The sequence below is a fragment of the Strongylocentrotus purpuratus genome, unplaced genomic scaffold (assembly GCF_000002235.5).
Source record: "Strongylocentrotus purpuratus isolate Spur 01 unplaced genomic scaffold, Spur_5.0 spur5_scaffold_16, whole genome shotgun sequence".
Lineage (NCBI taxonomy): Eukaryota > Metazoa > Echinodermata > Echinoidea > Camarodonta > Strongylocentrotidae > Strongylocentrotus > Strongylocentrotus purpuratus.
In genome coordinates, this window is record NW_022145601.1 from 27,895,898 (window position 1) to 27,967,986 (window position 72,089).

The window sequence follows — 72,089 nt, forward strand, 5'->3', positions numbered from 1 at the left end:
TGTCAAGAACTGATAGAGAAGCTCAAGCGCAACATAATGATACCTCTTAGAAGTCCATGGAGTTCTTTTTAAGAAAGATATTTGCAAATGTAAAAACATGCTTCAAATGGCTCTTTGATAGCGCAAAATGACAGTATATACGCGATTTAATCGTTTTCTTTTGATTGCGCAAGAAATAAAGATGAGAGAGATAAACCGATGTCAAGAACTGATAGAGAAGCTCAAGCGCAACATAATGATACCTCTTAGAAGTCCATGGAGTTCTTTTTAAGAAAGATATTTGCAAATGTAAAACATGCTTCAAATGGCTCTTTTATAGCGCAAAATGACAGTATATACGCGATTTAATCGTTTTCTTTGGATTGCGCAAGAAATAAAGATGAGAGAGATAAACCGATGTCAAGAACTGATAGAGAAGCTCAAGCGCAACATAATGATACCTCTTAGAAGTCCATGGAGTTCTTTTTAAGAAAGATATTTGCAAATGTAAAACATGCTTCAAATGGCTCTTTTATAGCGCAAAATGACAGTATATACGCGATTTAATCGTTTTCTTTGGATTGCGCAAGAAATAAAGATGAGAGAGATAAACCGATGTCAAGAACTGATAGAGAAGCTCAAGCGCAACATAATGATACCTCTTAGAAGTCCATGGAGTTCTTTTTAAGAAAGATATTTGCAAATGTAAAAACATGCTTCAATGGCTCTTTGATAGCGCAAAATGACAGTATATACGCGATTTAATCGTTTTCTTTTGATTGCGCAAGAAATAAAGATGAGAGAGATAAACCGATGTCAAGAAGAGATAGAGAAGCTCAAGCGCAACATAATGATACCTCTTAGAAGTCCTTGAAGTTCTTTTTAAGAAAGATATTTGCAAATGTAAAACATGCTTCAAATGGCTCTTTTATAGCGCAAAATGACAGTATATACGCGATTTAATCGTTTTCTTTTGATTGCGCAAGAAATAGAGATGAGAGAGATAAACCGATGTCAAGAACTGATAGAGAAGCTCAAGCGCAACATAATGATACCTCTTAGAAGTCCATGGAGTTCTTTTTAAGAAAGATATTTGCAAATGTAAAACATGCTTCAAATGGCTCTTTTATAGCGCAAAATGACAGTATATACGCGATTTAATCGTTTTCTTTGGATTGCGCAAGAAATAGAGATGAGAGAGATAAACCGATGTCAAGAACTGATAGAGAAGCTCAAGCGCAACATAATGATACCTCTTAGAAGTCCTTGAAGTTCTTTTTAAGAAAGATATTTGCAAATGTAAAAACATGCTTCAAATGGCTCTTTTATAGCGCAAAATGACAGTATATACGCGATTTAATCGTTTTCTTTTGATTGCGCAAGAAATAGAGATGAGAGAGATAAACCGATGTCAAGAACTGATAGAGAAGGTCAAGCGCAACATAATGATACCTCTTAGAAGTCCTTGAAGTTCTTTTTAAGAAAGATATTTGCAAATGTAAAACATGCTTCAAATGGCTCTTTTATAGCGCAAAATGACAGTATATACGCGATTTAATCGTTTTCTTTGGATTGCGCAAGAAATAGAGATGAGAGAGATAAACCGATGTCAAGAACTGATAGAGAAGCTCAAGCGCAACATAATGATACCTCTTAGAAGTCCATGGAGTTCTTTTTAAGAAAGATATTTGCAAATGTAAAAACATGCTTCAAATGGCTCTTTTATAGCGCAAAATGACAGTATATACGCGATTTAATCGTTTTCTTTTGATTGCGCAAGAAATAAAGATGAGAGAGATAAACCGATGTCAAGAAGATAGAGAAGGTCAAGCGCAACATAATGATACCTCTTAGAAGTCCTTGAAGTTCTTTTTAAGAAAGATATTTGCAAATGTAAAACATGCTTCAAATGGCTCTTTTATAGCGCAAAATGACAGTATATACGCGATTTAATCGTTTTCTTTTGATTGCGCAAGAAATAGAGATGAGAGAGATAAACCGATGTCAAGAACTGATAGAGAAGCTCAAGCGCAACATAATGATACCTCTTAGAAGTCCATGGAGTTCTTTTTAAGAAAGATATTTGCAAATGTAAAAACATGCTTCAATGGCTCTTTTATAGCGCAAAATGACAGTATATACGCGATTTAATCGTTTTCTTTTGATTGCGCAAGAAATAGAGATGAGAGAGATAAACCGATGTCAAGAACTGATAGAGAAGCTCAAGCGCAACATAATGATACCTCTTAGAAGTCCATGGAGTTCTTTTTAAGAAAGATATTTGCAAATGTAAAACATGCTTCAAATGGCTCTTTTATAGCGCAAAATGACAGTATATACGCGATTTAATCGTTTTCTTTGGATTGCGCAAGAAATAAAGATGAGAGAGATAAACCGATGTCAAGAACTGATAGAGAAGCTCAAGCGCAACATAATGATACCTCTTAGAAGTCCATGGAGTTCTTTTTAAGAAAGATATTTGCAAATGTAAAACATGCTTCAAATGGCTCTTTGATAGCGCAAAATGACAGTATATACGCGATTTAATCGTTTTCTTTTGATTGCGCAAGAAATAGAGATGAGAGAGATAAACCGATGTCAAGAACTGATAGAGAAGCTCAAGCGCAACATAATGATACCTCTTAGAAGTCCTTGAAGTTCTTTTTAAGAAAGATATTTGCAAATGTAAAACATGCTTCAAATGGCTCTTTTATAGCGCAAAATGACAGTATATACGCGATTTAATCGTTTTCTTTTGATTGCGCAAGAAATAGAGATGAGAGAGATAAACCGATGTCAAGAACTGATAGAGAAGCTCAAGCGCAACATAATGATACCTCTTAGAAGTCCATGGAGTTCTTTTTAAGAAAGATATTTGCAAATGTAAAACATGCTTCAAATGGCTCTTTTATAGCGCAAAATGACAGTATATACGCGATTTAATCGTTTTCTTTGATTGCGCAAGAAATAAAGATGAGAGAGATAAACCGATGTCAAGAACTGATAGAGAAGCTCAAGCGCAACATAATGATACCTCTTAGAAGTCCATGGAGTTCTTTTTAAGAAAGATATTTGCAAATGTAAAAACATGCTTCAAATGGCTCTTTTATAGCGCAAAATGACAGTATATACGCGATTTAATCGTTTTCTTTGGATTGCGCAAGAAATAAGATGAGAGAGATAAACCGATGTCAAGAACTGATAGAGAAGCTCAAGCGCAACATAATGATACCTCTTAGAAGTCCATGGAGTTCTTTTTAAGAAAGATATTTGCAAATGTAAAAACATGCTTCAAATGGCTCTTTTATAGCGCAAAATGACAGTATATACGCGATTTAATCGTTTTCTTTGGATTGCGCAAGAAATAAAGATGAGAGAGATAAACCGATGTCAAGAACTGATAGAGAAGCTCAAGCGCAACATAATGATACCTCTTAGAAGTCCATGGAGTTCTTTTTAAGAAAGATATTTGCAAATGTAAAAACATGCTTCAAGGGGCTCTTTTATAGCGCAAAATGACAGTATATACGCGATTTAATCGTTTTCTTTTGATTGCGCAAGAAATAAAGATGAGAGAGATAAACCGATGTCAAGAAGAGATAGAGAAGCTCAAGCGCAACATAATGATACCTCTTAGAAGTCCTTGAAGTTCTTTTTAAGAAAGATATTTGCAAATGTAAAACATGCTTCAAATGGCTCTTTTATAGCGCAAAATGACAGTATATACGCGATTTAATCGTTTTCTTTGGATTGCGCAAGAAATAGAGATGAGAGAGATAAACCGATGTCAAGAACTGATAGAGAAGCTCAAGCGCAACATAATGATACCTCTTAGAAGTCCTTGAAGTTCTTTTTAAGAAAGATATTTGCAAATGTAAAACATGCTTCAAATGGCTCTTTTATAGCGCAAAATGACAGTATATACGCGATTTAATCGTTTTCTTTGGATTGCGCAAGAAATAGAGATGAGAGAGATAAACCGATGTCAAGAACTGATAGAGAAGCTCAAGCGCAACATAATGATACCTCTTAGAAGTCCATGGAGTTCTTTTTAAGAAAGATATTTGCAAATGTAAAACATGCTTCAAATGGCTCTTTTATAGCGCAAAATGACAGTATATACGCGATTTAATCGTTTTCTTTGGATTGCGCAAGAAATAGAGATGAGAGAGATAAACCGATGTCAAGAAGAGATAGAGAAGGTCAAGCGCAACATAATGATACCTCTTAGAAGTCCTTGAAGTTCTTTTTAAGAAAGATATTTGCAAATGTAAAACATGCTTCAAATGGCTCTTTTATAGCGCAAAATGACAGTATATACGCGATTTAATCGTTTTCTTTGGATTGCGCAAGAAATAAAGATGAGAGAGATAAACCGATGTCAAGAACTGATAGAGAAGCTCAAGCGCAACATAATGATACCTCTTAGAAGTCCTTGAAGTTCTTTTTAAGAAAGATATTTGCAAATGTAAAACATGCTTCAAATGGCTCTTTTATAGCGCAAAATGACAGTATATACGCGATTTAATCGTTTTCTTTTGATTGCGCAAGAAATAGAGATGAGAGAGATAAACCGATGTCAAGAAGAGATAGAGAAGTCAAGCGCAACATAATGATACCTCTTAGAAGTCCTTGAAGTTCTTTTTAAGAAAGATATTTGCAAATGTAAAACATGCTTCAAATGGCTCTTTTATAGCGCAAAATGACAGTATATACGCGATTTAATCGTTTTCTTTGGATTGCGCAAGAAATAGAGATGAGAGAGATAAACCGATGTCAAGAACTGATAGAGAAGCTCAAGCGCAACATAATGATACCTCTTAGAAGTCCTTGAAGTTCTTTTTAAGAAAGATATTTGCAAATGTAAAAACATGCTTCAAATGGCTCTTTGATAGCGCAAAATGACAGTATATACGCGATTTAATCGTTTTCTTTTGATTGCGCAAGAAATAGAGATGAGAGAGATAAACCGATGTCAAGAACTGATAGAGAAGCTCAAGCGCAACATAATGATACCTCTTAGAAGTCCTTGAAGTTCTTTTTAAGAAAGATATTTGCAAATGTAAAACATGCTTCAAATGGCTCTTTTATAGCGCAAAATGACAGTATATACGCGATTTAATCGTTTTCTTTGGATTGCGCAAGAAATAGAGATGAGAGAGATAAACCGATGTCAAGAACTGATAGAGAAGCTCAAGCGCAACATAATGATACCTCTTAGAAGTCCATGGAGTTCTTTTTAAGAAAGATATTTGCAAATGTAAAAACATGCTTCAAATGGCTCTTTTATAGCGCAAAATGACAGTATATACGCGATTTAATCGTTTTCTTTGGATTGCGCAAGAAATAAAGATGAGAGAGATAAACCGATGTCAAGAACTGATAGAGAAGCTCAAGCGCAACATAATGATACCTCTTAGAAGTCCATGGAGTTCATTTTAAGAAAGATATTTGCAAATGTAAAACATGCTTCAAATGGCTCTTTTATAGCGCAAAATGACAGTATATACGCGATTTAATCGTTTTCTTTGGATTGCGCAAGAAATAGAGGTGAGAGAGATAAACCGATGTCAAGAACTGATAGAGAAGCTCAAGCGCAACATAATGATACCTCTTAGAAGTCCATGGAGTTCTTTTTAAGAAAGATATTTGCAAATGTAAAAACATGCTTCAAGGGCTCTTTGATAGCGCAAAATGACAGTATATACGCGATTTAATCGTTTTCTTTGGATTGCGCAAGAAATAGAGATGAGAGAGATAAACCGATGTCAACAACTGATAGAGAAGCTCAAGCGCAACATAATGATACCTCTTAGAAGTCCATGGAGTTCTTTTTAAGAAAGATATTTGCAAATGTAAAAACATGCTTCAAGGGGCTCTTTGATAGCGCAAAATGACAGTATATACGCGATTTAATCGTTTTCTTTTGATTGCGCAAGAAATAGAGATGAGAGAGATAAACCGATGTCAAGAAGAGATAGAGAAGGTCAAGCGCAACATAATGATACCTCTTAGAAGTCCTTGAAGTTCTTTTTAAGAAAGATATTTGCAAATGTAAAACATGCTGAAAAATGGCTCTTTTATAGCGCAAAATGACAGTATATACGCGATTTAATCGTTTTCTTTTGATTGCGCAAGAATTAGAGATGAGAGAGATAAACCGATGTCAAGAACTGATAGAGAAGCTCAAGCGCAACATAATGATACCTCTTAGAAGTCCATGGAGTTCTTTTTAAGAAAGATATTTGCAAATGTAAAACATGCTTCAAATGGCTTTTTTATAGCGCAAAATGACAGTATATACGCGATTTAATCGTTTTCTTTGGATTGCGCAAGAAATAAAGATGAGAGAGATAAACCGATGTCAAGAACTGATAGAGAAGCTCAAGCGCAACATAATGATACCTCTTAGAAGTCCATGGAGTTCTTTTTAAGAAAGATATTTGCAAATGTAAAAACGTGCTTCAAATGGCTCTTTTATAGCGCAAAATGACAGTATATACGCGATTTAATCGTTTTCTTTTGATTGCGCAAGAAATAAAGATGAGAGAGATAAACCGATGTCAAGAAGAGATAGAGAAGGTCAAGCGCAACATAATGATACCTCTTAGAAGTCCTTGAAGTTCTTTTTAAGAAAGATATTTGCAAATGTAAAACATGCTTCAAATGGCTCTTTTATAGCGCAAAATGACAGTATATACGCGATTTAATCGTTTTCTTTTGATTGCGCAAGAAATAGAGATGAGAGAGATAAACCGATGTCAACAACTGATAGAGAAGCTCAAGCGCAACATAATGATACCTCTTAGAAGTCCATGGAGTTCTTTTTAAGAAAGATATTTGCAAATGTAAAAACATGCTTCAAGGGGCTCTTTGATAGCGCAAAATGACAGTATGTACGCGATTTAATCGTTTTCTTTTGATTGCGCAAGAAATAGAGATGAGAGAGATAAACCGATGTCAAGAACTGATAGAGAAGCTCAAGCGCAACATAATGATACCTCTTAGAAGTCCATGGAGTTCTTTTTAAGAAAGATATTTGCAAATGTAAAAACGTGCTTCAAATGGCTCTTTTATAGCGCAAAATGACAGTATATACGCGATTTAATCGTTTTCTTTGGATTGCGCAAGAAATAAAGATGAGAGATAAACCGATGTCAAGAAGAGATAGAGAAGGTCAAGCGCAACATAATGATACCTCTTAGAAGTCCTTGAAGTTCTTTTTAAGAAAGATATTTGCAAATGTAAAACATGCTTCAAATGGCTCTTTTATAGCGCAAAATGACAGTATATACGCGATTTAATCGTTTTCTCTTGATTGCGCAAGAAATAGAGATGAGAGAGATAAACCGATGTCAAGAACTGATAGAGAAGCTCAAGCGCAACATAATGATACCTCTTAGAAGTCCATGGAGTTCTTTTTAAGAAAGATATTTGCAAATGTAAAACATGCTTCAAATGGCTCTTTTATAGCGCAAAATGACAGTATATACGCGATTTAATCGTTTTCTTTGGATTGCGCAAGAAATAGAGGTGAGAGAGATAAACCGATGTCAAGAACTGATAGAGAAGCTCAAGCGCAACATAATGATACCTCTTAGAAGTCCATGGAGTTCTTTTTAAGAAAGATATTTGCAAATGTAAAAACATGCTTCAAATGGCTCTTTTATAGCGCAAAATGACAGTATATACGCGATTTAATCGTTTTCTTTTGATTGCGCAAGAAATAGAGATGAGAGAGATAAACCGATGTCAAGAACTGATAGAGAAGCTCAAGCGCAACATAATGATACCTCTTAGAAGTCCATGGAGTTCTTTTTAAGAAAGATATTTGCAAATGTAAAACATGCTTCAAATGGCTTTTTTATAGCGCAAAATGACAGTATATACGCGATTTAATCGTTTTCTTTGGATTGCGCAAGAAATAAAGATGAGAGAGATAAACCGATGTCAAGAACTGATAGAGAAGCTCAAGCGCAACATAATGATACCTCTTAGAAGTCCATGGAGTTCTTTTTAAGAAAGATATTTGCAAATGTAAAAACGTGCTTCAAATGGCTCTTTTATAGCGCAAAATGACAGTATATACGCGATTTAATCGTTTTCTTTGGATTGCGCAAGAAATAAAGATGAGAGAGATAAACCGATGTCAAGAACTGATAGAGAAGCTCAAGCGCAACATAATGATACCTCTTAGAAGTCCATGGAGTTCTTTTTAAGAAAGATATTTGCAAATGTAAAAACGTGCTTCAAATGGCTCTTTTATAGCGCAAAATGACAGTATATACGCGATTTAATCGTTTTCTTTTGATTGCGCAAGAAATAGAGATGAGAGAGATAAACCGATGTCAACAACTGATAGAGAAGCTCAAGCGCAACATAATGATACCTCTTAGAAGTCCATGGAGTTCTTTTTAAGAAAGATATTTGCAAATGTAAAAACATGCTTCAAGGGGCTCTTTGATAGCGCAAAATGACAGTATGTACGCGATTTAATCGTTTTCTTTTGATTGCGCAAGAAATAGAGATGAGAGAGATAAACCGATGTCAAGAACTGATAGAGAAGCTCAAGCGCAACATAATGATACCTCTTAGAAGTCCATGGAGTTCTTTTTAAGAAAGATATTTGCAAATGTAAAAACGTGCTTCAAATGGCTCTTTTATAGCGCAAAATGACAGTATATACGCGATTTAATCGTTTTCTTTGGATTGCGCAAGAAATAAAGATGAGAGATAAACCGATGTCAAGAAGAGATAGAGAAGGTCAAGCGCAACATAATGATACCTCTTAGAAGTCCTTGAAGTTCTTTTTAAGAAAGATATTTGCAAATGTAAAACATGCTTCAAATGGCTCTTTTATAGCGCAAAATGACAGTATATACGCGATTTAATCGTTTTCTCTTGATTGCGCAAGAAATAGAGATGAGAGAGATAAACCGATGTCAAGAACTGATAGAGAAGCTCAAGCGCAACATAATGATACCTCTTAGAAGTCCATGGAGTTCTTTTTAAGAAAGATATTTGCAAATGTAAAACATGCTTCAAATGGCTCTTTTATAGCGCAAAATGACAGTATATACGCGATTTAATCGTTTTCTTTGGATTGCGCAAGAAATAGAGGTGAGAGAGATAAACCGATGTCAAGAACTGATAGAGAAGCTCAAGCGCAACATAATGATACCTCTTAGAAGTCCATGGAGTTCTTTTTAAGAAAGATATTTGCAAATGTAAAAACATGCTTCAAATGGCTCTTTTATAGCGCAAAATGACAGTATATACGCGATTTAATCGTTTTCTTTTGATTGCGCAAGAAATAGAGATGAGAGAGATAAACCGATGTCAAGAACTGATAGAGAAGCTCAAGCGCAACATAATGATACCTCTTAGAAGTCCATGGAGTTCTTTTTAAGAAAGATATTTGCAAATGTAAAACATGCTTCAAATGGCTTTTTTATAGCGCAAAATGACAGTATATACGCGATTTAATCGTTTTCTTTGGATTGCGCAAGAAATAAAGATGAGAGAGATAAACCGATGTCAAGAACTGATAGAGAAGCTCAAGCGCAACATAATGATACCTCTTAGAAGTCCATGGAGTTCTTTTTAAGAAAGATATTTGCAAATGTAAAAACGTGCTTCAAATGGCTCTTTTATAGCGCAAAATGACAGTATATACGCGATTTAATCGTTTTCTTTGGATTGCGCAAGAAATAAAGATGAGAGAGATAAACCGATGTCAAGAACTGATAGAGAAGCTCAAGCGCAACATAATGATACCTCTTAGAAGTCCATGGAGTTCTTTTTAAGAAAGATATTTGCAAATGTAAAAACGTGCTTCAAATGGCTCTTTTATAGCGCAAAATGACAGTATATACGCGATTTAATCGTTTTCTTTTGATTGCGCAAGAAATAAAGATGAGAGAGATAAACCGATGTCAAGAAGAGATAGAGAAGGTCAAGCGCAACATAATGATACCTCTTAGAAGTCCTTGAAGTTCTTTTTAAGAAAGATATTTGCAAATGTAAAACATGCTTCAAATGGCTCTTTTATAGCGCAAAATGACAGTATATACGCGATTTAATCGTTTTCTTTTGATTGCGCAAGAAATAGAGATGAGAGAGATAAACCGATGTCAACAACTGATAGAGAAGCTCAAGCGCAACATAATGATACCTCTTAGAAGTCCATGGAGTTCTTTTTAAGAAAGATATTTGCAAATGTAAAACATGCTTCAAATGGCTCTTTTATAGCGCAAAATGACAGTATATACGCGATTTAATCGTTTTCTTTTGATTGCGCAAGAAATAGAGATGAGAGAGATAAACCGATGTCAACAACTGATAGAGAAGCTCAAGCGCAACATAATGATACCTCTTAGAAGTCCATGGAGTTCTTTTTAAGAAAGATATTTGCAAATGTAAAAACATGCTTCAAATGGCTCTTTTATAGCGCAAAATGACAGTATATACGCGATTTAATCGTTTTCTTTTGATTGCGCAAGAAATAGAGATGAGAGAGATAAACCGATGTCAAGAACTGATAGAGAAGCTCAAGCGCAACATAATGATACCTCTTAGAAGTCCATGGAGTTCTTTTTAAGAAAGATATTTGCAAATGTAAAACATGCTTCAAATGGCTTTTTTATAGCGCAAAATGACAGTATATACGCGATTTAATCGTTTTCTTTGGATTGCGCAAGAAATAAAGATGAGAGAGATAAACCGATGTCAAGAACTGATAGAGAAGCTCAAGCGCAACATAATGATACCTCTTAGAAGTCCATGGAGTTCTTTTTAAGAAAGATATTTGCAAATGTAAAAACGTGCTTCAAATGGCTCTTTTATAGCGCAAAATGACAGTATATACGCGATTTAATCGTTTTCTTTTGATTGCGCAAGAAATAAAGATGAGAGAGATAAACCGATGTCAAGAAGAGATAGAGAAGGTCAAGCGCAACATAATGATACCTCTTAGAAGTCCTTGAAGTTCTTTTTAAGAAAGATATTTGCAAATGTAAAACATGCTTCAAATGGCTCTTTTATAGCGCAAAATGACAGTATATACGCGATTTAATCGTTTTCTTTTGATTGCGCAAGAAATAGAGATGAGAGAGATAAACCGATGTCAACAACTGATAGAGAAGCTCAAGCGCAACATAATGATACCTCTTAGAAGTCCATGGAGTTCTTTTTAAGAAAGATATTTGCAAATGTAAAAACATGCTTCAAATGGCTCTTTTATAGCGCAAAATGACAGTATATACGCGATTTAATCGTTTTCTTTTGATTGCGCAAGAAATAGAGATGAGAGAGATAAACCGATGTCAAGAACAGATAGAGAAGCTCAAGCGCAACATAATGATACCTCTTAGAAGTCCATGGCGTTCTTTTTAAGAACGATATTTGCAAATGTAAAATATGCTTCAAATGGCTCTTTTATAGCGCAAAATGACAGTCTATACGCGATTTAATCGTTTTTTGAACATTGCGCAAGAAATAAAGACGAGAGAGATAAACCGATGTCACGAACAGATAGAGAAGTTCAAGCGCAACAGAATTATACCTCTTAGAAGTCCATGGCTTTCTTTTTAAGAAAGATATTTGCAAATGTAAAATATGCTTCAAATGGCTCTTTTATAGCGCAAAATGACAGTCTATACGCGATTTAATCGTTTTTTGAACAAAAATATAAGGTGGTCTGTATTAGATACAGCCCACCTGATAATAATAATAAAGGCAATTTTAACAAAATTATAAGGTGGTCTGTATTCGATACAGCCCAGCTGATTACAGAACAAACACATCATAATATACATACCACCTCTCAATTCGTCATACACATTGAAGACAGGAATATATTGTTTTTGGAATTTAGTATTGTAATAAAGCATTATATATTGTCATCCCATGCTCACTGTCTCCCACGAGTTTGAAAAAGTGTATTATTGTCGGGGTCATCTCGTAGGAGAGGTTGGATAATCATAAAGCATAATATAGTACAGGTAATACTTGTTATAATATTTTTTCCTTTCTTTCTCTTTTTTCTATTGAAATAAAAAGGAAAAAAAGAAAAAGATATACAACATGACAGTAAGATAATTGTCTTACTGTCATGTCAGCCAATCTATGATAAACTATAATTTTGAAATTTGTTATCCAATGTTATAAACATTATTGAGAATTTGAATCATGAAACATCCTCAACCCCCCCCCCCCCTCACCCGCCGCCTTCGCCTTTATGATGACAACTCGGACATTCAGGTAGCCGACCTTAATATTTATTTTCGGGGGGGGGGCTGAGGTCGTTTCCTTACGAAATATATGGTCTTGTCACCAAAGTAGTAGTTTGTCTTAAGTTTGACCATCAGTTGAGGGGAGGGGGGGGGGGAGATTTCGCACAAGGAGACAAATTACGATAGGATTATGTGTGTGTTATGTTTCTCTTTTTTGTCACCACTGGAGCGGGGGAAATATATTAGCTAGATTATGGGGATTATTTTTATATAATTATCAAAGCTTAAAAGAAAATATAGGCCTACTTTAAAAAAAGACATAATATAGGGGACGCCACCGTTTGCATAATACTTTACCGTCGCAAAATACAAAGAATCGTCTTCATTCGCTAATATTTTAAGGAAACAGAATTCAGACAAGAATTAAGAGTCGAGAACGGTTCAACTAATCGTCTTCTTTCTCTATATTGATGCAATAAAACGTCAAAGCTTCCGCGCTTCACACGGGAGGGGGGATCTGAAAATAATTTAGCTCCTGTCGCTTCATGGCAACACTGCTACACCCCCAACCGCACCCCCTCCCCCTCCCCGTGAAACACAAACAGTCTACGCCATCTATGAACTAATTGGACGAGAATTGTCGGTAATAATAAATTGTTTCTTTTATAGCGCTATATCCAGTTTACAACTGATCAAAGCGCTTTACAAAACAAATACATCAATGAATTAAAACTCAACAAAAATATGCTAGAAAATGTAATGCAGTTAATTACAATGTAAATAGGTGTATTGAGATGTTTCTTAAATACTTCAATTGACATACTACAGCGTAATTCACAAGGTAACCTATTCCATGTAACCGGACCACTGTAGTGAAAACTTCGCTCACCTACTCTTCGATTTTAATCTAGGCACATGCAGGGGCGTCGCCAAAGGGGAGTGTGGGGGTGCGACACCCCCCACCTGTCAGGATATTGTCAGTAAAATTGCGCTGCCGTCGGGAAAAAGTTAAAGGGGGAGGGGGAAAAAAGAGGGGGAAAAAAGAGGGGGAAAAAAGAGGGGGAAAAAAGAGGGGGAAAAAAAAGAGGGGAAAAAAGAGAGGGACAAAAAGAGGAAAAGGGAAAGAAAAGAAAAAAAGAAAAGAAACAAAGAGAAAAAAGAAAAAGAGGGAGGAGAGGAAAGAAAGGAAAGAAAGAAAAGGAAAAAAGAGGAAACGAAACGAAACGAAACGAAACGAAACGAAACGAAACGAAAAGAAAGAAACGGGGGGATGAAAGAGAGGAGAGAGAGGGGATGAAAGAGAGGAGAGAGAGGGGAGGTAAGAGTCTGAGAGAGGAGTGGGAGTAGAAGAGAGAAGGGGGTTGTTGGGTGGAGTCGTCTCGTCGAGGGAGCAAGAAAGACACGGGTAAATGTGTTGCTGTGTCGGTATTCTTGCTGGATCCTCGTGTACTATATCAATGCAGAAGTTTGAAGTCGGTGAGATGTATATATGTCGGTCGGCCGACAAGTTTTTTTTCCCTACGAACTGTGACTTCTTATCCACTGTGACGACTTTAAGAGTGACTACAACTACAATACTTGTATTTTTTCGAAGTTTCACTTTCCTACAATATCAGCTAAAGAAATCAGAGGTTTAAAATTTTTGGGGAAACTAAATTCAACTAAGGTTTAAGAGTCAACAACGGTACGACGAATCGTCTTCCTTTCGTTGTATTGTGATGAAACGCCAAAATTCCGCGCTTTGCGCGGAAGAGGAAACTTCATTTAGACGAGTCGAGAACGGTACAAAGAATTCTTTCTCTAATAATTTAAGGAAACGTCAAAGCTTCCGCGCTTCGCGCGAGAGGGGGAAACTGAATTTAGACAAAATTAATAGGGCTTATTTAGAGTCGAAAAAGGTACAACGAATCGTGTTCTTTCTCTTATAACGTAATGGAATGTAAAAACTTCCGCGCGGGAGGGGAAAGCTTCTTTCAGATAAAGATTAAGAGTCGAGAACAGTACACAGAATCGTCTGCTTTTTCTCAAAATTTAATGAAACATCAAAGCTTCCGCGGGAGGGGGGGGGGGAACTGAATTCAGACAAGGATTACCAGTCGAAAACGGTACAATTAATCGCCTTCTTTTCCTAATAATTTAAGGAACCTCTAAGCTTCCGCGCTTTGCGCGGGAGGCCCATCACCCACACCCCCCTAATGAGCGCGCTTTTAAGTGATTCTCTTGCTCACTACCGCCCGTCCCTAAAATAAGATCCTAGCACTGCGCCTGCATTAAAATATATAGCTATGATGCTGCCTAAATTGAAGAAATAATTCGTATATTTATGTCGTCAAGGAAAATGACCATATTGCGCATATGCAAGTTCTATAGATAATCCATAGGAAAAAACAATTTAGCCTTCGGCCCCGGGTTTATAGCGCTAAATTTATAGGGTTAAATTTGTAGATATTGGACATTTAATTTTGTCGGTAAAAAGGTCTAGCGACGCCCCTGGGCACATGGAGAGCCGTTGTGTCTGTAGTTGAGCGAAGATTATATACGAGGAGTGACGAGAAGATTGTAACAAGGAAGACAAATATCCAGGTGCAACATTATGTGTATATTTGTAAACAAACAGTGTTTTTTGTATATTATTCTTTTTTCGACCGGTAGCCAATGATATGCACTTGTACCACGGAAATACTGCAGGGAGGGTAGGCCAAATGGTCTGACTGATGGGGGGGGGGGGGGGCACACCTTTTTCTTTTGTTCAGAAATGTTTTCAATATGTTTTCAATAAATGTTTTCTACAAATATTCGGGGCCATATGGCCCCCTTCCGCCTACGCTACACAGTGGGGTGTCCCCTATCTATTATTACGCTTTCTGATTAATATTTTGTTTATTGCTTATTTAATTTTCATTTTTGTGTATGAATAGCGACCCTATCCCGTATTATGAATAGCGAACCTCATTCCACATAATGAATAGCGACCCTAACTCTATATTATGAACAGCGACCCTCTACTCCTATTATGAATAGCGACCCTCATAACGTATTGTGAATAGCGACCCTCATTTCGTATTATGAATAGCGACCCCCGTATCGTATCATGAATAGCGACCCTCATTTCGTATTATGAATAGCGACCCTCATATTGTATTATGAATAGTGAACCTCTGCTTCTATTATGAATAGCGACCCTCTACTCCTATTATGAATAGCGACCCTCATTTCGTATTATGAATAGCGACCCTCATATCGTATTATGAATAGCGAACCTCTTCTCGTATAATGAATAGCGACCCTCTATTCCTAAAATGAATAGCGACCCTCATTTTGTAATATGAATAGAGAACCCATACTCCTATTATGATTTGACCCTTTATTCAAGTTATGAAAAACGGTCCTTATGAATAGCGGTCCTTAGGAATAACGGACCATTATATGTAATAATGTAATTTATTTTTAAATGAAAAAAAAATAGGAATAAGATGGTGGGTCTTAGTTTCAAAGATTTGTTTAAATTTCTATTTCTTTGAAATAACCAGGTCTGGAGAAAAGACTACGCTCGATTCTCATGTTATTCCACAGGAAAAGGATTATGGGGTCTTAGTTTTGAAGATTTTTTTAAATTTTTGAAATAACCGGTCTGGAGTAAAGACTGCGCACTATACCCATGCTTTATTTCAGAGTTTAAGTTTTGAACAATTGGAAAAAATATCCCTTCAAATTTATTACATTTGTGGGTGTAACAGGGGGGAGGGGGGAGGGGGGAGGGGGGAGGGGGGAGGGGGAGGGGGAGGGGGGAGGGGGAGGGGGGGGGGGGGGGTAAGAGGACATTTTTTTTTTTTTTTTTGTCTCGAAATTTGAAAATTTGACCTTTGGCTCCGTTGGGGGGGGGGGTAAGGTCACCTTTTTAGGTCAGCTATGGGAATCATTTTATTTTTTTTATTTTTTTTAATAATTAAAAAAAATTAAAAAATTAAATAAAAAAAATAAATCCAAGGGGGGGGGGGGTTTACACACATAAATATATTCTAGACCATTTGGGATAATAATACCAACAAAAAACACAGGGCTTGCATTACGCAATTCGATATGATGAAAAATTGAAGTTGGAACATTATTTATAGGAAGGGTGGCCCATTAGCAGGCCCCCAAAAAATAAAGTACCGATTTTTAGTGAAATCAGTTGAGTTTTGAACAGTGGTGTTTGAAATGTTGAGAATCAATAGAACAGTTTTTAATACAGCAGCAATTGCAGCCACAGTTTTCAAATTAAATAACCCAGAAAAAGAAACCAGTTCAAACCAAGTACAGGTTGGGTAACGTAAACCTGGAAATAGTGCAACACCTCCCCTACCTGAATTCAAAGGGACTTGGGTTGGGCCACACAGGGAATCAAGTGTTACAAAGATGATGGAAAATCTAAAATTTGCATGAAAACGATTCACCGCCCCGGTGTTCTTATCACCCCACATATTTCTTCTTTCAAATCCATCATTTTATGCAGTGGTTTCCATATTTATAACTCAGTTCCATTTGAATAGTTAAATTGTCCAGAATAAAGAGAAGAGCTTACAGAAGAGCTTACAGGAAAGCAAAGAAAGCAAATAATCACATACTGTACATGTAAAGAGGATTTCCATAACAATGAAACACCTTGCTCTATTGTGTACACTCCAAGACATTTAAATGCCATTACCAAATCATGCATGCCTAAGTCTTGCCAGTATCATTCTTTGAGTATTTAAATAGAGGAACAGCTGAAAAGTCTTTTATCTATTCACACATTGAAAAGTGATTGTTATAACTTTCACTGATTGTGCATATATTAAGATGCATGGTGGGAAATCAATTGTTCAGGCAATGATTATTCATCAGCTCATCATGTTTATGCATAAGTCACAAGAAATGTTGGTGAGGAGGGGATAAGTTGTACTAACTGTCCTAAAAACTCTTTATCAGTTGGTAAGGTATATATGGAGGAGACTGCACTCGTACTGGATGTGACGCCATGTTCACATGCAGGGCCAGATCATCAGTTGGGGGGAAAATGGGGTTAAAATTGTGTGGGGTAAGTATATGCTGTATATCTGGCCCTATTGTCACAGTTCCATGTTAGTAGTTTTCTGCTGGCATGGATCTCCCCTGATGGCAAATTTCGACTATGATAAATCAAAATATATCGAAGCTCTCGACATATCTTGAGCATTTCTCACTCTATTTAACCATTATTTTCGTGCATTTGTTAGATGTGTATTTTTTTGAGACTTTGAGACGGTTTTAGTAATGTAGTAAAACATGCTGATGCGTATTGACCTCTAGCGCGGTATACTTGCTGAGAGGCAGCACGATTTGAATTTTCAAAGTATTCTTTCTAACATCATTAAGTTGAAACAAGGGGAACGCTCTCGGCGGTCTCGCCTGCATTACGCAATTTGTTATGATGAAAAATTGAAGTTGGAACATTATTATAGGCAGGGTGGCCCATTAGCAGGCCCCCAAAAATAAAATCCTCTGAATATAATCAGCATTTTGAAGTGAATATTGATTAAGAATCACGAACAAATAACAAAAATTGATTCATTTATTCTCATATTAAGTTGTGAAAACATAATCCAAGGCTACTGACCTTGTGACCTGGAATTTGTGAAATATGATTTGTGATACTTGATAACCCTTGGGTACAACTTTCATGGAATTTGAACAAACACTTTTGAAAATATGCTAAAAATTCAAAATCTTGATGTTGATACCACAAAAAAGTCTAAGTTTGTTGACCTAAAATAACCTTTGACCTTACCTTAGTGACCTGAATTCTACTCACATGATTGGGGATACTTGATTACCCTATAGTCCAAGTTTCATTGACTAAGAACTTATACTTTCAATTGATTGATGCAGTAAGAGCGCACACAAGAATAAAATATGGTCTTTTACCCTATAAAAGATGGAACACTGGGGGCAGCATCCCCAAAAGTTATAGGTGTGTAGATTATACCACGATACACCTCCATACAAAATTTGAAAGAAATCCGTCAAGGAATGTGGCAGTTAGAGCGCACACAAGAATAAAATAATATGACGCGGCGGCGAAGTAACGCTGCTGAATCCAAAGTACCCCACCGGCATACTGCCGGGGGATACAATTATTTCAAAGATGTTTTTATATACCTCATACATAGATTGTCATTCACTGATTGGTCAAGACTATATCACATGTCAAGGAGCATTTCGATCTATCAAGTATCATTACGTCAGAGGGGTTGATAGCTACTATCAAACCCTGGGATAGGACCATAGGACCCCTAACCCCTCCCGCGACTTAGTTGCGCACACAAATTTTTTGAGTTGCTAGGCTACCGCAATCGCGCGGTTACGCGCAGCGCGTAGGAATTCAATACTCTTGCCTTGGACTTGATGTTGGATTTTTCTTATTTGGGTTAGTAAATTCCTCTTGATCTCGTTTCCTGTTTTTAGAGCTAGATCTAGACCTACAGCTAGACCTAATCATGAATCAATAAAAAGGATGAGGTATATAAAACAAATATGGACTGCTCTGTAATTGGATGATGGTGGGAACTACCACTCCCTCGGTGGTGTTCACACCGGCCCTTCTATCACCCCCTCGGCTTCGCCTCGGGGGTGATAGAAGGGCCGGTGTAAACACCACCTTGGGAGTGATGTTTCCCACCATCATCCTCATGAGCAGTCAATATTTGTATATTATACAACCCCTGTATGAATCATATTTTCCCTAACCAATCAGTAAGAAAACGAAGGTTTATAAAATTGGAGAGGAGCTTGCAAGATATTTCAGTGTTGCCAATTTGTGTTTCAATGATGACAACTTTGAAAATATATAACTTTCTTATTTCTAGTCGGTTTTTGCTCAAACTTTCACTGACCCGTTTCTCTCATTTTCCTGCTTTAATTAAAAGCAACTTAATATCAGGGTGGACTTTCCCTTGAACACTCACCTTTGATTTCTCCTGGACTCCCCTCTTCTCTTCTGCTTCAAGTTGTTTCTTTGTCTTCTCTAGCCTCCAGTTGGCTTTTTCTCGATTCCTGCTCCTTAGTTGTTCTTTCCTCAATCCACATGTTGACCTTGACCTCAATGACCTTAGCTTTCTCCACCTTCATCTTCTTCTCTTCTGCAATCTTCAGCTGTTTCTCCCTCTGCACCTTGGCCTATACTCGATAAAGAGAGAAAAGGAGAGAAAAGAAGAGAAAAGAGTGAGTGAGAGTGAGATAGGGGGAGGAAGGAGAGGGAGAGTAAGAGAGAGAGAGGAGGGAGAGTGAGAGAGGGGGAAAGGGAGGAGAGGCTGGAGAGAGAGAGAGAGAGAGAGAGAGTGAGAGAGGGGGAAGGGGAGAGGCTGGATAGAGAGAGAGAGAGAGAGCAAGAGAGAGAGGGAGAGTGAGAGAGAAGGGAGAGAGAGAGAGGGAGGAGAGTAGGGGAAGGGAGAGGGAGAGAGAGAGAGAAAAGAGAGTGAGAAAGGGAGAAGGAAGAGAAAGGGGAAGGAGAGGGAGAGAGATAGACAGACAGAGGAGGGACAGTGAGAAAGAGAGAGATGGAAAAGGGGGAGGGGAGACAGGGGGAGGGGGAGGAGGGGAGAGGGGGAGAAGATTCAGAATATGGTGAAAAGGTAAGGAGAGAAAAGGAGAGAAAAGAAGAGAAAAGAGTGAGTGAGAGTGAGATAGGGGGAGGAAGGAGAGGGAGAGTAAGAGAGAGAGAGGAGGGAGAGTGAGAGAGGGGGAAAGGGAGGAGAGGCTGGAGAGAGAGAGAGAGAGAGAGAGAGAGAGAGTGAGAGAGGGGGAAGGGGAGAGGCTGGATAGAGAGAGAGAGAGCAAGATAGAGAGGGAGAGTGAGAGAGAAGGGAGAGAGAGAGAGGGAGGAGAGTAGGGGAAGGGAGAGGGAGAGAGAGAGAGAGAAAAGAGAGTGAGAAAGGGAGAAGGAAGAGAAAGGGGAAGGAGAGGGAGAGAGATAGACAGACAGAGGAGGGAGAGTGAGAAAGAGAGAGATGGAAAAGGGGGAGGGGAGGCAGGGGGAGGGGGAGGAGGGGAGAGGGGGAGAAGATTCAGAATATGGTGAAAAGGTAAGGATCACGACACCTCACCAACAGCTAAGGTAAAGACAATACTCTCAATTTGTGGTCATAAAGGGTGCTAGAAATTCTAGCACTAACTTAAATAACATTTTACATCAAATACCACACTTTAAAAAAATGAAGTTAGCAAAACTTTAAACAATATGCGGCAAACGCTGGTAGCCCTAAGAATAAGTTCATTAATGAAGACTTAATACAAATATTTATTGGAGATTGCTTAATACAACAAGTTAAACAAACAAACATTTTAGGAGTTACAATTGATGATAAAATAACATATAAATTACGTATTGATGACATTTGTTCAAAAATTTCTCAAGCCGTAGGGGAAATGAATAGATTAAAAACTGTTGTTCCAATGAGGATGCTTTTAACCCCGTATTACACAATGATTTTACCTTATTTATCATATTGCAATATTGTAAGGGGGAACAGTGCAATGTATCTTAGAAATAGAATTGGAGTACTCCAGAAGCGTGCAATACGAGTTATTTGCAATTCACAACCTCTTGCCCACACAACCCCTTTATTTCAACAGTTTAGTATTTTAAAGGTGGATCAAATGTGTAGTTTGCAAATTGAAATTTTTATGTGCTCCTATTTTAAGAACATTTTACAAGATAGTTTTAATAATTATTTCACTTCAAATTGTACAATTCATAGCCATAGTACCAGAAATTCAAATCACTTAAGATTGCTGTTATATAAATATAGTTTCTCTCAAACAACAATTTCTTACACTGGTGTAAAATCCTGGAATTCAATACCAGTAGAGATTAAGAATAGTCCGACACTTTCTAATTTTAAACTGTATATTTTACATAAAAATAATTCACAAATTTATAGTGGTACAATATAATTTTTTTGTTTGCCTGTTAATTTGCCAACTTAATTTTGTTTTATCATGTACTGTACGTCGCTATTGTTTGTGGGCTTTTTTTGTTTGTTTTTGTTTTTTGTTTGTTTTTATATATAAAATATCCAAAATTACTAATATTGTTCTGGGGATTAGCTTCGACAGGCCCCTGGCCTTTGTTTGTCCCCCCACATGTTTTTTATATCTACATGTAATTAGTTGTTCTTTGTTTATGGACTTTAGATTTTGTTCGCTATTTGTTTCTCTTAATATTATTGTTTGTTAATTGTGTATTTTTTATATGTCTAAACATGTAGGTCATGTATACTTGTTTTTTATGAACCACATGTGGAAATAAAACTTGAACTTGAAAGTTTGAATGTAATTAATCCATTAACACACGGGTGGCCAACCTTTTAAAGCTCGCGGGCCACAGCTAACGATAGGCATAACTTGGCGAGCCATAGGTAGTCCTCCCCCCCCCACACACACAACTACACGCAATACGTGTACACACCTGCAATTTTGAAAAAATAAACAAGCAAACAACAAAATCAGGCTTGCACTTTTCTGCAATGTTGTTAACGTTCATTACCTGCTTTAGTGACAAACGAGGCAAGGTGGTTTAACTTTCTCTTCTATGAAGCAGTACTTCAGAGACCAATCTGATTTAAAGTTTCTGCCTTCATCAGAACCTTCCTTGTCGGTGCCATGATAGTTGTTCTTTCAAACAAAATCAAGGACACAGCAGAGAGAATATCCTTACTTTATTAGTTGTACACTGTACATCTCAATTGACGCGGTGTAAAGTGAAGACTATCGAGTTTACGATTAAGATTCATGAGAAAATTCAACGGCAAAAGAAAAGGGTTGTAATTGATTCAAGACAATTATGGCATCTCTTGATTCACAACATGTATATTTACAAACTGAGATTAACACGGCGAGTAATGTTGTTATTGTAATGTAATGAGAGAAAATTTGAGGAGTTTTGTATCAACCAAAAAACGAATCAATATGTTGTGAATGATGAAAACAAATTATGGAAATAGAGATAGCTGTGAGTACATGTATATGTTTTGCCCTATCTTATCGCTGCTATGCGGGCTACATTTCAGTTATGTGCCATTTTATTATTACTATGTTAATGATCCGTGGACAGCACCAAAAGGGCTCCACGGGCCGCGGGTTGGCCACCCGTGCATTAACACGTTCACAGAATATCGTTATTACAATTTTTTTTTATATATACATGTATGACCCTTTGATCTTATGACCCTAAAATCTTATGACCCTAAAATCTAATAGGTTCAATGGCTCTGCAAGAAACATACATGTCCCGAGTTTGATAGTAATCCATTGATTCGTCAGTTCTAATAAGAAGGCGTTCACAAGCTAGTTTTGCATACATAATGAGCCCCATGACCTTAGACCTCATGACCCCAAAATCTACTCAGTCCATTGGCTCTGCAAGATAAATACAGGTTTTGAGTTTGATGGTAGTCTGTTCATCGGTTCTAATGATATTGTGATCATAAGCTACTTTTGCATACATAATGAGCCCTGTGATCTTTGACCTTTGACCTCAAAATCTAATCAAATCATTGGCTCTGCAAGATACATACATGACTAGAGTTTGGCAGGAATCCATCCATCGGTTCTTGAGATAACGCGATCACGAGAACGGGACGTATGGATGGACGGACAGACAACCCAAAAACATAATGCCTCCGGCTACTTTGTAACAGAGGCACAACAATTCATTGCACACCCAATGAATGTAATATTTGAAGGGAAATCCCACCAAGGCATTGTGGCGTGCCCCTGTAATCCAGCTAACAATTGAAGTTACAAACTGATTCAGCCGAGGAAGCAGGTTTGAAACTGACTCGCGTCTTTTGGATAGTGACATTAAAGGTCGGTCGTAAATAACCATATCTGATTGATACACGTCTGTAAAACCCCAATAGACACACACACACACACACACCAAATAGACAACTTATCTAAAAGAAAGCAGAAAATCAGAGAAGCAAACTGATGAAAGTTTCAATTAATTTATGAATTTTTGAAAGTTGTTATCACTAGTACTTTCCTATGTGTTCCAACATACACTGTTGGTCATAATGGTGGAATAACTATTTTTACCCCAATTTATGGACTGAATTTCACAATGATTTATTTCTAATAGATCTAAATAATAGTATACATTCTCAGATTCTATTGAATATTAATTTGTGAGTGTTTGTTTTACGTGCCTGCTAAAGCATGTGTGTGCTACTATGCTAATCAACTAGGGGACCTACGTCCTTAAGTCATAACAGACAGTAATGAGGATTAATGCCTCACAAAAGGGCACTAATAGTGAGCTTTTGATTTGGGCACCCGACGTCGGCTACTACGAGGTACTGGAGCGTGGAGATGTTGCGCAGCTCACGTCCGTTCCCTTCGCGTCAGTGCTTTCGATTTTTCACGTCGGTGCTATCACGTGACCAATTTTTTTAGATCAGGTGATTAAACAGGTAATAAATTCACAGTGCGCGAAAATCTGATACGAAGAATAGCATGAGGATGACAGAAAAAGAAAGTTAAAATGATAAAACAAAAAAACATGAGAAAAGGTGATAGAAGAATAAACAAAGGATAACATGAGGAGAGACAGAAAGAGAAAGTGATATGATAAAGAATTACATTGGAGGAGGTGGTACAAGGTAGAAACAAAGAATAACATATGGAAAGATAGAAAGAGGAATTGATATAATGATAAAACAAAGAATAACATGAGGAAAGACAGAAAGTTAAAGTGATAGAATGGTAACACAAAGAATAAGAGAAGGTGATAGAAGAAAGAAACAAAGATTAACATAAGGAAAGATAGAAAGAGGAAGTGATAGAATGGTACAAAGAATAACATAAGAGAAGGTGATAGAAGGAAGAAACAAAGAATACCATAAGGAAAAACGGAAAGAGAAAGTGATAGAATGGTAAAATGAAGAATAACATAAAGAATAACATGAGGAAAGATAGAAAGAGAAAGTGATAGAATGATACAAACAAAGAATAACATAAGAGAAGGTGATAGAAGGAAGAAACAAAGAATAACATGAGGAAAGATAGAAAGAGAAAGTGATAGAATAGTAAAAACTAGATGGAATTCGACTGCGCGCAGTCGAAAATGATGCCTCCGTCATAGAGCAATTTTACAAACCGAAACGGAAGAAATTTTTCAAATTCAAGTTCAATTGTAATCCATTAACATGTTCTCAGAATATCGTGATTACAAGCAATTTCTCATATACATATATGACCCTTTGATCTTTGACCTCATGACCCTAAAATCTACTCAGTTCATTGGCTCTGCAAGATTTCCTGAGTTAAATAGTAATCCATCTGTCAGTTCTAATGAGAATGCGTCCACAAGCTATTTTTGCATACATAATGAGCCCATGACCTTTGATCTTATGAACCATTCATTGGCTCTGCAAGATACATAAATGATCTAAGTTTGGCAGGAATCCATCAATCTGTTCTAATGATAATACGATCACAAGCTATTTTTTGCATACATAATGAGCCGCATGACCTTGACCTTTACCTCATGACCCCAAAATCTAATCAGTTCATCAGCTCTGCAAGTAACATACATGGCCTAAGTTTGGCAGGAATCCATCAATCGGTTCTTGAGATAAGGCGATCACGAGCTGTTTTTGCTTTCACAATGTGCGCTGTGACCTTTGACCTCGTGACCCCAAAATCTAATCAGTTCATTGGCTTTGCAAGATACATACATGAGTACATGACCAAAGTTTGGCAGGAATCCATCAATCGGTTCTTCAGATAACGCGATCACAAGCTGTTTTTGCATACATAATGAGCCCTGTGACCTTTGACCTTTGACCTCGTGACCCCAAAATCTAATCAGTTCATCAGCTCTGCAAGATACATACATGACCAAAGTTTGGCAGGAATCCATCAATCGGTTGTTCAGATAACGCGATCACAAGCTGTTTTAGCATACATAATGAGCCCTGTGACCCTTGACCCGAGACCTACGTGCTCCAAAATCTAATCAGATTGTCTTCCTATGGTGATACATACATGTACTATCATCAAGTTTGGAGTTTAAATCTCCAGTGGTTCTTGAGATATCATGATAACAATCTCAATGTATGGAATTTCATAAGTTGACCTCTGTGACCCTTGACCTTTGACCTACGTGCTCCAAAATCTAATCAGATTGTCTTCCTATGGTGATACACACTATCATTAAGTTTGAAGTTTAAATCTCCAGTGGTTCTTGAGATATTATGATATGGTGATACATACTATCATTAAGTTTGAAGTGAAAATTCTCCAGTGGTTCTTGAGATATCGCGATAACAATCTCAATGTATGGAATTTCATAAGTTGACCTCTGTGACCCTTGACCTTTGACCTACGTGCTCCAAAATCTAATCAGATTGTCTTCCTATGGTGATACACACTATCATTAAGTTTGAAGTTTAAATATCCAGTGGTTCTTGAGATATGATAATCTCAATGTATGGAATTTCATAAGTTGACCTCTGTGACCCTTGACCTTTGACCTACGTGCTCCAAAATCTAATCAGATCGTCTTCCTATGGTGATACATACTATCCTTAAGTTTGAAGTTTTTACATCTCCAGTGGTTCTTGAGATATCATGATAACAATCTCAATGTATGGAATTTCATAAGTTGACCTCTATGACCCTTGACCTTTGACCTACGTGCTCCAAAATGTAATCAGATTGTTTTCCTATAGTGATACACACTATCACTAAGTTTGAAGTTTAAATCTCAAATGGTTCTTGAGATATCGCGCTAACCAACTCAATACAAGGAATTTCATAAGTTGACCTCTGTGACCTGTGACCTACGTACTCCAAAATCTAATCAGATCGTCTTCCTATGGTGATAAATACTATTCCCGAGTCTTAAGTTTAAATCTTAAATGGTTCTTGAGATATTGTAATAACGGTCAAACGGGACGGACGTACGGACGGACGTACCGACGGACAACCCAAAAACATGATGCCTCCGGCACCACCTTCGGTGGCGGAGGCATAACAAATAATAACATAAGAGAAGGTGACAGAAGGAAGAAACAAAGAATAACATAAGGAAAGACAGAAAGAGAAACTGATAGAATGATAAAAACAAAGAATAAAATAAGAGAAGGTGATAGAAAGAAGAAACAAAGAATAACATAAGAGAAGGTGGTAGAAGGAAGAAACGAAGAATAACATAAGGAAAGACAGAAAGAGAAAGTGATAGAATGATAAAAACAAAGAATAAAATACGAGAAGGTGATAGAAGGAAGAAACAAAGAATAACAGAAGGAGAGACAAAAAGTGATAGAATGTTAAAAACAAAGAATAACATAAGAGAAGGTGATAGAAGGAAAAAGAAACAAAGAATAACAAAAGAGAAGGTGGTAGAAGGAAGAAACAAAGAATAACAAAAGAGAAGGTGGTAGAAGGAAGAAACAAAGAATAACATAAGAGAAGGTGGTAGAAGGAACAAAGAATAATATAAGAGAAGGTGATAGAAGGAATAAGAAACAAAGAATAACAAAAGAGAAGGTGGTAGAAGGAAGAAACAAAGAATAACAAAGGAGAAGGTAGAAGGAAGAAACAAATAACATAAGAGAAGGTGATAGAAGGAATAAGAAACAAAGAATAACATAAGGAAATAAAATAAGAGAAAAGGTGATAGAAGAAACAAAGAATAACATAAGGAAAGATAGAAAGAGAAAATGATAGAATGATAGAATGATAAAAACAAACAATAAAATAAGAGAAGGTGATGGAAGAAACAAAGAATAACATGAGGAAAGATAGAAAGAGGAAGTGATAGAATGATAAAAACAAAGAATAAAATAAGAGAAGGTGATAGAAGAAACAAAGAATAACATAAGGAAAGATAGAAAGAGGAAATGATAGAATGATAAAAACAAAGAATAAAATAAGAGAAGGTGATAGAAGAAACAAAGAATAACATAAGGAAAGATAGAAAGAGGAAATGATAGAATGATAAAAACAAAGAATAAAATAAGAGAAGGTGATAGAAGAAACAAAGAATAACATAAGGAAAGATAGAAAGAGGAAGTGATAGAATGATAAAAACAAAGAATAAAATAAGAGAAGGTGATAGAAGAAACAAAGAATAACATAAGGAAAGATAGAAAGAGGAAATGATAGAATGATAAAAACAAAGAATAAAATAAGAGAAGGTGATAGAAGAAACAAAGAATAACATAAGGAAAGATAGAAAGAGGAAATGATAGAATGATAAAAACAAATAAAATAAGAGAAGGTGATAGAAGAAACAAAGAATAACATAAGGAAAGATAGAAAGAGGAAGTGATAGAATGATAAAAACAAAGAATAAAATAAGAGAAGGTGATAGAAGAAACAAAGAATAACATAAGGAAAGATAGAAAGAGGAAGTGATAGAATGATAAAAACAAAGAATAAAATAAGAGAAGGTGATAGAAGAAACAAAGAATAACATAAGGAAAGATAGAAAGAGGAAATGATAGAATGATAAAAACAAAGAATAAAATAAGAGAAGGTGATAGAAGAAACAAAGAATAACATAAGGAAAGATAGAAAGAGGAAGTGATAGAATGATAAAAACAAAGAATAAAATAAGAGAAGGTGATAGAAGAAACAAAGAATAACATAAGGAAAGATAGAAAGAGGAAATGATAGAATGATAAAAACAAAGAATAAAATAAGAGAAGGTGATAGAAGACACAAAGAATAACATAAGGAAAGATAGAAAGAGGAAGTGATAGAATGATAAAAACAAATAATAACATAAGAGGTGACAGAAGGAAGAAACAAAGAATAACATAAGGAAAGATAGAAAGAGGAAATGATAGAATGATAAAAACAAAGAATGAAATAAGAGAAGGTGATAGAAGGAAGAAACAAAGAATAACATAAGGAAAGGTGATAGAAGAAGAAAAAAAAGATAGCAAGAGGAAATAATAGAATAATAAAAACCAAAGAATGACATAAAAGAAGGTGATGAAACTACACTCACGTTGACGTTTTCACGGCGACGGCGATTCACGGAAATTGCCCCAGACTCCTGTCGGGTGATTTGGAAGGGAACGTGGGCCCAGAAGCTCACGCATGCGCAAGGGATAAATATGACGTCACGCATAGTAGCTCACGTCAGGTGCCTAAAATCGAAAGCTTGCTATTATAGCTGATTGACACGATTGTTGTTCTGGGACCTCACAGTAACGAGGCCATTGCTTAGCCACTTAATCATGACTGTATGTAGCGGGGGCTAGGGTACGTCACCGCCCTCACAAATACAAAAAAAACAAAGAAAATGCAATAAATTATCAATAATTCATTGCATTTTCCCCCGGTCTCCAACAGGAAAAATTCCTCTGTAGGGCCATGCATTATGGTTCAAGGTATGCCCATATAGAGGATTTTTTTATTTTAGGAGTTAAGTCGCATAATGATGATATATAAATGCGTTCATAACTTAGCACCTTCTTACCTTCAGGTAGGCTTAATCTATCCTAATGATGTACATGAGCATCATACAAGGCAAATAGACTGGATGTTTAAGAGTGCCTAGATTTCACACTGATTGCTATAAGTGTAGCCCAATTGTTTCCTCTATATTTAAATGGAATAATAGATAATACGATGAGAACAGCTTCTTCTGTCAATTCATTTTTTAATGGCTCAGCCGAACATACACTACATGCATGTTCTGTAATATTAACATGATTTATTCACATAATTGCGACTTAATCAATATTTTCCTATTGGCATTACAGCTGAACTAGGTCAATAAAAAAATGTTTCTTTTTTAAACGAGTATTCCTTTGTGCCACCTCTATCATTGCTGTATCATATCTTTCTAAATGTACTATCAAATTTTATCAGGTGGGCTGTATCTAATACAGACCACCTTATATTTTTGTTAAAATCGCCTTTATTTATTATTTATTATTATTATTTATTTATTTTTCTAATTTCGACCCACTTTTTTGTGTGCTAGATAATTTGAAAATGGCTCAATCAAATATCTTAAAATTTGGCACACATATGTATAGGCATATGCACAAAACACAGCAAATTTTTCGACCTTGACCTTGACTGATGACGTCATCTTGGCGCCATTTTGTGAAATTTTTTGAAAATCAACTCATGATCATATCTTCATAACCAAAGTTCATTTCTCATTCATATTTATCATGATCAAGGTCAATATCCGTCCGGTCAATTTCAGTTCAAAAATCGCGCGCATGCGCGTACGTCCGCGTGTCAGTATGCGCGCAAAATTTCAAAATGCTCAAAATCGTCTCAAATTTTTTTTTTGCATACGTTTCAGGTCATTTTAAGCATTTTATAAAAAATTGCGCACACACGGATGCGCGCGCGCGCGTTTTTCGTGCGTAACACCATTACATAACGAAGAATCGCCATTTTTTTTTTCTTTCATGATAATTCCCATATTTTTTCAAACAATTTGATACCATGTTCATCTCTTTATGACCATTAATTTTAAGATGAGCGTCCATTCAAGATAAATGTCCGTGCGCGCGAGCTCTTATAATACATAGCATATATGGGCAAAAACATGCCTATACAAAATCCATTATAGCTCTTTGGAATGCACCGGGATCCTCAATTTTTCCATATTTTGATAGAGTATGAGTCGGAGATATGATTCCATGTCTCATTTGGCCATTAAGTGTATCGTGACATCATCACAATGGCCTTGGAACTCAAAATACGAATTTGCATATTATGACGTCAGCATATTTATGGAAAATTGATTGTATCTCTGTAAATATTGATCAATTTTCTTCAAAATTTCAATATGTTGTAGCTAAGACAATTCTCTACAAGCTTAGATATAACTATTTTTCATTTTGATGACGTCATCATAGTGAAAATCTCGATTAAAGGCCTCATGTCAAAAGGCCTTCATAATTTGCGTTATCCCTATAGAAGGTGAATTTCGTTCACGTCATGAAACTACATGATATTGTTTTTCAAGAATTTTTAAGCAGTATCTCGTTATTTTTGCTCTATTTTGTCTCAAATTAAAGTTGACCAGCCCACCTATACTTGTTCCAAACAAGTATTATATGTCTAGTTTTCACTGTTCTGTATAAACGTTATGCTTTTGTGATGTAAATATGTTCTTGTTCGTTCAGGGCCCCATGGAAGACCACTACTTATCGGTGAATGGGCTACCCTGACAAAAGATTAGAAATAAATAAATATATAAATAAATATGCTATCCAAACTATATTTTGAGTAGTGCCCCAAGGGAGAAGGTACTTACAAGAAAAACAGAAATTAATGATATTTTTGTACACAGCAAATGGGAGAGTTATCCAAGTCCTATATGTAGGTCACAATCCACTGACCGAAATACCAATTTGAGATTCGTATAGACTTTAATAGTGATGTCATACATGTATTTCATACATTCATAACTTCCTTACTATTGGTCTGATTCATTTCAAACTTTTGACATTCTGTTTTTATTATATTTCTGCTTTCCTACAAATCAACTATTTAGGGTTGGATTGCCCTTTAACTTCAAAAGTAGAGCGAGAAAATATTTTTAAAACACTTACCGGTATGTTTGATATTTTCAGGAAGTATTTCCCAACTGTAACATCATTAATATTAATTTAAACATTATTTAAAGCAATGTTTGCTGCATTCAGCACGAGAAAATACTAATATTTTCATGTATAAATTGTCCAAACTCGCACTTGAATGGAACACACACGCACGTAACGCTGTTTTGCTTGGCAACTCAACCAAAATGGCGACTTATACGGTGTCTGCCCATTGCAAGCTCGGTACAAACATTGCACTGTTTTTTTTTGCCATTTTTTATTTTTCTATGTCAAAATGCTGTTCATTCAAATCAGGTTCTGAACGTTCTAAAACTCATTTTAAAGCAAACATTTCTTGCAAACATTCAGTGTACACATGTTAAAAAAGATGATATTAAACTAGTCTTTTACCATATTAATGTTTTGTATTGACCACAAAAAAAAATGTACCGTAAATCTCTGTGTAACACTTACAATGCAGAAATGTCCTTATACTGATATTTCCATATTAGGACCTACATGGGTGTATACTTTATTTACAAGTACAGTGTAGGTAGTTTTTTGTAGTTGTGTTTTTGGTATTATCAGCGTTTTATTCTTTTTGAGAATATTTACACCTTTTAATTTTTTTTCTTTTTTTAAAATTTGTAAATTCGTACTCTCAATAAATCTCTCTATAGAAGTTTTTTTATTGAAGTAGTGATCAACATTCAAGGGCAATTGACTGACGTGCGGTATATGCAACACACACAGAAACAAACGTACTAACATAGTTTTCGAGAAAAAAAAAGAATATTTCTGGGAAAAACATAATGGTTGGCAGCTCTATCGGTGCATTCAAGGAATAAGTCTGGCCAGGTACACCTTGGTGGAGTGTGGCAAATGTAGATAAATGTCTTGCTAAAGGAGCTTAGAGCTGCGGCAGGGATTTGAACCCTGTACCTTGTGGTGCACAGTCTGGAGACTTATCCACTAGACCACAACATCTCTACAAAATGTATAACTTTTAAAAGCACCCAGTCACAAACCCTGCATCATGCATGAAATCAAGTGGCCTTGGACCAACCACTCTGACAGGGTAAGAAACTCAACACTATCCTGTTTACTGTCATTAGAGATACTCGCCAAAGCACCGCATTTGACGGCCTTTTACTTTGTGAGAGCGATATACAAAAGAAGTTGGTGAATGTGATCCTAAACAGAATGTACACAAAAGAAATGTGTAAGAGTTTGATATTATATTGTATTTTGAAGAGGTTGTTTTTTATAGGGTGTAAATCCTTTCTTATTTTTAGGTGATTTGATGCAGTCTATACTAAAATTAGCCCATTCCCCCCCCCCCCCCCCCCCCCCTCACAAAAAGGATAAAAACAGTGAAAACATATCAGTTATTATGTATTTGTTTTGCATTTTCTTTCTTTTTTAAATTGAAATTTGCCTAAGGGAAAAATTATTTTAATGAGCCAATCTGTTTGAAGGTAGTAACATACACATACATGTTAATAGAACGTTAGAGCGTTAGAGCGCACACAAGAATAACATAATATGACGCGGCGGCGGCGGCGTAACGCTGCTGAATCCAAAGTACATCACCGGCATACTGCCGGGGGATACAATTATTTCAAAGATGTTTTTATACAACCCCTGTATGAATCATATTTTTTCCTAACCAATCAGTAAGAAAACGAAAGTTTATAAAATTGGAGAGGAGTTTGCAAGATATGTCACAGTGTTGCCAATTTGTGTTTCAATGATGACAACTTTGAAAATATATAACTTTCTTATTTCTAGTCGGTTTTTGCTCAAACTTTCACTGACCTGTTTCTCTCATTTTCCTGCTTTTATTAAAAGCAACTTAAAGGAAACCGAACCCCAAGTAATAACTTTACTTATTCCGAGAGATTTATTATATTATTGCCCATACATCTACAAGATTCCCCAATAAATTTTATGAGAGAGGAATAAAGCAAAAATAAAGTACAGTTTCTCAACACGACATGGGCATCGCCATTTTCTTGATAATGTGACGTACTATGCGAAGTCGTTTATCAAGTAATGTATTCAAATTTATGGATGCTTCTTTCCCAGACGCGTGTGGTGATGAAGTATTTCATTCACCTGCTAGTATCCTTTGTACTATACTTGCCAGAATGCAAATTGCATAAATAGGTTAGTTCTATTCTGGGGTGAAGGTTTCTCATAAATGAAATAGATTTGTCAACTGCTATAGTGTAGTATTTATAAATGAATTTTGTTACAATTGTACCCCAATTATTTGTTTTTCACCTATTATAATTTCTATCATCTCAGTTATTATTTTTTTTAATTGAAAAGTAAAGGTTTCTTTATTGATTTAAAAATCCTTTCCAACTAAAACTTGGTGCATGATACATGTACAACTTCAACAGGTACGTCACATTTTCAAGAAAATGGCTGCGCCCATATCATGCTGAAAGGCATCACATCATGCCAGGAACATCTTCATTTATATATATCTTGTACATTTTCGTAAGGAATATTGTACATCAAAGGGCAGGAATACATCTCATTTTCCAGAATACCTACACTTATTCTTTGGGTTTAGGTTTCCTTTAATATCAGGGTGGACTTCCCCTTTAACACTCACCTTTGCTTTCTCCTGGACTCCCCTCTTCTCTTCTGCTTCAAGTTGTTTCTTTGTCTTCTCTAGCCTCCAGTTGGCTTTTCTCGATTCCTGCTCCTTAGTTGTTCTTTCCTCAATCCACATGTTGACCTTGACCTCAATGACCTTAGCTTTCTCCACCTTCATCTTCTTCTCTTCTGCAATCTTCAGCTGTTTCTCCCTCTGCACCTTGGCCTATACTCGATAAAGAGAGAAAAGAAGAGAAAAGAGTGAGTGAGAGTGAGAAAGGGGGAGGAAGGAGAGGGAGGGTAAGAGAGAAGAGGGAGAGTGAGAGAGGGGGAAGGGGAGGAGAAGCTGGAGAAAGAGAGAGAAAGAGAGAGAGAGAGAGTAAGAGCGGGAGAGTAAGAGAGAGAGGGAGAGTGAGAGAGGGGGAAGGGGAGAGGCTGGAGAGAGAGAGAGCAAGATAGAGAGGGAGAGTGAGAGAGAAGGGAGAGGGAGGGAGGAGAGTAGGGGAGGGGAGAGAGAGAGAGAGAAGAGAGTGAGAGAGAAAGGGGGAAGGAAGAGAAAGGGGAAGGAGAGGGAGAGTGAGAGATGGAAAAGGGGGAGGGGAGGGAGGGGGAGGGGGAGGAGGGGAGAGGGGGAGAAGATTCAGAATATGGTGAAAAGGTAAGGATCACGACACTTCACCAACAGTAAAGGTAAAGACAATACTCTCAATTTGTGGTCATAAAGGGTGCTAGAAATTCTAGCACCAACTTAAATAACATTTTACATCAAATACCACACTTTAAACAAAATGAAGTTAGCAAAACAATATGCAGCAAACGCTGGTAGCCCTCACCCAAAATCAACCAAATCTCCAAAATTGGCCACTTTCCTGAGCCGCGCCCCTGCAGCTAAAGTAGGGCTAGACGTAAGGATAATATCCAGGTGCTTTTTTTTCGCTAGCCCCAAGGGATCATTCGCCGTAACAGTTTGAAAATACCCTTCCCACATTTTTTGAATCAGCAAATTAGGGAGGCGTGAGCTCCGCTCAATCCAAACCATGGTTACATTGTGTAACATCTGCTCGTATTATACCGTATAGTGTGTGCGAACGGCTATCCATACTTTCATCGCGGAGACAACGTGGCTCAATCTGCAAGTTACGCATTTGCGTACGCTTGCATATCACACGATACAGCTGTTTGGCTAAATTTGGCAAAACAACATAACTCTGCGTGTACGTCTTTTTCGTCGAAAACTGCTATGTATATTGCAGGGTTTCAGAGGGGCTGTATCTTTTGATAGAAACATCAGTGAGACTTGAAATTTGAAATGTATTATTCTGATTACATTTTAAATTCAAATATCAAACAAAAATGGTGAAAAACGATCCTAAATTGAAAATTGAAAAATCGTTCAGACACCCTAACTTTACGATTGCTACACAATGGGGTTGACCTCGGACTGGCACTTCCGTAATTGTGCTGCTTCCGTATGATGCTCTGTATGAGTGTTGTTCAGCGCATTATACGGCAGCAGCACATTACAAAGTGCCAGTCAGAGATCAACACCATTGTGTAGGGATCGTAAAGTCACACGCTCCAGTGAAAAGGGAATTAAGCCGTATCGTTCTGGTAAGAAATTTGCAATTATTTCGTTATTTTTACCTCCAATTTTTAAATTCAGGAGGTAATTAGGACTAGGTCTAAAAGTTCAACAAAATTCATCAAGGCCACTGTCCAATATTGGTTGGGTGCGGGAAAGTGTGATTTGGGACACATTTTAGGTGTTGTTTATATGTCTCTCCGTGAGACCCTATGGGAGCCGTTTAAGGCTATCTGGAATAGACTAGGCTAGCCCACTCCAGCAAAGCATAGAGAGTCAATGCTAATGCGTAATGACCTCTAGCACTGCATGCTTGCTGTGAGGCTGGTATTATTAGGTGATACGTACGAAGTCTACGTATCACCTTTTGATTTCGTCAAGATTTTATTTTTATTATTCTCCCTCAAATTTGTTCGCAGGATATCTCAAGACTGAATAAAGCCATTGTCATGAAACTTTCAATGATGACAGATCTTAGTCTAACTTAGAACTGTGTGACTTTTCAAAGACTCAAAGTCATCGTGACATTATCCCGGTGCCATTTTGTGAAAATCAACTTATGATCATATCTTCATAACGGAAAAGTATTTCTCATTCATAATTTCAGGTCATATGGAGCATTTGACAAAAAATCAAGCTCACGTGCATGTGCGCCGATATTTCTGCTTGGATTTTGTTGATTTTTTAGTATGTTGTAGCTGAGACAAGTTTCCACAAGATTTATGTAGACTATATAACATTATCATGATGTTATCATAGTCAAAAATTCAATCATAGGTGACATGTCAATTATCATATACATGTATAACAATCCTCAATCGAATACCTGAAGGGGGCGCTATACCACTTTTAATCATGGTCATCTGGAAGGCATTGTTCTCAATTGCATCTCTCTCTCCCTCTCGCTCTTTTTCCTTCTCCTCTCATGTTCTGCCCCTCTCCTTTTTTGGTCTGTCTCTGCATCTATCTATCTCTCTTCTCTTTCACCCTCTCCCACTCTCTCTCTCTCTCTCTCTCTTGCCTTGCCTCCCTCTTATTCTCTTGGTCTGTCTCCCTCTGCCCTACAGTTGAAACTTGACTCATGGATAGACCATAATGGGAGTAGTAAACGAAAGATAAAATCGTGAAAATGCGTTTTCAATTATGTTACACATGAGCATACGTATCACCTAATTCGTCAAAGTGACGAATTAAAGTCTAGTTATACCTAGATCTATACACAAATATACACACCACACATTATTACATAGACTGTACACAGTCATGTCGATGCAGCTGTAAGCAAAGTTTGACACTAGTAGGGTGTCTGATCGCGCACCTGGTTTTGTGTGCTAAAACCCTTCCCATAGACAATGCACACATCCCTATAGAGTCTACATGTATGTGTTTTAAAAAGTTTTTTAAATAAATTTAGATTCAAACCTTAATCTGTTGCGGTCCTGAAGATACTGAATAAATGAGGTGTCATATGAAAGGGCAGATTAATTCTCATATTTCCAAAGGGGGGTCACTTCAAATATCTAAAAAGATCTCGGTCAAAACAGCGATTTAAATGCGTTTCCATGGCAACTCGGGAGATTTCCAACTTTTGAGAATCGACCCCCCCCCCCCCCCCCCCGAGGGATAATTACTTCAAGTCGTAAGGAATATGTTGATGTACTTTATTTCTCGCTAGCCCTAAGGGATCACATAGGATTTAAGTTTGAAAATACCCTTCCGCCACTTTTTGCATATAGCCTAATGCATTAGAATGCAGCTGTTGAGCAAAAAATGATAACTCGGCATGAACCACTGAAGTAGACTTGGGCATCTACTTAGACACCATAACCAGACATGTAATACTCACTGGAATGTATCAGGCTAGACATCCTTAACTTCCAGTATAGGTACGTCTGTTTGGTTGAGGTGTCGGTTGCATGAGAGAAAGAGTTCAGGTTGACTCTCTTCCACGGAAGCTTCCAATAGGAATAGCGCCCTCTAGTGGTGAGGGTGGCTATTGTAGACTGCTATGCTCTGCTACACTCGTAGTCTGCTAATGCAGTCTGCTAATGCAGTCTGCTTCGTGCTTGTAGTCTATATCATAAACTACAATATTCCCCCCCCCCCCCCCCCCCCGTTTTAAAGAACTCATCTCACAATCAGTGGCTCAAACCCGCTAAGACCGGCTTTTGTAACAGCCAGGTCATGTCACAACATACAAAATTTATACAAAACAATGAATGTCGCCCCTAGGAAAAAAACTTTTTCCCCTTCCTTTCCTTGAACAAAACCCTCCTCCCTTTGCCAACTACAAAGGGCAACCCCATTATACATCCCATAATAAAACTTCACGCCCTCAAAGGGCAATTTCATTATAAACACAATATAATAGAAAAAAATTAGCAGGGAGGACCTCATGCATCCTAACTTGTCAGACTTTACTGCATCTGCTCCTCAGCCAGGTACTTCTCCTCCGACCTTCCTCAGACCCGCGACAGGGTTGATGAAATCCCTCGCGCCCCACCTAGAGCCTTGGCAAGGTTCTCCAGGTTTTTCTTTAAGCCGGATATCCGGATATCCAAACTGGTAGACAAACCAGATATCTGGCTATCCAATCTTTTCACCAATCTAGACATCCGGTTATCAAAGCTCTTCGCTAAACCAGATATTCGGTTATCCGATCGTCCCTCCAACTCTGACATCCGGGTCTCAAGTCTGGAAGGGGAAGGGGTGGCAGGAGTGCCCCGCGCCAGTCGCAAGGCAAGGTCCACCCTTCGCACCTCGGGCCCTCTGGTCTCGCCAGATTCGGTCGCCATCACTTTGGCCTGCCGGGAACAGCCGTACATGACCTTATGCGCGAAAAAAGTCCGGGCCGGCCCTAGTAGGGAACTATCTTCTCCACCTTCATATCTCCACGAATTCCCGCCCGACTCTCTCACCGGGGGAGGATAACTGTCATGGGGATAAAGCTGTGCCCCTAGACTTCTTCCTTCGGATTCTCCCGATCCTCTCCCCCGGAGCGTGCTACTCCAAAAATCGCCTGTTTGGAATATTGCCCTAAATGGCATTCTGGGGGACTCTCCCCCATAATCCAAACGCGATCGGAAGTCAAACCAGCCTTGCAGATTGCCTACATCCGGAAACATTGGAGAGGATTCCCAACAGCTCAGGAGTAATCCCCCCATGCTTTTCCTGGAGTTCTAAAATACGCCCCGCTAGAACAGGGCTTACCCCGGGCATGGCCAGCAACTCCTCAAATGTACAACTATTAATAGGGACCTTCTCCATATTCCCACAGTGCTAGGTTAAATCCTTCAACAATAGGACAAAACCTACAACAATAAAATAAATCCTAGAATATTAATTGATCTATTCAGCAATTATAAACACCCTACAACCGCAGGTGAATAATTGAACAGAACAATATACTAGGATATATTAGCACAATTGCAATCACAAGCACAATTGCAATCACAATCACAAACACAAAAAACAAGGGGCCCCTAGATCAATTCACCGAACCGATATAAAATATTGACAAGGAGCCTACTTAACTCAAGAATGAGCTATTGCTCCCCACTTGCGAGGTTCGATGAATAAAAGAAGGAGCTACACCTCTCGACAAAGAGCTTACTTGACTCGAGAATGAGCTATTGCTCCCCACCTGAGAGGTTCGATGAATAAAAGAAGGAGCTACACCCCTCCTTGGGCCCTAACCAACACACCAGAGACAGGATAGGATATATCCACCCCGGCACTGACTGTAATAAACCCAACGTCCTACTAAATTTAAACCCTAATAGTATTAATCTCTAAGTCGATACTTATTCTTACATGTATATTCTAAAACTGTCCTAAAATATATAAGAAATAACAAATGCTACAATTGTATCTGTATAATGCAATAGATGCCCTAATATTCCAACACTACAACTGCCCCACCTCCGCACCGCCAAGACTCACGACTACCCTGGGATAAAACTCCCAGAGCCAAGTCCTCACCCATGGTAACAAAAGTGCTATCTATTTATCTGATATCTTCTGTTCCCCAGAAAACACCCCTACAACGGAGTTAAAACCGAACAGTCAACCAAGATAAACTAGATGGAATTTTGACTGCGCGCAGTCGAAAATGATGCCTCCGCCATAGAGCAATTTAAACAAGTTTGGAGTTTAAATCTCCAGTGGTTCTTGAGATATCATAATAACAATCTCAATGTATGGAATTTCATAAGTTGACCTCTGTGACCCTTGACCTTTGACCTACGTGCTCCAAAATCTAATCAGATTGTCTTCCTATGGTGATACACACTATCATTAAGTTTGAAGTTTAAATCTCCAGTGGTTCTTGAGATATTATGATAACAATCTCAATGTATGGAATTTCATAAGTTGACCTCTGTGACCCTTGACCTTTGATCTACGTGCTCCAAAATCTAATCAGATCGTCTTCCTATGGTGATACATACTATCCTTAAGTTTGACGTTTTTACATCTCCAGTGGTTCTTGAGATATCATGATAACAATCTCAATGTATGGAATTTCATAAGTTGACCTCTATGACCCTTGACCTTTGACCTACGTGCTCCAAAATGTAATCAGATTGTTTTCCTATAGTGATACACACTACCACTAAGTTTGAAGTTTAAATCTCCAGTGGTTCTTGAGATATCATGATAACAATCTCAATGTATGGAATTTCATAAGTTGACCTCTGTGACCCTTGACCTTTGACATACGTGCTCCAAAATCTAATCAGATCGTCTTCCTATGGTGATACATACTATCCTTAAGTTTGAAGTTTAAATCTCAAATGGTTCTTGAGATATCGCGCTAACAAACTCAATACAAGGAATTTCATAAGTTGACCTCTGTGACCTGTGACCTTTGACCTACGTACTCCAAAATCTAATCAGATCGTCTTCCTATGGTGATAAATACTATTCCCGAGTCTTAAGTTTAAATCTTAAATGGTTCTTGAGATATTGTGATAACGGTCAAACGGGACGGACGTACGGACGGACGTACCGAAAACATGATGCCTCCGGCACCACCTTCGGTGGCGGAGGCATAACAAACAATCAAAAGCAATTCCAGTTATAGATTCACCAGAACATCACCACAATTAATACAAATTCCAACCAGTTCAGTAATAAAAATATAAGTAACCTAACCTAGATGTCTAGGTTCTATTTCATTCGCGAAGGGAATCATAAATACAACAACTCCCTCCACCAACTAAACAAACAGTCCAACAAATCTGAAGTATTTGCCCTAAACTAACCTAAGGATTGCTAAGAACTATTTAATTATTGGAAATTGTTTACACACTACAATTTGATTAAGTTATATATAATATTGAATAGAATTAACTTAAAGATAAAGTTGAGTTTTGGTCATGCGATTGCATTGTGAAAGAAACGGTGTGGAGTCGATCAGAAAAGGTTGATCATCTAGCATATAAATATTTGTATTTATTGCAAGGTTCTGGAATCGTCAAAATGATAAACCAATTTGGCCAAGTCTTCGTAAGTTACAAACATTGTACACAGAAAGATGTATATGGGACTACACGAACACGTGGCGTAAAAATCTGTCCCGATTTTACGATGCTACATGCCATATTTAGAATATGAAGGCATTTGAAGAGCCATGCTTTTCAGGGAGCATGTTTTATCTGATGTTGTTCCAATTTTTTTGTCACCTCTTTCCAGAACTCAACCTTCTCTTTAACCAAGTCTGAGGAGAAGACTAGAATCACCCCTCCACAGTCGGTGGAGGGGTGATTCTAGGTCGGTGCACGTGGCTGTCTGTCTGTTGCTTGTTGCAAATTTTTGGATATTTATCGGAATTTCACAGGACTTTCCATACTTTCGACTATAGTTTCGGATAGGAAATGACTTGCTAAAGGTAAGCGAACATTTTGGGCTCATTGCAATGACGACCTTCGTCATTGCCTTGTTTTCGTTCACATTCTGCCCCATTAATATACTTATCCTTATCCTTATCGTCCGGAAATCTCATTCGTTTTGCACGTAGTGCTTGTTATTCCTAGTTAGGTGCTTTCCTCATGTCCATTTCTTTTCAAATTTCGTAGGCATCATCTCTAGCATTTCATCCAGGTCACTACATTCTTCGATTTTCGACATCACTCATGCATGACCGTCCAGGCGCCATTTTGTCCGTTTCTGGTCCATTTTAAGGCCTTTCTTTCTTCCTTCCTCTCTCCACTTTCCTAGATCCTACAAACTTCTAACAAATTCCTTTAGAAAGTCTAAGAGATGTTCTTTCATCTGCAACATATAACCTGACCTTCAAAATGCCATCTTCGTACTCAAAATTCATATCTGAAACCGTCTCCGTCAACAATCTCTCAAATTCTTGAAAAATTGACCCCTAAATAATCTAAATCTGCCATAACTTTCTCATATAAATTCCGTTTTGTATTTAAATCTCACAGTATCTTTATCTCATAATTGCACATAGCCATGCCAAATTTTACACTCCAATGGCTTTGCAAAACATAAATAGCCCCCTCTAAAGTTCTGCGAATTGGCTTTCTTTCTGTGGCCGTATCCCCATTATGGCTTGGCAGACCCGTACCCTTTTTTGGATTTAGATACTTAAAGTTATGCCCTTTCCAGCCATATACAAAATTATATACCCTAACACTGACTGACTTTGCGAAAAATGCCCTCCAAATTCGCCATTTTCAAGAAAATTGAGAAATAACTTCAACTTGCTCTTAATTGGCCTTCTTTATACCTACATCAATGAAACTTAGCAGACATATATATCCTTATACGTGACAACTGTCTGCCAAGTTTGGTAAAATTCGAACGTGTCAGCGCAATGTTATCGCCAAAAATGATGAATTTACTATGCATTACGTAATAGCGCGTTTAATGCGTGCAATACATTGCGCGAAGATAACAATGGTGTCAAACTGACCGCAATAAAGTGCCCTTTCGAATGATACCAAGTACAGTATATGTTCACACAGAAAATTGTGAATAAATCGCATTTAAATAAAGGTCACTACACAAATTCCGCCGAGTTTCCACCCGAATCTAACACGTATCGGCTTTGACGTCATTTTTTCAGACTGCTTTTCGCCCCTTAAACGTCCTTTTTTTTTCCTTGAAAATTTGTAGTGACATGCCGAGTTGCAATACGCAGGGCACCTCCTGGCCGGATTTTTGAAATTGGTCAATGGGGCCATTTAAGACGCCACTTTGTCCTATAAATCTATTTTACATCACGTGTTTCGATAGAATTATCATAGAAAAAAAGAGAGTTGTTTACAATAACAACCATGAAATCCTCTTTCTAATGATACCAAATACGGCCTATAAAGAGACATAAAGAGAGAGAGAAAAAACAATTTAACTCCGGTCATAATACAGATCCTGTACGTTTTCCGCCCATGCATTACACAAATTGTCTGTTGGGCATATCGGGTTCACGCTTTTGGCCCCCAGAACGATCTTGATTGCAATGACGAACATGCACCAAATACCATTGGTTTTTGCACGCATTGCTTGCGAGCCCTTTCTAGGTTCTTTCCCCTATCCCAATTTCTTTCAAACTTCGTAGGCATAGTCACTACCATCCCATCAACGTCACTGTTGAGGCCTTTCTTTCGCCCTACCTATCTCCAATATTACAGAAGCTACAGACTTCGTACAAATTGCTCTTGATAGTCCGAGAGAAGCTCTTTCGTTTGACACGTAGAAACATGGCGTCATTGCACGCACATCATTGTGACACGATTGCATTTCTAGTTTTACACATTATTCTGCACAATAAATAAGTTAACAAATCAAAGTAGATTTAAATATCCCGCCGCACGCGGCGCGGACCATGAACTCCGATGACTCCTTACTTAACGCTATGGCAGATATTAATTTAGGCAACCAAGCCAAAGATTTAGAAACAGAACTAAAGGACAGATTCCAGACAGTCACGTCTGCAAGTGTTCAAAGAAAAAAAAGAAAGGTACGTGAAGGAAGTATCAATGTTGAGAACCTATCACTAAAAGAGGATTTGTCCTCAGATAACATGGAATCACAAAACTCAGTATTTCGTAACCAAAATCCAGTAATACTAATAGCAACTGACCAAGATCTAAAGCTTTTCATTACACCTATTGACAGGGAAAGAAACATTAGCATGATAAATATCGCAAAATCTATCCAAAACTGTATCGGCTCATCGCCAGAATTTATAAAGTCTACTCAGAACGGAATCCTCGTCAAATGCAAGGATACGAAACAACATAAGAAATTGTCAGATATACAAATCATTGATAACGTACCAGTGAAGGTCAATTTGAAACTTGATTTGAAGAAAGGTGTCATATCAGATATACCGACCGAGATGTCAGAAAAAGAAATAGAAATAGAACTAAAGAGTCAAAAGGTAGTTAACGTGAAAAGAATAGTAAGGAAAAATCGAAAGAGGGAAGAACCTCAAGATGGGAATGTACATGTAGATTTAGTTCCAACTCGGAGTGTAATTGGTTCATTTGAAGCTACAGTACTTCCCCAAGACATCATTCTTTGTTTCCAAAAAATAAAGGTCAAACCCTATATCCCTTCAAGCCCCAGGTGTTTTAAATGCCAAAGATATGGCCACACCATAGCTGTTTGCAAACAGAAACAGAGATGTGTCAGATGTGGAGAGGAGCATAGTTTCGACGATTGCATAAAAAAGGACACTCCCAAATATGTAAATTGTGGAGGCGAACATTCCACTGCATATAATGGTGCGAACAAGCACAAAAAGCGCAAGTAGTACAAAAGATAAAAGTGCTGAATAATCTCAGCTATGCTCAAGCTGCTCGCCAATTGAAAGAAGAAAAAGATAATATGCAAGCGCAAGCTCCAATACCATTGGAGCGTAAACTAGCTCCTCCCGAACAACATCTAAACACCGCAAATAATCCTCAATCATCTGTTGATCTAGGTCTAAATACAGTAAAGCAAAACCACCCCACCCCCAAAGTCGATAACTCTCATTCGTTTCCGGATCACACCCCAAAGGCAGATCATCCCTTGCCACAACGCCAAGATAGGCAAACAAGCGAAAAGACAGGGGGACTGTCATCACAAATCAAGGAAAATTTTATAACTAAAGCAACAAATGAGGAATTGATAACCTTTTTTCTTCACCTAATGATCCAAATTATGAAAGATAAGTCAGAAGGAGAGGTGTTGTCTTTTATTAAAAAAGCTGCTGGTCAGCTCTTAATGCAAGCGAGTTAATCAAAGGAACTAAGATGGCATTCCGCATCCTACAGTGGAATGCACAGGGATTAAGGGGACATGGGGATGAGTTATTGCTTTACTTAAACTCTAAAAAAAAGTGAAACCATTCATTTATTATGTATTCAGGAAACATGGTTCCGCGATCACGATAAAATACAAATCCCTAATTACAAATGTTTTGCTAAAAGTAGGAAAGCAAGGCGCGGTGGAGGATGTGCCATTTATGTACACAACAGTTTAAATTATGATTACCCAATCATAGACACTGACATCAAAATGCAACAGATTAATTTATATTTTGACAACACATCCATAACCGTGATAAATTACTATAATCCATGTGAAGACATAATTATGAATAAACTAGATTTTTTGATAAAGCAAATAAAGAACAAACGTAGAATGTTAATATTGGGAGACTTTAACTCTCATAATGTTCAATGGGGCAGTAAAAATACAGATAAAAATGGAAAAGTTGAGGAATATTTACTGAAACACAATTTAGTCTTCCTAAATGATGGCTCGGGTACTCGCCTAAACCCAACTACTGGCGAAACCTCATGTTTAGATTTATCATTAGCAACTCCCGCTTTAGCCAGCTCCATTAGCTGGAAAGTGCTGTCAAACAAATTCGGAAGTGACCATTTTCCAATAAATATTGAAATCGACAAAAAAATTCCTAAATCAGATTGTACGAAAGATGACCTAACTCCAAAACGGTCATTCAAGAAGATAGATTAGCACGAATTCAATAAACTGTGCGATCAACGAATGGACACTGACTCGCTGCTAGACGCAGATGTCAAAACCTTTTACGGAAACTTTATGGAATCTCTAATATTTTAAATGAATTACACACTGTACCCAAAAGAAATAAAAACAAGAATGCGAGATTTAACCCCGTCCCATGGTGGACAGAAAAATGCAAAATAAAGATTAAGGAACGGAACGAATACAAAAATAGGTTATTGAGAGTATGGAATGATGAAAATCTAAAATTATACAGGCAAAAGAAGGCCGAAGCCCAAAGGATTATTAGACAGACAAAACGAAGGTTTTGGCTGGATTACACTTCAAAACTGAACAGGTTCACTTCAATCTCAGAACTATGGAATTTGATTCGTTGTCTGAAGAGGAATCCAAATAAAACTCATTCTAAGATATCAGCACTAAAAGTAAAATCTAAAGTAATTATAGATGATCAAGAAAAAGCTAACGAATTTGGAAAGCATTTTCTGAAGACCAGTAGTAAAACAAAAAAGGGAAATAAAGATTTGCTAGATGAATATAAATCTATTGATTATAAAGGAGAACATGATTCAGTTATCAATGAACCATTTACTATGATGGAACTCGAAAAAGTACTTAATATAAAAAAGACATCAGCCCCTGGTGAAGATGGCTTGATATATACCGTGTTTCAAAACCTTCCAACCAGGGCTAGGAAAACATTACTCTGTCTTTATAACAAAATATGGTCTTCTGGGACGATTCCGGAACAATGCAAACACGCAATGTTGATACCCATATTAAAACCAAACAAGGACTCCTCCCAACTAACATCCTACCGACCTATCTCATTATTACCTTGCTTTATCAAGATATTTGAAAGTATGGTAAAGGAAAGATTAGAATGGTTCATAGAGAAAAACGAAATTTTGAGTAGTATACAACATGGTTTTAGAAAAAAGAGAAGCTCAGTAGATAACTTAGTACATTTAGAAAATGAAATTTAGAAATATCTATTTGTGGGTATGAAAACCATAGTCGTATTTATTGATCTGGCCGAAGCCTATGATACTCTCTGGACGAAAGGATTAATCGTCAAGTTACATAGAATTGGTCTCCAAGGAAACATATTGACTTTTTTGAGAAACTACTTGTTGAACCGTACCTTTCAAGTGCAAATAGGTAATGCCAAATCGGCAATTAAGCATCCTGAAAACGGTTTACCCCAGGGTAGCATTTTGAGCTCCCTCCTTTTTAATATAATGATAAGTGACATACCTTTGAGACCAGATATACATAGCTTGATTTATGCAGACGACATCGTAATTTGGGAATCAGGCCATGATGTAAAACAAAATATCCAGAACATACAACAATATCTAAACTCTTTGAACTCATGGCTCAATCCATTTTGACTTATTATGTCGGTAGAGAAAACGACCCCTATCTTATTTTCGAACAGTACAAATGATGATAACTACGAGTTATATATAAGAGGTCAAAAGTTGACACCACATAAAGAGCACAAGTATCTCGGCGTCACATTTGACAAACGGATGACTTGGAGGCCTCATCTATCAGATATTAGTAAAAGATGTAAAGGTAGAATTAATGTTATCAAAAGTCTAGCATACGCCAAGTGGTCTGGAGATGCTAAAGAACTAGTGATGATATATAAAGCATTAATACTATCAATTATCAACTATGGTTGCGAAGCATACAACTCGGCTACCACAAGCGCAAAAAATATGTTGGACTCAGTTCAGTACCAATCGTTATTTGTTTGTGCAGGCGCTCGGAAAGGTACATCCCTTAAAACGCTGCAAGTCGAACTAGGCGAAATGCCTTTTGATTTATGGCGAGAGATGTTATCAATTAGACTAAGAAAAAGAATCGAGAGTATGCGCAAACACCGTTTGAAGGAAGATGTGAAAGATTGTTGGCAATTTAATATTCTTGGAGGTACTAACTCTACATTAGCCTTTGGACGTAGAACCAAGGATTGTACATTAAAATTCAGTTACATACTAGAAGATCCAATGAAGTATTTTTTCAACACACCTTTTCGGAAAATGCTCTCTCCCCGTGTGTCATCTGAGCGAAAAGAGGTAATAACGAAAACAGATATCTGTTTTGCCCAAAAACAAGCAGCCCTAGAATTGATAAATTCGAAATGGAAAAATTATTTACACATATATACAGATGGATTAAGATCGCTAGATAAAGACTCTGCTGCTGCTGCATTTTATGTACCTTATTATGATGTTTCTCAATCTAAGAGACTGGCTAAATACACATCTTCTTATAGAGCAGAGATGGCCGCAATTGTACTTGCCCTAACATGGTTATTACAACTCCCAGGACTCTACACCGGGGCAGTCATCTTTTCTGATTCTTTGAGTTTACTCCAGGCCATAGAATCTCGTAAAGACGAATCTTTCATTCTTGAAATTTTAACCATGTGTAGTCAACTAAAATACAAGGGCACCCAGGTCAATTTCGAATGGATTCCCAGTCACTGTGGTCTACAACACAATGAGATAACAGATAAGTTTGCTAAAGCAGGACTAAATAAAAATATAGAAATCAACAACGCTATTACTAGAGCAGAATCAAATTATGTTATAAAGAAATACTACATAGAGATATGGCAAAAAAGATGGAATGAAACATCATCCCCATTACGGGAAACGCAAACTATAGTATCAAAAATATTTGTATGTTACTTGAACAACAGATACCATGAAACAATTCTTCATCGCCTAAGAATGGGGAACTTAGGTTAAAATGGTGATCTATTTGAGTTAAATCAACATGAGACCGGTCATTGCTCAAACTGTGAGCACGAAAAAGAAACTGTTATAACATTTTTTATGCAAATGCCCACTCTTTCTTATACATGTAGAAAGAGCTGTTCTTTCTTATAGAAAGAGCCATGCTTATAACAGAATCTGGCATAGAGAACGAACAAATAATCCCAATGCTCCTGAAATCAACAGACATTAATCACCAACAGGCTCTGGTCAACTTCGTAATTAGAACTAAAAGGGTACATCTGTACCCCTACTAACCACCTTGCACCGCACATAATTATTTGAGTCCAATATGTTTCGCTTTTTATAGTGAGTAATACATGAAGAAGAAGAGTGAGAAAGAAAAAAAAAAAAAAAAAAAAAAATTTGAAGAGAGAACTGCCTATAATAACATTTAGAATCTTCATGTATATAGGAATTGCCTCCTACAAGCTTTTACAAGCTCTTACAAGCTCTTACCACAAGAGGGCGCCATTGGTCTTCTTGCACTGGGACGCCAGATTAAGAACTGCTATACTGACTGGTACAACCACTTGAGACATACTCTGAGTAACTATACCGGTAAGTGCTGTTCTTTGTCTCTTTGTAGCATCTAAGCAACTAAGTAGCCTATGATCCGTAGGTCAGGGCTACTATATATATATATATATATATATATATAATCTGTTTTTTATTGGTTTTCGGACAAAATTTTGAAGAAACGCGGTGGAGACGACTAGCCTAGACTAGCCTTAAGGGCTCTCTCGAAATGTTTTTTTAATGATATTATTCGAGAGAGCCTTAAACGGCTCCCATACCCCTGCACGGAGAGGCATGTAAACAAAACTCAAAAGTGGTCCAAAATCACACTTTCGCGCACCCGACCAATATTGGACAGTGGCTTTGATAAATTTTGTCCGAGTTTTGGTCTTAATTAGCGCTTTAATTTCAAAATCGGATCTAAAAATAACAAAATAAGAGCAATTTTCTTACCAGACCGATACAGCTCAGCTCCCTTTTCACGTGTACCGTGTGAATTCACGATGTCTACACAATGGTGATGACCTCTGACTAGCACTTCGTAAATGTGCTGCTTCCGTATAATGCGCTGAATAACACTCATACAGCGCATTATACGGAAGCAGCACAATTTACCCACAATTACGGAAGTGCCAGTCAGAGGTCATCACCATTGTGTAGACATCGTGAATTCACACGGTACACGTGAAAAGGGAGCTGAGCTGTATCGGTCTGGTAAGAAAATTGCTCTTATTTTGTTATTTTTAGATCCGATTTTGAAATTAAAGCGCTAATTAAGACCAAAACTCGGACAAAATTTATCAAAGCCACTGTCCAATATTGGTCGGGTGCGCGAAAGTGTGATTTTGGACCACTTTTGAGTTTTGTTTACATGCCTCTCCGTGCAGGGGTATGGGAGCCGTTTAAGGCTCTCTCGAATAATATCATTAAAAAAACATTTCGAGAGAGCCCTTAAGGCTAGCCTAGACCTCTAGGCCAAAAGCCTAGCCTAGCTGGGTCAAAATCGAAATCCATGTTAAAATACGTCTTGCAAGATTTTTAACAAAGATTTCGATTTTGACCCATAATTTCCTAAAGAGGGACCATTAAACTGATTATTTCAGTCAAGTTAGTAGTAAGTGGAACCGATTTATTATAGAGTAAAGTACCCGGTTTTCGGCCACTTAAGACAAAATCCTATTTATTGGACTCTTTACTTCCTATTTATTATCATTTCTTGTTCAAATCATGAAGCAAATATTATTATTATTTAAACAAAAAAAGAATCCCCAAAAAAAATCACGAATTGCCATGACAATATTCATTTCAATTTTCACTGTTTTGGAGCCGGTTATCGGCCGAGCGTTTCAGTTTACGGCCGCATGTACAAAGTCAATAGGAAGCGCTCGCGCGCGCCGTGCGTTTCTGCGCTGATGTATAGCACAAGCGGGCGGAGCAGGTATCCCACGCCGGAGCTCCCGGGTGCTCGCCTGGCCGAATACAGGCACAGCGGTGATCGGAAGTTGGAATCTGAATTAGACAGACATATCGTGTGTGCGTCGCGGTGTGCGGCTGCATTGATTTAATACATGCGATGAGATACTTTTGAGCTTGCGACCAGCACAAAATCGGGCTCTATATCTGAAAAATACTTGAAATAAAGCTCATTTTATGGTACCCATATTTCTTACATACACGCGTAAGAAACTCGATTTTTCAGATTTGGGCAGCGGGACCGCCGATTACATCGCTAAAATGTGATATTTTAGGATATATTTTTCATTGCAAATGTGGTTCTTCAGTGACACTGGCATGGTATGGTATGTGTGGGATATGTGTTATGCTATTATGCGATGTATTTTAAAGTGATTTTACCATGTATCCAACCAATTGGCCGAAAACCGGAGCTGACCGATTACCGGGTACTTTACTCTAGCCTAGACTCTAGGCCTAATTTACAATCTAACATGTACATGATGTACGAGGTAAAATGACATTTGGGGGATTTTCGGGGCATAAAAATATGGCCATAAATGGCCATGGTGTTAGCAAGGGAATGCGTATAGTCGGCTTCCGTCTCTAAAGAGAGAGCCGACCCTACCTACCCCAATAACAGGCTAACGAACGAAAGAGACGGGAAATTCGGTCTACGAAGCCCCCTACCGCCAAGCCGGTAGGTGGGCCTACACGGAACTGCTGGTAACACGAGCACTCACACACGTATACAGCCAATCCACGTATCAAAAAATGAGTGAAGGAAAAGCCCGACAAAATCGGTCCAAAGGAGAAAAACAATGATTAGAAGTCAAAAGCAAAGGATTTCCTACCTTACAGTCCACGAGAATCCCACCTCTCCAAACTCCTAAAGCAGTGTAAATACTTGAAGTTGAAGAAGAAGTTTACGATTTTGCAGGAGCAAAAGTTTTTTTTGTCGTTGTTGAGTGTTTGTGACAGTCGAGGCAAAAAATAGATCGTAACTTCTCACCCAGCTGTTTCCGAGAAATCCCGAACTCTCGCACGTGTCTAGAAATGGAAACTGCCCACAACACGTGAGCGAACGTACTCCGGAAAATCTGGGTGAGCGAAATTCCGCCGCCCTGATTGGTCTATCCCCTCCAGTGAACGTGTGCGTGCGAATCTTGAATACCGTTCTCCTCAAGACTCACGCTCGAAGGGATATGAATGGAAAAACGTAACCCAGCTGGGGATACAACCATCCCCCTCGGTTATTCCTGGAATGTTTCCACATTCCATCATCCATTCTTCTACAAATCACATTCACGCCATTCAATAAGAATGCTTCCATAAACATTCAACATGGCCGACCATCTCATCCTGCTTAAGAGCCACCAGGTTGATATCCATCATTCCATCACACCCAACATTAAACATACCGGTACATAAAACAGGACATTCACCACACTAGTATTAAAACTAGCCACAAATAACATAACACATCCACTCACGAGAGATACAACACCGTACTTCACTGCAGCCCTCCAGCCATGGGCCTATACCCAGCCCCCACCGAACCTGTTAGCCCTTCACGGCGCTCGCTCCCGTAAAGGCACAGAAAGTTTAAAATTCACCATTTTAAAACAAATGGTCGGCCGGAACTATACGGGCACCACTCCCAACCGGAAAATTTGTTTCCACTAGGAAACTAGCGAGCGATACCCCGCACAGCCCCCAGCGCAATCCCGGCAAATTTAGGTCCATGCCCGTTTTGACAAATTAAAATTGACAAAACAACACAACAAGTTACCCCAAAACAGTGCATTTCGAGGTCCTAAAAGTCCATGACGCCAATGATCTAGACTTGGGCATCTACTTAGACACCATAACCAGACATGTAATACTCACTGGAATGTATCAGGCTAGACCCTAGACATCTTTAACTTCCAGTATAGGTACGTCTGCTCGTTTGAAGTGTCGGTTGCATGAGAGAAAGAGTTCAGGTTGACTCTCTTCGACGGAAGCTTCCAATAGGAATAGCGCCCTCGAGTGAGGGTGGCTATTGTAGACTGCTATGCTCTGCTACACTCGTAGTCTGCTAATGCAGTCTGCTTCGTGCTTGTAGTCTATATCATAAACTACTATACCACTTTTTTGTCCATTCTGAGTTTCTGACCAAAATGCTATGAATGTTGCAGAGTTTTTGAGGGGCTGTATCTTTTGATAGAAACATCGTGAGTCTTGAAGTTTGAAATGTATTATTCTGATTACATTTTTTATTCAAATATCCAACAAAAATGGTGAAAAACGATCTAAATTGAAAATTGAAAAATCGTTCAGACAAGTCACTAGCCTAGGGTCTAGACTTACAATTTTAAATTTTAAATCCATAAATGGAGCAGACTCGACCTTTCAACAGTCAATTTGTGGAGTGCCACAAGGATCCCTTCTGGGGCCTCTTCTATTTATATTGTATATGAATGACTTTCAAAACTCATCCAATGTTTTGTCGTTTATATTATTCGCTGATGATTCTTCTGTGTTTTTCTCACACAAAAACCCCAATACACTACTTGAAACCGTAAATCTTAAAATGAAACTTGTTGAAGAGTGGATTTGTGCCAACAAACTTTCCTTGAACTTAAATAAAACTCAATGTATGCTCTTCAGCAACTCTATTTCGGGATTGCCTGCCAACGTTTACATCAATGAAACGATTATAAACTTAGTTAATTCGTCAAAATTCCTTGGTTTTATCATTGACAATAAACTTTCTTGGAAAGAACACAACTTATATTTAAGTAAAACTCTATCAAGGAACATTGGAATAATCAATAAATTAAAAATATCTTTTCCTAAGTATATTTTGAAAAGTTTGTACTCGACGCTTATCTTGCCTTATCTTAACTATGGCATACTTGCATGGGGAAATTCGTTTAATTACCAGTTGGACAAATTATTGATACTTCAAAAACGCGTCATACGAATAATCTGCCACACTAATAGGTTAAGCCACACTAATAGTTTATTTTTAGAAAATAAAATATTGAAAGTTCATGACCTGTATAATTTCTTTTTAGGCTGTTTTATGTTTCGATTAAATTCTAACGAACTTCCTCATGCCATCACGTCGACATTCCAAAATAATCAACAACTTCATAATTATCCAACCCGACAGTCTTCCTTTTTTCACTTACACAAACTGAGAACTTTACTAAAACAAAAAACTTTGATTTATACTGGTCCTGTGTACTGGAACTCCTTAGACATTTCGCTCAAACAGCTGCCAAGTTTAATTACTTTTAAATATCACTTGAAACATTAAAATGAGTAAGGTCATCATGATAGAGACCATCGGTATTATCAACACTTTGTCTTGTTGGCTGGCTGCACCACACACCCGTTTTTGTCTCGCCTGCGTAGCAAAAAGCGAGACATAGGCGCCGCTTTTCCGGTGACGGCGACGGCGACGGCGGCGGCGGCGTCAACATCAAAAACTTAACCTAAGGTTTTGATATAATTTTTAAAGTAAAGAAAGCTATTGAAATTATTTGTGAACAAAAGTAAAAATAATAAACTTAAATATGACAATAGAAGAATTGGGAAACAATAAAAATGAGTCTGATATCATAATTTTAATCAAATTGTTTTCTTTACTTGTATTTGTTGACATAGGAATAGGAATCCACTCTTTTATGTCATAATTCCTGACGAAAAACATTGTCATTGCATATTTATGGTAATTTTATGCAAATAAGGTCAAAGAATTGACATTTTTATCCATAAATCATATATTCTTCATATTTAAGCATTCTTAAATCGTGCATTCTCCTAAACATGTCATTTTATCAAATATAAAATGATTACATTTGCCCTTTAAAAACCAATTGCCAAGGTACAATGTAGCTGAGACTCTCAATAGCTGTACTTATTTCTTCAACAAGGTCACCAAGATCCGTGATGACATTGATGCCGAGCTTTCGTAAGGACAGTGTGTACAGCATTGTGAGTTATCATCTGTTCCAGTGATTTCGCTAAAACTTCTATTAGTGAGATCAAGAGGGTTGTCATGAATTCTCCAACATCATCATGTGAGTTAGATCCAATTCCTACTGCTCTTCTAAAAGAATGCATTGACGACTTTGCACCATATATTACAGACTTTGTTAATAAGTCTCTTCGATGTGCAAGCTTTCCAGCCTCAATGCAACAGGCTCTCGTGAAGACTCTCTTGAAAAAACCGAATCTTGACAGGCAAGACTTTGCAAGTTATCGACCTGTGGCAAATCTAAGCTTCCTATCGAAGGTTATCGAACGCATAGTATCCGCTCGTCTTCAGTCCTTCTTGAATGACAATAACCTTCAAGACCACTTCCAATTAATCAGCCTACAGAGAAAAACACAGTGTTGAGACTGCCCTCTTACGAGTGCAAAATGATATCCTCACCGAAATGGATAGTGGAAAAGTAACTGAGCTAATTCTGCTCGATCTGAGTAGTGCATTTGACACGGTTGACCATGTTATGGGCATTGGTGGACAGGCTCACCAGTGGTTAACATCTTATCTCTCAAACAGATCGCAGAGGGTTTGTGTACGCAGTGCTGTCTCTAAGACAGTTCATCTTGGCTTCTCTGTGCCCCAGGGATCGGTACTTGGGCCACAACTCTTCAACATTTACACTCTTCCCCTTCATGATAATTATCATCAAGAGGCATAATCTCAAGCACCATGCTGATGACACGCATATACTTTTCGTGTTCTCCCACACAAGGGGAAGTTGATGCCTGGATTGCTCGTGTTGAAGCCTGTATAAGTGACATTAGGAATTGGATGAAGGAGAATTACTTGAAGCTCAATGTCGACAAATCTCAGTTTGTTATGCTGGGTTCCAAGCAGCAACTCGCTAAGTCGGTAACCCCCAATCTGAATATTGGTTCGTCATCAATTACTCCAGTGAAGAAAGTTCGAAATCTTGGAGTTATTTTTGACTCCAATATGACCATGGAGTCGCAATGTTAAACTTGCAATCCACAGTCTCCGCAATCTTCGTGCTATTCGCAAGTATCTCATCACAAAGGCGGCCGAGCAGCTTGTGCATGCATTTGTTACATCCCGCATCGATTGTTGTAACTCTTTACTCTATGGCATCACTATGTCTCAAGTAAAGAGGCTCCAGCTTGTTCAGAATGCTGCTGCCCGTCTAGTGACATATACACGCAAGTTCGCCCACATCACTCCAGTCCTTAAATCCCTGCATTGGCTTCCTGTTGAACATCGTCTCACCTACAAAATCCTTCTGATCACATACCGTGCCTTGAAGTTCTCCTCGCCACAGTACATCTCTTCTCTACTCAACTTTCGCAAGACGGTTCTGGTCTGCGTTCTGCCAATACATCAACTCTGATCATCCCTAAGACCAGACGATCATGGGGAGATCGAGCATTTGCCTCAGCAGCTCCCCGATTGTGGAACAGTCTCCCTAACACACTTAAGGACTGTAAATCAGTAGATAGTTTCAAGGCCAGCCTGAAAACTTATCTAATGGCCAACTTTGACTAATATCATCTTCTTCTTTTTTTTATAACCATGTGTAATGTAATGTAAACAAAATTATATCTAAGTATATTATGTAGCTCATTGTAAGCGCCTTGAGCACCCTCTGGGTGGATATGTTGCGCGTAAAAAATGTCTGAATTATTAATATTAACACAGGTTAATACCTGACCCAAATACTTAAATAAGTAAGTAACAGTCAATATAAAACTCCTATAACTATAAAGCAATAAATATTCACACATTTGGATAAACCAACACACCAAGCTAGGTTGTAAAACCTTATCACGTGACCTGCCTCTATATCACTACTGAATAAATGATTTAAGCCATCTTGTCCTTAATTCTTGTTCAATGAACTACGATACCTTAAACTTGTAAATTGTAATATTAAAACATGCAATGCAAATATCCTAATAACATCAACTTAAATAGGGCTATCCTGGCTCCCCCCTTTTCAAAGTAAGCACATATTATATAATGAATAATGAAACTAACACTATCATAACAATGGAATAAAGACAAATATCTCTGCTTTTAAATATCAGAATTTCCCAAGACCAGAAACATTGATAAATCCTGGAAACTATAAATCTCCTTATATCTGCATCAAATCCAACTTTCATCAACCACTCCAATCCAAATATTTCGTCCATACTTTCTTACTTCCAAACAAACTCCAATAATCTCCTGATCTAACCCTAAACACTGCTCTTACTCTTGTTATTCCATATCAATTTAACATGTAACATTTAACATTTTGTATTTAACATTCTTTTATGCAAAATGAGAAATAAGATTTACAATGATAGAGGGCGCTACAAACCCTCTGATGGCAAATAGTCAGACAAAGTTTGGTCATCACTGTTTGATGTGTCATAATTAGTATACCCTTAGCAACCAGAATACAAACAACATGAAATGCTTTTTATTAAACACTAAACTCTATAAAAAGTACTTCTTTTCTATTAACCAAGACCAGACTAATAGTCTGGTCTTGGTTAATAGTATCCCACCAGTGGATCCAGCCCTCCGCCAATGAATTACCTTTAATGAAGCAATATTACAATATAGTTTTTTCTCGATATTAGTATATTATAAACATAGTTGGTATGGTCATACCGTTAGTTACTCGTTGTAATGAACAAAAGTATACAGCTTGGAAACAAAAATAGTCAGAAATCAGGAATGACAATAATGTATTCAAATGTTCTTTCCAGCTCCATCTCCTAGTATCCCACCAGTGGATCCAGCCCTCCGCCAATGAATTACCTTTAATAAAGCAATATTACAATATAGTTTTTTCTCGATATTAGTATATTATAAACATAGTTGGCATGGTCATACCGTTAGTTACTCGTTGTAATGAACAAAAGTATACAGCTTGGAAACAAAAATAGTCAGAAATCAGGAATGACAATATGTATTCAAATAACTTTTCAATTTTCTTCTGAATACATGTACACTTTCTTTACTCAATATACAAAATCACTGGTACACAACACTGCTGCATTAAAATACATATAAATAAACAGATAAAACCACCAAATTAACAATAACATATACATAATATTCAGATGAGTAAATGTAAACAAGAAAACAAATAATGTACACAGCCCGTCAGTCTTTTCTGCTAATGTCTTGTGGACCCAGGTGACAATTTCTGTATAATAAATATATGAATAAACAGATAAAATAACACAATTAACAATAACATATACATAATATTCAAATTATTAAATGTAAAGTAAAGTAAATCAAAATACATATTTAAACCAAAGAAATATAATGTAAGTTAAACAACAGAAGGAAAGAAAAAGAACAAGAAAACAAATAATGTACACAGCTCGCCTGTCTTTTCTGCTAATGTCTCGTTGACCGAGGTGACAATTTCCATCACATATTATTTTTACTCTCCTCTGTGCCATGGTAGTCACTGTCTGATTTGCTTCTTGCACCAATTATTTCTTCATCCTTTTCTTTCTTTTCATCCAGGTAAATATTGCCATTGTTGATGAAAATCCACCGACAACTGCAGGTGTCGTAGGCATACTCAAAGCAAACCAATATCCACCTGTGTCATACTGATGGCGAGGCGTTTCAACTCAGCATTGGAGAGAAAAAAAGCCCAATCTGCCATGGGTAACAAAAGCAACCAACTTGAGAGGCTTTTGCCTACAGCCTACAGGAATTTCAGAAGAAGGAACTCGTTATGACAGTAAGAAATACAAATCAATGTTTGTTTTATATCTATTTCAGAATTATTATAGACTTAATAAATTGCTCACATAATATGTGAGCAATTTAAAAAAACATATATACTTTTCTGCTCCATGTACCTTCTCACACAGTTAAGCTACATCTAACTTTGGATGACATGTGAATATCAATAATTGTTAAAAAACACCTTACATAACACCGTACAGGTATATGAGATGAGTACGAAAATGGTATCAATATGCATGTGCGTAAGAATTGAGGGAAAAAAGTCAGGAAACGCCAATATAAAATTCCAAGCGCTTGCAGAGCAATCTCCGACAACGTAAATCAAACAGTGACTACCCTGGCACAGAGGAGAGTAAAAATAATATGTGACAGAAATTGTCACCTGGGTCCACAAGACATTAGCAGAAAAGACTGACGGGCTGTGTACATTATTTGTTTTCTTGTTTACATTTACTAATTTGAATATTATGTATATGTTATTGTAAATTTGGTTGTTTTATCTGTTTATTCATATTTATTTCAATGTAGCAGTGTTGTGTACCAGTGATTTTTAGTATTGAGTAAAAAAAGTGACATTTTTCCGTGACGCTTTAGTACGAAAAGTGGAATCGAATAAACCTCAACAAGCTACAGTAACCATGGGACAAACTCAGAATACATTTTAAAAGAGATACAATTTTTTATTTTTTATGAATAGTATTTTAGGTGTAAGGTGTAAGTGTTATAGGTTAAAATATATTGGGGGGCTCAGGTACAACAAATCGTCTTCTTTTCATAATAATTTAATGAAACGTCTAAGCTAGGGAGGCCTTTCACCCATCCCCTCCCCACCTAGGGAGCGCTTTGCGCGCTCTTTAAATGATTCGCTTGCTCAATACCGCCCCTCCCTAAAATAAGATCATAGCTACGCGCATGCATTAAAATATATAGCTATGATGCTTACTAAGTTGACGAAATAATTTGTATATTTATGTCGTTGACGAAAATGACCATTTGTGCATACAATTTAGCCGTCGGCCCCGGGTATATAGGGTTAAATTTGTAGATATTGGGACAATTAATTTTGTCCGTAATTGGTGGCTTGTTTTGTCGGTAATCGTTGGCCTCTATACCCCCCCCCCCCCCCCCCACACTGAAAAAGGTCTAGCGACGCCCCTGACGACACATCAGGCCCATACTTGCGTTTTGTGAGAGGCTCAAGTATCCGGGCCAGCTATTTATAGTTGAGTAAGTTTTGAAGAAAAACAAAACGAGTACACGCTCTCCAATCGTATTGGTTGTTAGGGAATTTCGAATGTCATCAAATATGTTTTTTCCTTTTAACACAATGATTGTTTTGCGACTAAATTCAGGCCCTGACTAAATATAATTCTTTTCGTAAGGCAACAGACAAGTCGTCGCACGGCTGGCAGAAGGGCGTTAGCGCGCGATCGACTCGAAAACTACTTTTCGAGTTATTCGCATTTAAAGATTTGTTTTATATTTAAACTGCTTTCCGTCCCGAAATTTGGTTTAAAACTTAACAGACTAATAGAAATGTTAAAGCAGAACACGACAAGACATTTTTTCCCGGAAATAAGTCAGTTTTATAAAAGTTTGAGGCGATTTAGTGCTAACGCCCTTCTGCTTAACGCATTATTGCGCATCTTCTTTCATGCTAAAGGGCGCAAGCCGCGTAACGCCCTTCTGCTTTGAGTAAAATAGATACGCTTCGGCGCGTAAAGCTTGTAAAAGGGCGTAACGCGCATGGTGTAGCCCGGATGGAGCGTGTTGTCATTCAGACTTTCTGAAATAAAAAGCAGATGCATGCAATTGTTTGTGATGATAAAATATCAAATTTGATTTTTCGTTTGCTTTTGTTTTAGCATTAATTAATAGTATAGGTTATGCTTTACGGATTTCGCTTCCAATATTTACAAAAAACTCATTAAGTTTATCAGCAATTTATTTTAAATCATAATGTATCACGACAATTTATTGATTATTATGCAAGGGTAATTCTTAATGCATTAACCAAGTACATCGCTTATAATATCCAGGGTATTTTTCATGTTTCCTTAAACCTATTTGGAATTTCAAATAGTAATAATTACTTTATGCTGATTTCCGGAATTTATTCCCATGATTTCAAACTCTATTATACTTCCTCTTATTCGTATCTCTATACAAAGAGGTCAATATATTCAAAAGAGTAATAGAGTAAAAAATAAAATTACACTGATCACATCACTCTGCCCCATCCTGATATTTATCTTTAATCCTTCACAGAATGCAGGAAATGCATTAATTTGTTACAGAATGCCCTTTATGTCTACAACTGTATACTGTACGTTGTGCTTCATATGTGATTTAAGTTTGATTGGATATTGTTGTCAATGATCAAAAGTATATTTGTATACTTTTTTTGGGGGGGGGGGCACACCAAGCACTATGTACAATTTCTTCTCAATTCTTTCTCTTTCTGTCTCTCTCTCTCATGCAAACAAGAACATCCCCTCACTCTCTCTCTCTCTATTTCTATCGATCTCTCTGTCTATCTCTCTTTTTCTTTCTCCATTATACACATCTCATAATCGTTTGTTACCCCTCTTTTGCAGTTGCGTGTCTATCTTCTTGTCGCATTAGTCATTTCCATTCTAGTACATTACTCTCTCGGACACATTTTTCCCATGAACAAATGTAACTATATAAGAATAAACCCTAAATAGCACAAAGCAATCAAATGTTAAGATGAACACTTCCGTCATGGTTATGACTGAATTTATTTCTTTGCAATATAACTGGAATCCTTTTTGTACAGTTCATTTTACAATTCCATGTACAATCATTCAAAATTGATCAATCATAATGAATCATGATTAAATATAAAAAATTGGAACTTATCTGTAGCACATGCTCATGGCAGAAAGAACAACATGGTAGCTTTCAAAAGAAAGTTTTGTATTCTGCGTTGAATCTGTTCTAGCTCTAGTGAGCTTTTGTAGCATAGTTTTAAAAACTGTGCAGTAAGTTTACAAAACAGAAAATACTTGAACAATATATCAGCATTATCAAAGGCAAATAAACAAAATTGTATGACAATAAGTGAAACTGTAGCACATGTTCATGGCAGAAATTACAACATGGTAGCTCTTAAAAGAACTTTGTGTATTCTGCAGTTAACGTACTGTGCAGTAAGTTAACATAAGAGAAAATACTTGAACAATATTTCAGCATTATCAAAGGCGATATAAAAAAAAAGTATGACAATAAGTGAAACTGTAGCACACGTTTATGGCAGAAAGTACAACATGGTAGCTCTTAAAAGAACTTTGTGTATTCTGCAGTTAACGTACTGTGCAGTAAGTTAACAAAAGAGAAAATACTTCAAAAATATTTCAGCATTATCAAAGGCGATACAAAAAAGTATGACAATAAGTGAAACTGTAGCAGCTGTTGGGATCTGCAATACGTTTCCTGACTCTCTTATTCTGTATTAGAATAAAAAATATAAAAGTGGTGGACGAAATATTAGTTTAACATATTCATGCTTTGAACTGTACAGAGTGCAAAATTCTATAAAAGTAAAAGTACTGGTGAAGGATGAAGGAGTCAACACTGCAGCAAGTCAATGTAAATGACTGTAACCTTGCAATCTGACTGGCATGCTTCTCTCCTTTTGCTTCTCTTCTCTTGCCTTGATTTAATGAACCAATACATTCACTCTCTCCCCTACCCCACCTTTAAACCCAGCCATCATCAAGAAATAAGGGAGTGAAAGAGAGAGAGAGAGAAAGAGAGATGGGAGGAGAAAGAAGAGAATTGCAGTACGTCTGCATGGTCATTTATCCCAGAACCCCTCCATCAGAGGGAAGCAGAGCAATTATTCCATTTACTCTGTCTAAAGAGATGTACACCAGCCATTTTCTGGTACAACAAAAATACATTTATCTTTTTCAAAGAAAATTCTCCACTCCCTGGGCAGAATTTGTAACAGGCAACCATTTTAAAGCTTCAGACTTTTACCTCACATTGTTCAGGACGTTCTCCAATATCTCTGTGTAGAAGCCACTCTCTGTAAAGTACACAAGAATAAACTTTATGACATAGAAATGTAAAACCCATTTTTGAAGTAAATATTGTAGGAGAAATAAATGGTTCAAAAGTTAGCTCAAGAGGTTGTTGTTTTGATTAATGAATATTGTAGAGGTGTCTGCAACAGCATAATTCCAACAAACTGACTTATAATTCCTAAAGACAATGCCCACTGTAAACTACAAACTCAAATTGGTGACATTTGAGACATTAATATTTTTCAGTACTACCTTCACTGTCTGCTTGGATAACTTGAAACTATGTCAACTGTCTCCTGCACTTCGATTGCTAAGGGAACAACCGTCATCACTTCCAGAACTGTGTCGATCGCTGGATGATCTTCTGAAAACCTCTCCGGAATTTGAAGTAGATGCTATGGTAGTAAAAATATGTAAAGCCAGGAATAATATTATAAAGAGAGCACTGTAATATTTTGTAATATAGTTAGCATGATACCTTCATCTTTCAGCTTTGCCGCCGTCAAAACTTAAATATATTTGAACATATCCTGAAATTGTCATGGCAGCAATGACTTTAAAGTTAACGGTTTTATTGTTTTTGTGATTTTAAACAATTATCAGGGGGGGGCAGATACTTGTAACTATTGCAACATCTTCAAAAAATGCAAGCAAACTAGCAGAAACAGCTTAAGGAATAATGTAACAATTATCATGGATTTATAACTTCTTTTTGACCATATCAATACTGTATAAGGGCTTTACGATAATTTATAAGGCATTTTTAGTGAAATCAACATGACGCTAGTTTAACTTACAGCATAGTTATTGTGGTTTGCACATGGGTCGTCCTCTTTGAAGTGGTGTTCACACAGGGAAACAAGACACTGGGAGCATGTACTAAACACTTCATGTAAACATATGAAATGTTGACACATTTGAACTTCAATGAGGCATGTCTATGAATAAAAAGAGAATGTTACAAAAATATAGAAAACAAAGAAAAACTTGAATATCACTTCATCAACTATCTCAGTCTGGTTTATTAATAGGCCTAAATAACTAATATCATCGGTGGGGTGACAAAACCTTGTATCTCAAGAATCATGAATTTTCAGGAGAGCGAAAAAACTTTCCTGTCTCAACAAATTTAGTGCTGTGACACCGTCTTTTCTTTCTTTTTAAAACTGGAATATTTATACAATTTGTAATGTCATTGTTGAAATACAGTAAAATAATAGTTTTTTTATTTAAAAGTGAGTTACAAGGTTTTTGCGTTTATCTACATTGAGATACAAGTTTTTAGTTTTTATTCAAATTGAGATACGAGTTCTTACTTTCAACTCTGAATGAGTTACGAGGATTTGGTTGAATAAGTTACGAGGATTTGAATACACTAACTTCGGTACTGTTAGGCCGTGTGTGAGTTACGAGAAAAAGGGATTACGTATCTTATGTTACGAGGTTTTGTCAGTGCAGCTTCAAAGGGGGTTAAAGTTACGAGGTTTAGTTTAAAGGTGTTTGTGTGGAATTTGTAAAAAAACAGAGAAGGCTTTCCATGGATTTATCAGGTGGTGTCGTAGGCCATTAGGTACACAAATTGAGATACAAGGTTTTGTCACCCCACTGACGATATATTTAACTTTACTAAATTGAAAATTTGATGAAAACTTTTTTTAAAAATGACACTTACTGCATATGAATAAAAGCTAACAATGATCATCAAATAATTTTGGAAAGTATGTAAGCCAACAATGTTTCTTTGTGACATTACTTTTCATTGCTTTACATCTCCATCATAAAGCCTACCGACACTCGGTTGATCTCGTATAGGTCCATGATGTACAATGAAAATTGTTCAGAAATATTCATTTAGAAATCATGATACTGTATAGCATTTCAGTTCAATGATTGCTGTCATATTGTTATCAAACCAAACAGAATAGTATGTAGGCCAACACTGTTTCATCAATAGTATCATACATTACCTGTCATTGTGACCCGACATCTCCAACGTCAAGCCTTGGTTGATCTGGTAGAGGTCCATGGTCTACAATAAAAATAATTCAGAAATATTCATTTAGAAATCATGATACTGTCAGGGGCGTCGCTAGACCTTCTTCAGTGGGGGGGGGGGGGGTGTAGAGGCCAACGATTACCGACAAAACTAGCCACCAATTACCGACAAAATTAAATGTCCCAATATCTACAAATTTAACCCTATAAACCTGGGGTCAAAATCTAAATTGTTTTTCATATGAACTATCTATAGTACTTGTGTATGCGCAAATGGTCATTTTCCTCGACGACATAAATATAAGAATTATTTCGTCAACTAATTCAGTGGTCACATCCCGCCGTACTTGCAAGTGCGTGCTGTCTACGTGCAAATACGTGTGCAAAATTTGGGTATCGGTACGTGGTGAGTACCGCCTCCGTACGGATTTGGGAGCACGCAGACACACCGTAGCACTTTTTAGGGAGGGGCGGTAGTGGGCAAGCGTATCATTTTTAATTGGGGGTGGGTGATACACCTTAGAAAGCTTAGACGTTTCCTTAAATTATTAAGAAAATATGACAATTTATTGTACCATCCTCGACTGTTAATCCGTGTCTGAATTCAGTTTCTCCACCTTCCGCGGAAGCTTTGACGTTTCATTAAATTATGAGAAAAGCAGACGATTCGGTGTACTGTTCTCGACTCTTAATCCTTATCTGAATTCAGTTCTCCCCCTCCCGTGCGAAGCGCCGAAGTTTTGATGTTTCATTTAATTATTAGAGAAAGTAGACGATTCGTTGATATGCTCGACTCTTAATCCTTGTTTGAATGAAGTTTCCCCCGCTCGCGTGAAGCTTGGTAGTTTTGAAGTTTCATTAAATTATTAGAGAAAGAAGATGAATAGTTGGGCGTTTTTTACTCTTAATAAGCCCTAATTGTCTGAATTCAGTTTCCTCCTTTAACGCGAAGCGCAAAAGCTTTGACATTTCCTTAAATTAATAGAGAAAGCAGACGATTTGCTGTACCCGGCGTTTGCGACTCTTAATCCTTATCTGAATTCAGTTTTCCCCTCTCGCGCGAAGTGCGGAAGCTTAGACGTTCCCTTAAATTATTCGAGAAAACAGACGATTAGTTGTACCGTTTTCGACTCTTAATAAGCCCTATTTGTCTGAATTCAGTTTCCCCCTCTCGCGCAAAGCGCGGAAGCTTTGAAGTTTCCTTTAATTTTTAGAGAAAGCAGATGATTTGTTGTACCGTTTTCTACTCTTTATAAGCCCTATTTGTCTGAATTCAGTTTCCCACTCTCGCGCGAAGCGCGGAAGCTTTGACATTTCCTTAAAGACCGTCAATACTACTGGGCCAGAAGGGATTAGACCACACAGCGAGGTCACTGAGAGGTGGCTATTTCATTAACTCTCAACTAACATAAGAAAAAGAGGATCATGGGGGACCAACAGGCACCGATTGGGGAAGTTTTCTATAAAGAGGGAGCAAGTAGCTACAGGTAGGACAGTGGGGCTTTACATTATTAGATAAAGCAGACAATTTGTTGTACCGTTCACGACTCTTAACCCTAATTTGTCTGAATTCAGTTTCCCTCCTCCTGCGCTTTCGCACGGAAGTTTTGACGTTTCCTTAAATTATGAGAAAAGCAGACGATTCGTTGTACTATTCTCGACTCTTAATCCTTTTCTAAATTCGGTTGTCCCCCCTCCCGCGCAAATCGCAGAAGCTTAGACGTTTCCTTAAATTATTAGATAAAGAGGACGATTCGTTCTACCGTTCTCGACTCGTCTAAATTAAGTTTTCCCTCTCGCGCAAAGCGCAGAATTTTTGGCGTTTCATCAAATTATAGAGAAAGGAAGACGATTCGTTGTACTATTGCTGACTCTTTATCCTTGTTTGAATTTAGTTTCCCAGAAAATTTTAAACCTCTGATTTCTTTAGCTGATATTATAGGAAAGTGAAACTTCTAGAAAATACAAGTTTTGTAGTCGTAGTCACTCTCGAAGTCATCGCAGCGGATAGAAGTCACATTTCGTAGGGAAAAAAACTTGTAGCCGACCGACAATATAAAACTCACCGACTTCAAACTTCTGCATTGATATAGTACACGAGGATCAAGCAAGAATACCGACACAGCTGACCCGACACAGTAATACTCGTGTCTTTCTTGCTCCCTCAACGAGACGACTCCACCCAACAACCCCCTCTCTCTTTTACTCCCACTCCTCCTCTCTCAGGCTCTTACCTCCCCTCTCTCTCCTCTCTTTCACCCGCGTTTCTTTTGTTTCCCCCTTTTTTTTTTCTGTCTTCTCCTTCTTTTCTCTTTTTTCCTCTCCTCCCTCTTTTTCTTTTTTCTCTTTCTTTCTTCTCTTTTTTTCCCTTTCTTTCCTCTCTTTTCCTTTTCTTGTTTTTCTTTTCTTTCCCTCACTTTTTTCCCCTCCCACTTTTCTCTTTTTTCACGAGGGCAGCGCAATTTTACCGACAATATCCTGACAGGTGGGTGGGGGGGGGGGGGGGGTGTCGCGTCCCCCCCCCCCCCTTTGGAGACACCCCTGGATACTGTATAGCATTTCAGTTCAATGATTGCTGTCATATTGTCATCAAACCAAACAGAATAGTATGTAGGCCAACACTGTTTCATCAATAGTATCATACATTACCTGTCATTCTGACACCGACACCGACATCTCCAACGTCAAGCCTTGGTTGATCTGGTATGCTGTCATCATCACTTTCCTCAGACTCATGCATCTACTGACAGGACAACTCCCTCCCATCTCCTGCCTTTCCAAGGCATGAAGACTTTTGTCCCTTTTATTGGAATACAGGGACATTGAATATATCTCCATACACTACCACGTTTTTTAGAGCCATCTTTTATCCACTGAACAAGCAACTCTCTTGTTGGCTCCATGCTGCAGCCTACCTGTGCAAATCCTGACAAAGTGAGGGAAACAAAAGGGTTACATTAATTTTGACTGAAAGTAGATCTAATCCAACTTACAAGCTACTTTACGATTGACCGTCCCCAATACTTGTAGCGGAAAGTAGAAACTTGAGTTCTAGACATGCAACTATCATTTGAGATTGCCCTTGATTAAATTTGAACAAAGCCACTAAAAGACAAAGGTATCAAAATTCAAACCATTCTCCTTTCATATCTGTAGACTACTATCATTTTTGCAAATTGAATTTGAACAATAAAAAGTATTAGACCTCTAGAGTCTAGAATCTGCTTGCACTGTTGCAATTGGTATAATAATACCTGAATACGGTATACTACTAACAATCTGGCATTTATTTAACTAATTTTGTAGATCTACGCTAAGCATGCTTTCAAATTTCAATCCGTACCACTGTCTTTACAAATTGTTGTCTTGTCTCGTCTTTCCATGAGCGAAAAAACAGTGAAATGATTATCACGGCACATAGATCTATAGATTGACGACTACTCCTACATACTGTACATGTATCTTGATCTAACTGAACAACCTCACACAAACAACATCACATCCCGCACCCAACTCTACCGGAACTGACGTTTTCCCTTGGGACAGCTAGTAACTGCGTGGAACGCACTTTCGAAAATCACCCTTGACTTGGGGCTTGATGCTAGTTGCTAGACCTAGATCTACTTCATATTTGGAGGCCTTCAACTTCAAGGGAGCGCTTCCATTGCAACCCACTCCAGCAAAGCATAGAGTCAATGCCACTCAACATCCACCCCAGCACAGAGAGTCAATGATAATGCGTAATGACTCTACTTGCCCGTGATACCATATAAATCAATACATGGGGCAACGTATTAATTATCATCATTATACATCGCATTTTTACCTGATAAAATCAAAATATTCTAACGATCCTAATCATAATGTAATCAGTGTGACCAAATATATCAAATCTTCCAGATAATTTGACATTTACAACACGTTATTTAAAAGAAGAAGCAGTTATTTTGCTTACCACAGGCCTAGCAGACGTCAGCTTCGCGATAACGCCCTTCTGCTTTGATCAAAATTTACGCTCGCGCCTAATATGCAAAGGGCGTAGAGGGCTTACGCCCTTCTGCTTAGCGCGATATCTGACAGTTTGTGCTAACGCCCTTTTACTATTGTCGATTACGTAATCATTTACTTCGTTTTATGCCATCTCGATCACATCATTTGAAAGAGCTTTGAAAACTCTATTAAATGACATGAAATATCAAAAATCGATTTTTGACCTGAAATTCGAGCTAACGCCCTTCTGCCAGCCGTGCGACGAAGTAATTTAGTCATATACCTGATTAACATTTGAAGATTTCCTACACTAATGCTTGGCCGTGCGTAACCCATATTTGAACCGTAAGTTGCACCTGAAATTGCAACATGTGCATTATAAGCTCCAAACGCTTTCTTTCATACAAATACACCAAGAAAAATCCCCAAAGCTTGAATGCATACTATTTCACAAGATGTAATTAAACAATATGGATGATATTAATGATACACTTACTTGTACATGCAAATGCATGATCATTTTTGCGCTTCTTGCTCCCAGCAAGATAGTTTCGTTCTACATTTAATTTTGTTACTGTTATTAGTTTATATTCAAATTTTTGTTATCAAACAAGAATAAATAAATGAATACATTTGTACAATGATGATAGAAGAACCAATAAAAAATCGCAACTGATCTTCCCTAATTCCTTTTCTTTTCTTCCCCTTTTTTTTCCTGTCCCTTTCTCTCCTCTTTCCCTTTCACTTCCCTTCCTCCACTCTCTCCCTCTCTCTCTCTCTCTTTGCTGAGGGGGGGGGGGGTGGCGAAGGCCTTTCGCCCCTGATCTCCTTCTTTTCCCCCTTTTCTTCTTCCTCTTCTTCCTTTCCCTTACTCTCCACTTTACCTTCTCTCTCTCTCTCTCTCTCTCTCTCTCTTCATTTTTTGTTGGCGATTAGGGGGTCAAGGCCCTCTGCCCCCCCCCCCTGGATCCGCGCCGGGAAGACCTTGTCATCAGGCGCGGATCTAGGATTTCTTAGGGGGGGCCCAAATTTGAAATTATGGATCCCCCAAAAAATCGCAACGACTCAGCCAGCCGCTGAATAAGCGGGGGGGGGGGGGGGGGAGGACACTTTTTTCGGGGGGGGGGGGTCCCAAAAAATCGCAACGGCTCAGTCAGCCGCTGAATAAGTGGGAGGGGGGGTAAGAGGACTTTTTTTTTGGGGGGGGGGGTCCCGAAATAGGGCTTTTACGTTTCATTAAATCATTAGAGAAAGACGACGATTCGTTGTCCCGTTCTCGACTCTTAATCCTCGTCTGAATTCAGTTCGCCCACCTCCTGCGCGAAGCGCGGAAGCTTTGACATTTCATTTAATTATTAGAGAAACAAGACGATTCGTTGTACCGTTCTCAACTCTTAATCATTGTCTAAATTCAGTTCCCCCACCTCCTGCGCGAAGCGCGGAAGCTTTTACGTTTCATTAAAATTATTTAAGAAAGAAGACGATTCGCTGTAACGTTCTCGTCTCTTAATCCTTGTCTCAGTTCAGTCCTCCCCCCCCCTCCTGCGCGAAGGCTTTGACATTTCATTAAATTATTAGAGAAAGAACACGATCGGTGTACCGTTTTCGACTCTTAATCCTTGTCTGAATTTCAACAACAAAAAAAAATTCTGCTCCTTTTTTATCCTACGTCCTCTTCCTTTTTTATCCTCTCTTTTTTTGGCTGGCTTTTTTATTGTGGGGCCGCCCCCACCGCCCCCTCGTCAAGCGCCTGCGGTCAGATGAACATATTTTGATACCTTGTCCGCCCCCGGAAACTCAGGGGTTTAAGGCAATAAATTACGGTCAGATAAGCATTCAGGGTCCCGCCTTAGAGCCCCTGGTGGGGTCGAGGGTGTGGAAACCCGAAATCTCAGGGGTTTTAGGCATTAGATTACGGTCAGATGAACATATTTTTTTATACCTTATCTGTGACACTGGCAGGACACTTATTGGCGTGAGGTCCAGCGGGCGGAGCCCCCAGAAGCTCAAGGGTTTTAGGCACTAAATTACGGTCAGATGAGTATCAAGGGGCCCGCCTTAGGGCCCTTAGTTGGGTCCCGGCGGCAGATCCCCCTAAGCTCAGGGGTTTTAGGCGTTTAATTACGGTCAGATGAGCATTTTTGATGCCTTATTTTGTTGTGACACTGGCAGTTAACTATTTTTTCTTTCTTGCTCTCTTTCTTTCTATTTTTCTTTAATATTCTTTTTCAAAAAATTCGGGGGGGGGGGGGGCTGTAGGCTCGCGATCCCCGCAGTTCCGCGGGCCCTGACATGTAGGCATCTCAAGAGGCATATTTCTTTCCTGAAAATTTAGGAATTTGCCATTTTAAAACAAACGCATAAAAAAGTATAATTTACTAAAAAATGAGAAAAAATCTCGCAAAATTATGTCATTTCAGCATTATGTGTAAACCACCGTTATGAAATTAGAAATAAACCACGACTAAATTATATTTCCACGACCCCACCCCCCCCCCCCCCCCCCCCCCCCCCCCCCCCCCCCACCTCCCCGATCTACACTTTGTTGGCGGAAAATCGCAACTGATCTCCCCTATATACCATTCTGCTTTCTCTTTGTTTCTTTCCCTTTCTCTCCTCTTTCCCTTTCTCTTCCCTTCCTTGTCTCTCTTTTAGATTTGCTTGGAGGGGGGGGGGGGGAGGGGGAGGCAAGGTCCTTTCGGCCCCCACCCTTTTACACACGTTGTTGGCGGGATTAACCGCAAATGATTTATTTCCCCTTCTTTTCACCCTTTTTTTCTCTTCCTCTTTTTCGGCCCCTTTTAGCTCTCCTTTATTCCTTTTCTTTCCTTCTCTCTTTTTTTAGCGGGGGCGGGGGCAGGCAAGGGCCTTTTGCCCCACCCCCACCCCGATTCACAACTTGTTGGTGTGAAAATTGTTTTTTGATTGGGGGGGGGGGGGGAGGAGGCAACAGTCTAGGAGGCGAGCTCCCCCCCCCCCCCCCCCCTTTGATGTCCTTCTTCCCCCTTTTCTTTTCTTCTACCTCTTCTTTCTTTCCCTTTCTCTTCTCTTTCCCTTCCTTTCTCTCTCTCTCTCTCTCTCTCTCTTTTTTTCCCCTTTTTTTTTCGTTTTATTTTTCTTTCCTTCTTTTTTTCCCCCTTTTTTTTCTCCTTCTTTTTTGTCCTCCTTTTTTTCCTTTCTTTTTTTTTTTTTTCCTAGGGGGGGGGGCGGGGCGGGCCCCCCGCCCCCCCCCCCTCCCCCTGGATCCGCCACTCAGTGTCATCCCTAGCTAGCTGGCAAAGCTGAATATGGGTACCAGGGCAGCGTTTCTCGAAACCGTCATAACTACAAGTTCACCGACATCCCATTGAAACGTGTGTTAAACTTAATACACGCGTTTCAACGGGATGTCGGTGAACTTGTACTTATGACGGTTTCGAGAAACGCTGCCCAGTCGTTTCATTCATTAAGTATAATTATACTGTGGACTAGAGTACGGACATTCGGTGCGGCAGGCGGACTATTGGTGCGAGACCTCTTCCGCACGGATTGTCCGTCGGACATTTGAGGCGCGCACGGAATGTCCGCAAGCACGTACACCCAGCTAAAAACCCAGGAAAAACAAGGAAATACATAAGGAAAGAGAAGAGGATAAGTCAAAGGAAGAACATAGAAATACATAATTGAAGAACTAAGAGGATCATAGATCTAGACTAAGGAAAAACAGGGAAATACATAAAGAAGGAGAAGGAAATCTATCAGATTAAAACAAAGAAATAGATGACGAAAGAGAAAAGGATATAGATTGAATGAGAAACAAAGAAATACATAAAACAAAAGAGAAGAGGTTAGAATAACGGAGAACAAAATAAATACATAACGAAAGAGAAGAGAGGATAGATTTAACCCCAAACAAATAACGAGTAGGTCTATGTACAGCTCCAGCAATCCAACAAAACTGCCAAGGGTAATGCTAGACTCTGTCTCTAGTCGTTTGCACAGTATATTTGACTCAAGTGGCTAAACAGTACTGTTGTGTAAAAAAAATATGCGCGAGCGGCCATTCTCACGCTGTGTCTTAACTGCTTCTTGGCTTCTTCCCCCTATAGCGCGCGCGGTTTAATTTTACGTTTGGGTCTTAGCTTACGTTAATTGTAAACATAACAAAGCGAGCATTCCCACGGTCCAGCGTATTCCACGGTGCTGTGTATTCCGCTCCACCGCTAGCGTATGTTCTGCTGCAGTTTAGCCAGATTTATTATGCCATATCGAGTTAGAGAGGAAAAACCATGGTGTCAGACCGTCCATAGTAAGTATCTTGATAATGTATTCAAATGTTTTGTTTAAAAGAGATATCTTCTTCCCTTTTTTGCTGCTTACATTACACTTAGAGTCTACATACATGCTGAGCTCAGCTCAGCATGACTGCCGTATGCCAGTGCAGTGGTACAACGTGTGCATACTAAATGTATATCTATTCTAGATGCAGGGAGATGTGATCTACACTGTCTGTATGCACCGATTCATGCTTTACCAATGCCTGGCATGCATTGTACTG

General features: G+C 37.9%; 1 protein-coding gene and 1 long non-coding RNA gene across 4 annotated transcripts; both read right to left on the reverse strand.

Annotated features, from left to right (window-relative positions):
• Nucleotides 1-19,133: 19,133 nt before the first annotated feature.
• Nucleotides 19,134-51,005, reverse strand: LOC105441736 (coiled-coil domain-containing protein 34-like). 2 transcript variants are annotated; one of them, XM_030987214.1, is made up of 3 exons: nt 50,608-51,005; nt 33,426-33,635; nt 19,134-19,388 (listed from the first exon to the last, which is right to left on the reverse strand). In XM_030987214.1, the coding sequence occupies exons 2-3, from the start codon at nt 33,585-33,587 to the stop codon at nt 19,215-19,217; spliced, it is 336 nt and encodes a 111-aa protein (XP_030843074.1). In that variant the 5' UTR covers nt 33,588-33,635; nt 50,608-51,005; the 3' UTR covers nt 19,134-19,214. The 2 variants fall into 2 exon arrangements, with proteins under 2 accessions (XP_030843074.1, XP_030843075.1); XM_030987215.1 differs by lacking the exon at nt 50,608-51,005 and adding an exon at nt 36,838-36,856.
• A 9,383-nt stretch (nt 51,006-60,388) lies between these two features.
• Nucleotides 60,389-67,810, reverse strand: LOC115924618. Of its 2 annotated transcripts, XR_004064389.1 has the most exons (5): nt 67,518-67,810; nt 66,212-66,488; nt 63,535-63,596; nt 62,365-62,505; nt 60,389-61,962 (listed from the first exon to the last, which is right to left on the reverse strand). It is a non-coding gene; the product is annotated as an uncharacterized LOC115924618 (long non-coding RNA). The 2 variants fall into 2 exon arrangements; XR_004064388.1 differs by having other exon boundaries at nt 66,212-67,810.
• Nucleotides 67,811-72,089: the final 4,279 nt, after the last annotated feature.

Bases quoted from the DNA above. Each gene is read 5' to 3' on its own strand.
- LOC105441736 (XM_030987214.1), bottom strand. From the start codon at position 33,587: ATGAAGGTGGAGAAAGCTAAGGTCATTGAGGTCAAGGTCAACATGTGG. The intron at 19,389-33,425 runs GTGAGTGTTAAA...TATCGAGTATAG, and splicing joins GAGTCCAGGAGAAAGCAAAG to GCCAAGGTGCAGAGGGAGAA.